The sequence below is a fragment of the Panthera pardus genome, unplaced genomic scaffold (assembly GCF_024362965.1).
Source record: "Panthera pardus isolate Hobbes unplaced genomic scaffold, ASM2436296v1 HiC_scaffold_27, whole genome shotgun sequence".
Lineage (NCBI taxonomy): Eukaryota > Metazoa > Chordata > Mammalia > Carnivora > Felidae > Panthera > Panthera pardus.
The window spans coordinates 43513046-43585134 of NW_026526843.1; the positions used below are offsets into that span (position 1 = coordinate 43513046).

General features: G+C 41.0%; 1 protein-coding gene across 2 annotated transcripts; it reads right to left on the reverse strand.

The window, feature by feature from the left end:
* Nucleotides 1–27401: 27401 nt before the first annotated feature.
* Nucleotides 27402–43477, reverse strand: PLP1 (proteolipid protein 1). Of its 2 annotated transcripts, none has more exons than XM_019431789.2 (7): nt 43316–43477; nt 34602–34788; nt 33647–33803; nt 32266–32434; nt 31659–31732; nt 30600–30665; nt 27402–29490 (listed from the first exon to the last, which is right to left on the reverse strand). In XM_019431789.2, exons 1-7 carry the CDS (start codon nt 43317–43319, stop codon nt 29419–29421), a joined length of 729 nt encoding a protein of 242 aa, XP_019287334.1. In that variant the 5' UTR covers nt 43320–43477; the 3' UTR covers nt 27402–29418. The 2 variants fall into 2 exon arrangements, with proteins under 2 accessions (XP_019287334.1, XP_019287333.1); XM_019431788.2 differs by having other exon boundaries at nt 33542–33803.
* Nucleotides 43478–72089: the final 28612 nt, after the last annotated feature.

Below are 72089 nucleotides of genomic sequence, written 5' to 3' on the forward strand. Positions count from 1 at the left end.
CTGAGCCAAAGTCAGACTTTTAGCCGACTAAGCCACCCAGGTGCCCCTTGTTTACAGTATTTTAAAAAAAAACACTGACAGATTATTGAAAAGGTAATTTTCTAATGAAATAGAAAAATAGGGTGGGTAGGGGAGAGAAAAATGTCTACTTGATCTGTCCTTTGTTCCTGAATGCATGAGACTATGTACTTATTTTTATTTTGAAAGGTTATGAGTCTAAGCTTATGTCACCATGATGAAAAAGAAGGCAGAAAACAAAACAGTCATTCATCCAGCCTTTTTTATCTGCATGATGCCCAATGTTTGATTTGGGTTTATTGTTATTTTAACAAGCCAATATTCTGAGATCTTGTATAAATACAGTGATACAGCTCATCTTTCACCCACAAGAGGGCAATAAAGACCGCATAGTGTTCTGCCATAGACTAAGAAGAGGACAGACTGAAAGAGCTGAAGGGATGCCTAAAAAATATCCATGTAGTCCACCTCTTCCTTTACAGGCTGGAATACTGAATTCTGGAGGTGTGAAATGACTTGTTCCAAGGCAGAGCTGGCTAGTCAAAGAGTTGAGTCCTACGCATTTTCCAGTTTACCATACTGTGATTTATCATATTGTGAGTTATTCAAATTGACACAAACTATAAACCCATACAGCTGATCCCAATTTAAAATGATTCTACTTATGATTTTTTGACCTTACAATGGTGCAAAAGAGATACACATTCAGTAGAAACCGTACTATGAATTTTGACATTTATTTTTGAGGGATAGAGAGAGATAGAGCACATGCAGGGGAGGAGCAGAGAGAGAGGGAGACACAGAACCCAAAGCAGGCTCCAGGCTCCGAGCTGCCAGCACAGAGCCTGACGTGGGGCTCGAACTCACGAACCGCAAAATCATGACCCGAGCCTAAGTCGGATGCGCAACCAACTGAGCCACTCAGGTGCCCTCATACTTTGAATTTTGAATTTTGATCTTTCCCCCAGCTAGCAATATGTGGTGGATTATCTCATAAGCTGGGCAATGGCAATGACCCAGGACTTCCAGTCAGCTACAAGATCATGAGGGTGAACAACCCATATGCTGACATCATTCTGTACCCTACAGCCATTCTGTTTTTCACTTTCATTACTGTATTCAATAAATGACATGAGATAGTTGACACTTTATTTTACAATATACTTGCTTAGATGATTTTGTCCAACTGTAGGCTAATGTAAGTGTTCTGAGCATGTTTAAGGTAGGCTAGGCTAAGCTGTCATGTTCCATAGAGTAGGTATATTAAATGCATTTTCTTCTTATGATATTTTCAACTTATGATAGGTTTATCAGGACATAGCCCCACTGTAAGTGAGAAAGAGCTGTACCTTTTTTTTCTGATTTAAAAACTTTTTTGTCTTTTGAATAAGAGTCACATAACAACATTAAGCATTTTAAAGTGTACAACTTAGTGGCATTTAGTTGTGAATATATACGTTTTAATCTGGATTCAAATCCCAGCCCTGCCTCTAAGTAGGTGTGTTACCTTAGGCTAGTTACATAACCTTACTGAGTTTCAGTTCCTTCAGAGGTGTAGGAAGAAAATGTCTTCCTTAACAGGTTTTTGTGAGGATTACCAGAAATAATATTCACAAGTGCCTTTAATGTTCTTGGTACAGAGTAGATAAGAAGTTCTTTCTTTTCAAGATATTAATCCATTGCTCTCCATCAGGTATTAGTGTACTTATTTCATATTAAGAATAAAAACAGATTCCAGGGGTGCTGGGTGGCTCAGTCAGTTAAGCATCCAACTTTGGCTCGGGTCAAAATCTCGCGGTTTGTGAGTTCGAGCCCCTTATCGGGTTCTGTGCTGACAGCTCAGAGCCTGGAGCCTGCTTCAGATTCTGTGTCTCCTCCTCTCTCTGCCCCTCCCATGCTCATGTTCTCTCTCTGTCTCTCAATAATAAATAAATGTTAAAAAAAAAAGAATAAAAACAGATTCCAGAGGAGACTTTTTCCCATTCCATGACCATTACTGCATTATTTATGTTGAATTTTAAATGCGCTCAGAGTTTAAAACTAATTAAAAAGAACTTCACAACTCAGGTTCTTGTGACATAGTTGGCAAAGATCGCAGTATTTAATAGATGCAAAGGCCCCCTTTAAAACAAACAAAAGTCTTTGAGGAATTTTGAAAAATGGAAGATGATTCTAGTGAAGCACAGAAAGCATGATGATGTGTGTGCTACTTTAGGTCAAATTTTAGAACTAACTCTAATGTAAGGTAATCCAATCCCCCTTTTTTTTTATAAATAATAAAACTGAGGACCACATAAGTTAAAGAAATTCCTGGTGTGACAGATCAGGCCTTGGAACATCCATATCCTACTTCTCCAATGCTGTTTTCAGCACACTTCACTGTCTGGGACCAGGATTTATTTTTTTCATTTTCCCCCAGCTTTATCCAGATATAACTGACATAACATTGTGTCAGTTTAGGTAAGGTAACATAAGTAAACATAAACATATTTATACCTTACCTTTAGGTAAGGTAAACATAAGTTTAAGGTATACAATGTGATGACTTGATACATGTGTATGTTGCAAAGGGCTTACTACAGTAAGGTTCACCTCATGTAATTACCATTTTGTTGCTGCTGTTGTTATGGTGAGAACATTAAAGCTGTACCCTCTTAGCAACTTTTAAGTATAAAATACAGCACTGTTAACTATAATCATCATGCTGTACAATAGATCCCTGGCACTTATTCATCTTATGTTGTCTGAGAGATGCAGAAGAAAGAGGGATGGGGAAGAAATGAAAACAGAGGGGCAAAGAAAGGAAAAGTTCTAAGCAAAGCAGAGTTTAGACTTTAAACAGTGGAAGGAGAAGAAGCAAACAGTGGCAAGCAACTTTTGCCTGGAGAAAATTTTTAGAGTCAGTCATTCCCTTATTCCTCCCAAGGAAGTAACCCTAGGAAGTACTGAGAAGGTATGCCTCCCCAATAGCCTTCTACTTATTGAATAAACACAATATACTGAAAATCCTTGAAATCAGGAGCTGTTAGTTGTTGTTAGCATCCAAGTCTTTAAAAAGTCTTACTAAAAATTACTCACATGACTAAAATCTAAGTGGCCCTAATAAAAAGAACAAGACAAGAGATATCTGACAAAGATTTTTAAAATTCTGTTCTTCAGTCCCATAGTCTCCTTGTTCCTTTTATGTGCAAATAAAAAAGAAAAATAGTTACTGGCAATCAATTGTAAAAATTATTGTTTAATTTTATAGCAGTTGCTAGCTTTTTTTTAGCTAAATCTCAGCCAAATGAGCTTTCTGATCTGTAGTGTTATTCTTTAGATTGCCATGGCTCTTTCTCCCAGTGAAATTTTTTTAAAATAGATCTGGATGTGTCATTTGCAAATATCTTTTCCCATTCCGTTGGTTGCCTTTTAGTTTTGTTGGTTGTTTCCTTTGCTGTGCAGAAGCTTTTTATCTTCATAAGGTCCCAGTAATTCACTTTTGCTTTTAATTCCCTTGCCTTTGGGGATGTGCCGAGTAAGAGATTGCTACGGCTGAGGTCAGAGAGGTCTTTTCCTGCTTTCTCCTCTAAGGTTTTGATGGTTTCCTGTCTCACATTCAGGTCCTTTATCCATTTTGAGTTTATTTTTGTGAATGGTGTGAGAAAGTGGTCTAGTTTCAACCCTCTGCATGTTGCTGTCCAGTTCTCCCAGCACCATTTGTTAAAGAGACTGTCTTTTTTCCATTGGATGTTCTTTCCTGCTTTGTCAAAGATGAGTTGGCCATACGTTTGTGGGTCTAGTTCTGGGGTTTCTATTCTATTCCATTGGTCTATGTGTCTGTTTTTATGCCAATACCATGCTGTCTTGATGATGACAGCTTTGTAGTAGAGGCTAAAGTCTGGGATTGTGATGTATCCAAAATCTATAAAGAGCTCATCAAACTCCACACCCGAAAAACAAATAACCCAGTGAAGAAATGGGCAGAAAACATGAATAGACACTTCTCTAAAGAAGACATCCGGATGGCCAACAGGCACATGAAAAGATGTTCAACGTCGCTCCTTATCAGGGAAATACAAATCAAAACCACACTCAGATACCACCTCACGCCAGTCAGAGTGGCCAAAATGAAGAAATCAGGAGACTATAGATGCTGGAGAGGATGTGGAGAAACAGGAACCCTCTTGCACTGTTGGTGGGAATGCAAATTGGTGCAGCCGCTCTGGAAAGCAGTGTGGAGGTTCCTCAGAAAATTAAAAATAGACCTACCCTATGACCCAGCAATAGCACTGCTAGGAATTTATCCAAGGGATACAGGAGTACTGATGCATAGGGGCACCTGTACCCCAATGTTTATAGCGGCACTCTCAACAATAGCCAAATTATGGAAAGAGCCTAAATGTCCATCAACTGATGAATGGATAAAGAAATTGTGGTTTATATACACAATGGAATACTACGTGGCAATGAGAAAAAATGAAATATGGCCTTTTGTAGCAACATGGATGGAACTGGAGAGTGTGATGCTAAGTGAAATAAGCCATACAGAGAAAGACAGATACCATATGGTTTCACTCTTCTGTGGATCCTGAGAAACATAACAGAAACCCATGGGGGAGGGGAAGGGAAAAAAAAAAAAGAGGTTAGAGTGGGAGAGAGCCAAAGCCTAAGAGACTGTTAAAAACTGAGAACAAACTGAGGGTTGATGGGGGGTGGGAGGGAGGGCAGGGTGGGTGATGGGTATTGAGGAGGGCACCTTTTGGGATGAGCACTGGGTGTTGTATGGAAACCAATTTGACAGTAAATTTCATATATTAAAAAAGAAAAAAAAAAGAATTTTATATAAAAAAAAAATAAAATAAAATAAAATAGATCTGGAGAGTTATTGTCTCTCTACATGATACACTTTTAATTGTTTTTTTTTTCTAGAATCCTCCTTTAGTTACAGTGGTAAAAGCTAATTTATCTAAAATTCTGGCAGATTTTTCTTAACTGGCACTTGCACATTTCAATATTATAATGAGAATTAATGTTTATAATGATAATCCATAGACATTGTAAGAGACTAAATTACTTACTGGATCACTAAAGAAAAAAATAAGGGATATTAATTTTTAGTCCATTCTATAGTATAGAAAAAAAGGTATTCCATGTATGATGTATATAGTTATTATGTGGGAAACAAAGGAAAAAGAAAAACTTTCCTTATAAATTATAAATCCTTGAGACAGGCAGACTGACCTTCCTCTGGGACCTCAGCTGCCTCGATGTTGACACTTTGCTAAGGGCAAAAGACAATCTTGGCTTAACATTATCCCGACCCCCAGGACCCTGTAAGTCTACTTTAACATATAAAAATTCCATTGGAAACTTCCTTTATGTCTACTCCCCAATATATATGTTAGCAATCATCCTCCAAGCATATGGCCTACTGATATATATCTGAAGGGTCTCATAACTAAGGTTTGCTAGACAGTGAAAAAATGATTTTTTCCTAACAACAGCTAGGCCCTTCAAGGTCCTGGAAACCTTGCTTCCAAAATTCCTTAGAGACTTATGCTATCCTTAACCTCCAAATTTGAAAGTATATAATCAGTCATCCAAAACAACCCCAGTGCAGCTCTTCCTGCCCATGGGTCCTGTTCGTGCACTGTAATAAAACCACCTTTTTTGCACAGAAGACATCTCAAATTCTTCCTTGACCATAGGTTCCGAACCAGGACATTTCCACATCATTTATGGTGTTCATGATAACATAAACCCAATACTCTACTTCCCTGGAATGGGGAGTTCATTTTTTTTTTTCCATTTCCCCTTTACCTTCATTTTCCCCTACAGGATCTAATTTCAAGAATGGTAGGTTATTTCTTCAAAATTCCACTGCATGTTTGAGTACTTTCACCAAATGCCTACCAAGTGATCATAGAATCAATCTGGAATACTGTAGGTGACAGGGAACTTACCATTTTATAATGCAGATGACTACATCTTTAAAAAGATGGCACACATTTCCTTACATGGAATCAAAATCTGACTTCTTATGAGTTCCACTGAATGATCCTAGGGACATTCAAAACAAGTGTTTCACATGACATAGATCTTCCAAAATTTGAAGACAGCTCTATCTCTCATAGATATAATTTTCATGACTTGAAATCTACCAGGCCTCAGTGAAATACAACATGCTTAAACCCATCATCTTCATAGTAGTAAATAAATGTTTGTCCAGTGTCTACCCTGCACCAAACACTATTTGAGGTATGAGGCTGAAAAAGGATAAATGGGAAGCAGCAGGAGCACAAGTTGAGGTAGAAGCAAAAGCACAAAGAACCATTTAATTTCTGCTAAATAAAGTGGATGTATTTTGAAAGTAATAGGCAAAAAGAGAATGGGTTTAATCAAAGAGGTGGAATGCTCAGGTTTGTGTTATGATATGATTACTCCAGTGATGTATGATGGGTTCTGGCGGACTAAGGTTGAGCAACCTAGAAGCAAGTGACCAATGACTATAACCATAGACTTGCCAGTTATGCAAGGCATTTGACTTTAACCTGCCAACATTTTCCAGGAATGCTCCACAGACCAGCAGACCACCTATGGCAGAACCACCTGGGGATCTTGTTAAAAACACAAATTCTTGGACCTCACTCTTCCTGCTAAATCCAGGTCTCGGGGTGGGGGGTGGTGCAGACCAGGCATCTATATTTTACTGAGTTTTCTAGCCAGCTGTGATGCACATGGTCTGAGGGTTGGTGTTGAAAAGATTCAACGGCAGCAGAGTCAGTTTGACAAGTGAAAGCCAACAAGCCTGATTCTCTGAAAGCCTGACTCCTCCAAGGCAAAGGGCTTGGAAATGCCCTGGTCCCAAGGCAGGGACACACCTCAGCCCTCCTGCACACATCTTCCCTGCACTGTTTGCCTGGCTGGTGCCTTCTCTGTCTCAGGGTCAAGCCTACACACCACCTCCTCAAGAGTCCTTTCCTGGCCTAATACTTGATTGTGTGGGCATGCACAACATCCTGCTCTGTATTTTCTTCTGTTTATTACAAGTTGTAATCTCATATCCATGTGTGTGGTTCTTCATAAATTCTCTCCGCCCTCCTCACTAGACTTTAAGCTCCATGAAGTCCAGGTCCGTGCCTATTTTTCTCATTGCTGAGCACCCACAGCACCTAGTGCAGGGCCAAGCACAGGAAAATGGCAGCTACATACTTTGGAATGAATGCATGAATGAATAAATGAATAAATGAAGGCACGGATGAGGAGGCAGTGGTAACAGCCCCACCCTGGAGGACAATGCCGAGCAGCAATCCTCTGTGGGGCCAGTTCTAGCTTCTCTGTTGGCAAGGTTGCTTGCGATACCATTAATGGGGTTGAAAGGTGGCAAAACAGGGCCTGGTCCCCCTTCCTCCTAAGTTCCAGCCTCTTGGAAGAATCCTAGGTCACTCTGAAAATGTAAAGCAAACAGAGAGGTCAAGGCAGCCAAGTCTGAGGCAACAGGCCAGGGCAAGTGCCACATTTCCAGCTACTTGGCTGGGTACCTGGAGGCCAGGGAGCTTGCTGCCCTCTTGCCCTGGTCCTGGCCTGCCCAGCCCCCTGGCTCCCGGAGGGTAGGTACTGAAGGGAAGCACAATTTGGCACCCCAAAACATGCCCTTTGGCACAAGGATTATTTTAGGCTGATTATTTTTAAGGAACAGCAGACAGGTAAGAGAAATTGACATTTACAAGGGAAATCTCCATTTGTAGAGGTGTCTCCCTCTCTGTACCAGGAAGAAAAGGATGGCTAAATCTCAGAAACTCTTATCGCTGGGGAAGGCAACAACCTCAATCTGCATAGCAACCTTGCCCTTGCTTACTGTGCTTTGCTTGGTAACCTCCCAAAACTGAATCCACTCCACCCCCAACACCTTCCTTTGTCTTTAGCTGAAGATGATATTTGAGGCGGTGGCTTGTGGCATTTGGGGGGGTTACTCAGTTTTCCTGGGTCTGTCCCATGGATGCATGTTATTAAATGTGTGTTTATTTTTTTTTTCTCTTGTGAATCTGTCTTTTAATACAGGTGAGGGGGGCTGGTATCGGTCAAGAACCTAGAAGGGTACAGGGAAAACTATTTTTCCTTCCCCCACAGCCCCTATCCTGCCATATGCAGAGTCATGGGCAGGTGGCTGTGAAGCCTGGGAGCATTGTTCTTCACAACAGTATTTCCAAGGGAACCTAGAAAATGAGGAGGGTCACACATGGGTTTGCATGAAATCACATGCAATTTGTGTCAATCTGTATATATCCTGCAGGGGTGGCTCAGGTAATCTGCAAACCACATCTCATCACCAGAATGTCATGCCCCCTCCAGAATGAAAAGCCAGTCCCAGTGACTTGAACCCGGGACAAAGGAAAGATTTGAAAGGTCACCATTCAACAGAGCAAACTCTGGAGAAGGAAGGTCTCTGATGAGGGACACAGAGCTACCATTTATTGAGTGTTTCTTAAGGTTGTGTGCTGACTGCTGTACATGTGTTTGCAGGAATATTTTAAAGTAGGCACTATTGTTGTTCCTGTTTTACAGATGAGGAGACTGAGGCTTTGTCGGGCTAAACAGGTTTTCACAGCCATGCACCTCGGAAGAGGCAGAGCTGGGGTGTGAACCCAGGAAGGCTGTCTCCAGAGCCCACGCTCTGTATCACTAAACTGTATATGTTTCCTCATTTGTACAAGTGAAGATTCAGCCAGAGAAGCCAAGCCATGTGCCTGGAGTCACACAGCCAGATAGTGCCAGAGCTGGAACCAGAAATGAGGTCTCCTCTTCTCCACTCTGGATCTCTTCCCCACATGGCCCCATCTCTCTAGGTACAATAGGGATAACTTGACCTACTTTACCCAGCCAAGCAGAGTCCAACAGCCTAGACAGAGGCTGAGTTCTCCTCAATCCCATGACTGGGTTTTCTTTGACCCCTCAGCACTGCAAGGTTCTAAGGCTGGGAAGCATGGTGGAATCAAACCTCTGTTTGTCCAAAGCTTCTGAGAAGGATCACAGCAGATGTGCACTGTTGTTACCCTGCAGTGAAGAGCCTGCATGTGTCCCATCACCCTCAGGGACTCCCTGTCACAGGCTCTATAGAGAAAGCTCCCACCCTTGTCACTGTACCTCTTCTTCTCCTTGGCTCTGTTTCTGGCTAGCTGTGGGAGCTGGGGCCAGACAGGTCACTCCCACCCAGGGCTTTTAATGAGAGGTTTTGTCATGCCCAGGCAGCAAAGATGAATAATTTAGTAAAGGAAGCCCAGGAAATTTTGTTTTTTTCAGAAATGAGTCCCTTGACAGTGGGAGAGGCAGAAAGGGCTGCATCTTATTATGGGTGTAATGGGGGTGGGATGACAGTGTACAGGAGAAGAGGAGGAAGGCTATACATGAGTTCTTAATAGTGTAGGTTTTCAGTAAAACGTTTTAAACAGAACAGTTATGGTAGATCAGAATTGATTTTTTAAGGATTCCTGACTCTAGTGGGTAGGGTGGATTGGATTGGGGGATAGAATAGAGAGGCAGGGAAAGCAGAGAGGAGGCTATTGCAGTCATTCATATTTCAATTCCAATGAGAGGGGGTAGAATAGAATGGACAGCATTAGATGTGGGTCATGAAGGAAGAGTCTAGTATGATTCTTTGGTTTCTGAGCAATGACTTCAGAGCAATCTTTAATTTGTTAGTTTCTCTCTTGAAATGTGTTATTTTAGCTGTGTTTGCAGAACCACAGCGGTCTTCCTGCCAGCATGGGATTTAGTGACAGCTATATCCTGGTGCAGAGCTGGAAGGTCGGGAAAGCTTTGGGCCACAGAGAGCACCTCCCAGCTTCCAACTATTCCTCCCCCAGTAACTTCATTGCTGTGGGATTTTCTTGAGGTAATCAACTCCTACTAATTCAACCTGAAGTTACATTACCTTTCTTTGCAGCCACTACCAAAGCTTCTTCCCTTTCTCCTTCCCTTCTTCCCTTCTTTCCTTTATTTCTCCCTTCCTCACATATTTTTGAGGCACTGGGCTAGGCATTAAGAACTCATTATCAATCATACCTCCTCGGTGGTTTCCTCATTGTTACTGCTCAGCTTTGTACTCCTATCTGGTACTAGTGCGATTCACTGGAGGAGATGGAGATAGGAAGATATTACTGTATTCAATGGATAACACTTAATACTGTGAGTATACTTAACCCTAATAAATTGCATCTTCTTAGAGCCAGCCTATGGTCACAATTTGTTAACATGTTTTCTTATCCTAATTCTGGCAGCCACTATATTTGCTATCACTTTCAACCCTTGTCATACACAGATTTAATATATCTTTCTTTACCTTACTTGTTGATTAAAAATTTGTTGTGCTGAAGGACAGAGCTTTTCAGTTTGACCTAAAACCACTAATTAGAACTTTTAGGATACAATCATTCAACTTATTACAAGCCCACCTAACTATATCATCCAATAATCAGTATTTTTTCCATCTTATCTGCAAGACTACCATGGAGATATTTAGTTAAATGTCTTCCTGAGGTCTGGATACATTCTCTTATCACTTTGGCATAGATCAGAGATAAGCAACCTTCAAAAATCTATCCCACATGTTCATTTAACAACAGAGCCCCCAAATATATGATGCAAAAAAGGGGTCAGAATTGAAGGAGTAAATAAACAATTCAACAGTAATCATTACAGACTTCAATATCCAACTTTCCATAATAGAACAACTAGACAGATGATCTAGGAGGAAATAGAAAACTTGAAAAAGATCATAGACAAAATAGACCTAAAGGACATCCATAGAAAACTTCACTGCAAAACAACAGAATATCTATTCTTCTCCAGTGCACAAGGAACATTCTCCAGGTTAGATCATATGTTGCACTATAACACAACACTCAGTAAAACACAAAGGATTGAAATTATATAAGGAATGTCCTCTGACCACAGTAGAATGGAATTAGAAATCAACAACAGCGGCACCTGGGGGGCTCAGTCAGTCGAGCATCAACTCTTGATTTCTGCTCAGGTCATGATCTCACTGTTAGTGGATTCAAGTCCCCGTTCTGAAAGCCCAGAACCTGCTTGGGATTCTCTCTCTCTCTCTCTCTCTCTCTCTCTCTCTCTCTCTCTCTCTGCCCCTCCCGCACTCATGCGTGTGTTCTCTCTCTCTCTCTCAAAATAAATAAATAAACATTTTTTTTTAAAGAAATAAACAGGGGCACCTGGGTGGCTCAGTTGGTTAACCGAACAACCGACTCTTGATTTCAGTCATGATCTCATGGTTTGTGAGATTGTGCCCCTTTTTGGGCTCTATGCTGACAGCATGGGAGCTGGCTTGGAATTATTTCTCCCCCTCTCTCTCTGCTCCTCCACTGCTTGCTGTCACACGTGCTCTCTCTCTCTAAGTAAATAAATAAACATTTTTTTAAGAAAACAAATCAACAACAGGAGATTTGGAAATTTGGAAATTTGGGGAATTTACAAATATGTGGAAATTAAATAACACTCACCTAAATAACAAATGTATAAAAGGAGAAATCACACAAAAATTATAAAATACTTTGACATGAATGAAAATTAAAGTACAACATGCCTAAACTTAGAGGATGCAATGAAAGCAGTGCTTAGAGGGAAATTATAGCTGTAAACACCAATATTAAAGAAGAAAGATCTCAAATAAATAATCTAACCTTTCACTTTGAGAAACTGTAAAAGAGTAATCTAAACCCTAACCAAGCAGAAAGAAGGAAATAGCAAAACTTAGAGTAGAAATAGATGAAATAGAGAATAAGAAAACAATAAAGAAAATTAATGAAACTAAAAATCATTCCTTCGAAAGATCAACAAAGCTGACAAAACTTTAGCTAGAATCAACTAAGAAAAAAGAGAGAAGACTCAATTTATTAAAATTAAGAATGAAAGATCATCCTACAGGAATAAAAATTAGAGAGAAGGGGCAGTGACTATGAAGAAGTGTAGGTAAATAACTTAGATATTCCCTCCCAAAGCAAAGAAAGATACTTCCTTCCATAAGGACATGTTCCCACCACCCCTGTTTGAGCCCCAGGAAATGCAATTCTACCTTAGAACAACCACTTTGTCCCAGCTTGCATCTACCCAGGGTTCAGGAACTCAGAGCATCTCACTAGGCAATCAAGAATTATTTTTTTTAATTTTGAGAAGGACATTTACAAGACTCTTTCAGTCAACTTTAATCTCAGGGAAGAGTTAGCAAAAACAATAGTGGTCTGGCTCAACAGCAATCACTGAAAAACCATCTGAGGGAGGGTTGTATGAAAGACAAACTTCCCCAACTTCCCAGTTGTTTTTTTTTTTTTCTTGACTGCCTCTGGATTGATTAATTTCAGAGAAACTGAAGAGGGTCCAAAGGAAGAACCATCAAAATGATTAATAAAAGCAAGCTACCGAATGTTGTTAGGAGCTTCTAGTGAAGGACAAGAAAAGGGGATGGAGAGGGGGAGGCCCTGAAAGCTGAAGTCAAAGCAGCCATCAGAGACTGCATTGCTGCGGGGAGCTATGGGAGGAAAGGGCAAGCATCCTGGGCCCAGCTCCCCACTAGCCATCGTCCAGCATTGGACCAGGCACTCTGGAGATCGACAGGCACATAAGGCTTGGTCTGTGCCCACAAAGATAGGGAGAAAGGGATATATCCACAAAGGGACAAATTACAGTCCAAGCCAAGAATACACGTGCTGTGAAGAAGCATTCATATGTGCCAAATGACTAGGGCAGAGATAAGTGCTCAGCATTTCTAGGAAGATGGGAACCTTCACAGGTAATGGGGCTGAAGCCTAGGGGGAAGGACAGGATTGGCTAAGCAGAGAGGAGGGAGAGCCACACAGGCCGGGGAGAACTGCAAGACGAAAATGCAGAAGGTGGGATAGGAGCAAGAAAGAGTGAAAATCCACACCTGGTGAAAGGTGCAGTTCTCAGAACAGACTAGCGGACACTAGCAAAGGCGTTTACAGTTTATGCTATGGGGTGAGGGCAGCCACTGAAAGTGTCTGAACAAGACAATGTCATAGTGCCAACCATGCTTTGGCAAGATGGATCTGTCTAGGCACAGTGGATTGGAGGCTAACACTAAGCCTTTTTTTTCCAAAATCTGAGCTCTTTATTTTTTTTATTTTTTAATATGAAATTTATTGTCAAATTGGTTTCCATACAACTACCAGTGCTCATCCCAACAGGTGCCCTCCTCAATGCCCATCACCCACTTTCCCATCCCCCAACCCCCCATCAACCCTCAGTTTATTCTCAGTATTTAAGAGTCTCTTATGGTTTGCCTCCTTCCCTCTCTGTAACTTATTTTCTCCCTTTCCTCCCCCCTGTTCTTCTGTTGAGTTTCTCAGGATCCACACATGAGTGAAAACATATGGTATCTGTCTTCTCTGCCTGACTTATTTCACTCTCCAGTTCCATCCACATTGCCACAAAAGGCTATATTTCATTTTTTCTCATTGCCAAGTAATATTCCATTGTATATATAAACCACAACTTCTTTATCCATTCATCAGTTGATGGACATTTAGGCTCTTTCCATAATTTGGCTATTAACACTAAGCCTCTAAGAAACCTTTTGCAGGGGCTTCTGGGTGGCTCAGTTGGTTAAGCATCTGACTCTTGGTTTCGGCACACATCACAATCCTAAGGTTTGTGAGATGGAGCCCCGTGTCAGGCTCTGCACTGACATTGTGGAGCCTGCTTGGGATTCATCCTCTCTCTCTCTCAAAATAAATAAATAAACATTAAAAAAAAAGAAACCTCTTGCAGCTACAGCCACAGAAAATGTGTTCAAGCTCTGACAGGGACCAGGCCTCAGTTGACAAAGCCAGCTGGAATCCAAGATTTTCTCCAAAAGATGCAGTCTGGGTTCCACACCCTGAGACCACAGCCTTAGAAAGAAAGAAAGAAAGAAAGAAAGAAAGAAAGAAAGAAAGAAAGAAAGAGAAAGGAAAGGGAAAGAAAGGAAAAGAAAAGAAAAAAAAAGAAAATAAAGATTGATTTTAGATGTAATGGGCACATTCCTAGAAAGGCATACACTACTGAAACTGACTCTAGAAGAAATAGAAAATAATAGGTAAAGAGATTAAATTAGTAACCAAAAAGCTTCCCACAGAGAAAAGCCCAGGACCAGATGGCTTTATTAATTAATTCCACAAAACTTTTAAAAAGGATTAACATCAATTCTTTGCAAGTTTTTCAAAAAAAATAGAGGAACAGGAAACACTTTGCAATTCATTGCATAAGGCCAGTATTACTATCCTGATACCAAAGTCAGATAAAGACATCATGAGAAAAGAAAATACAGACTAATAATCCTTATAAATATATATGTAAATATTCTCAACAAAATACTAGCAAACTGAGTGAGGCAATATATATAAAAGATTATACACCTTGACCAGGTGGGATTTATCCCAGGAATATAAGGCTGAACATGTGAAAATCAATTAGTGCAATTCACTATATTAATAGAATAAAGGGAAAAAACACATGATCATCTTAGTAGATGACAAAATTGAACACCCTTTCATGATAAAAAAAAAAAACTCTCAACAAACTAGGAATACAACGGGACTTCCTCAACCTGGTAAAGGGCATCTATGAAAAACCTAATCTAACTTCACACATAATGGGGAAAGACTGAATGCTTTCTCCTTAGATCAGAAACAAGATATGAACTTTCTCCACTTTTATTCATTATTGTAATGGAAGTTCTAACCAGGGCAATTAGGCAAGAACAAGAAAAAAAGTATCCACATTGGAAATAAAGAATTAAGATTATCTCTATTCTCAGATGACATAATATTATATATTTAAAAATTTAAATAAACGTTAAACATAGAATTAGTAAATGACTCAGTAATTCTACTCATAGGTATATACCTAAAAGAATTGAAAGTACATCTTGTCTCAAAAATTTGTACAGGAATGTTTATTGCAGCATTATTCATAATAGCCAAAAAGTCAGAAAAAAAAAACAGATGTCCATTAACTGAAGAATAGATCAAATGCAGTATATCTATACAGTGGAATAAATGTTACTTGGTAATTGGATATAAAATTCAACAATTGATAGATGTATTATTGCCAACAAATAGAACAAAGTGCTGATATATGCTACAACATGGATGAGCCTCAAAAATATTATGCTAAAAGAAAGAAACCAGTCACAAAAGATCAGATGTTATATGACACTATTTATATGAACTGTCCAGAACAGACAAATTCTTAGAGACGGAAAGTAGATTAGTGGTTGCCAGGAGCTGAGAGGGAGGGGTAGGATTATGGGAAGTGACTGCTAATGTGTATGGAATTTCTTTTGGGGGTGATGAAAATGTTCTAAAATTGATTGTGGTGATGGTTGCACGACTCTGTGAACACAATGAATTGTACCCTTTAAATGGGTCAGTTGTTTGTGTGTGAATTATATCTCCATGAAATTGTTAAAAACTAATCTATCACACACTGATAGCCTGAAGTATGAGTTTATTTTCACAGCTAACTTCAAAGAAAAGAAGAGGCAAAGAATAGCCTAGTCATCTTCCAGGAAAGCAAAAACTGTATCAAGCTACCTCCTAGATATTAGTCCCACTTACCCTTGAGATATATCAGAAACTCTGTATACATCCAACCAGAAAAATTATGAGCAATTTCAAGAACAAAGGATTCCATTGCAGAAGAGCTATTTATTTGTTTAATTTGGACCTCAGGTGGCTGAGAATTGAATAGATTATACTCCTCATTTGTATTAAATGATCATTGTCATTCTGGGCGAGGCCTCTCTCTCTCCCTGTCTCTATTTTTCCTTCTTCCATGAATCCACTCTCATTTTCTTCTTCTACTTCAGGTACCCACTCTCATATGTTTAATATAGTTTGTAAACATGCTGGTACTCCTGTGAATTATGTGTTAGTGTTTTATGTAGTATGTATTTTTTAGCTGTTTAATTTTTGATAAAATTTGTTCCACACTTTGTGGCTACATAATCTGCACAGTGGCATTTATGTTGTGGGACTCTTCCACATTGAGGGGACTAGGTGTCCCAAGTTCTGATTAGCTTGTTCTGGCCCTGGGCATCCGATCATCATTAATCTTATTTTGTCCTCAACATACCCTCCTTCTAGGATACACAGGACAGTTTTGTTACACAAATGTTTTTCTTAATTTCAAAGTCCCGCTCCCCTAAGATAGGAGGATGTGTCCCTGTCCTGTGGATCACAGAGCAATGGTTAAATGCAGAGACTCGGGAATCTGACTACCTAGGTTTAAATCTTGCTAGGAGCTGAATTGCTCCTTGCTAGGAGGAGGAAAAAATGGGGACATTTTGTCTAAAGGGTACAAAATTTCAGTTATGCAAAATAAATAAGTTCTGGAAATCTACTTTACAACATAGTGCCTATGATTAACAATACTGTATTGTACACTTAAAATTTTGCTAAAAAAGGTAGATCTTATGTTATGTGTTCTTACCACAAAAGGAAAAACAAAACAAAAGGGACAGAAGGAAACTTTTGGAGGTGGTGACTAACGTTATGGCATTGATAGTGGTGATGCTTTCAAATTGTACACGTATTTCCAAACACATCAGGTTTTAATATATTAAATGCCTACTGTTTTTTGGATGTCAGTAGTACCTCAATAAAGTGGTTTAAAAAATCTTAGTTCTAAGAGTGCCTGTTCGGCTCAGTTAAGCGATTGATTTCAGCTCTGGTCATGATCTCACGGGTTCATGGGTTCCAGCCCCGCCTGGGGTTCTGTGTGGACAGATCAGAGCCTGGAGCCTGCTTTGGAGTCTGTGTCTTCCTCTCTTTCTCTCTTCCCTTCCCCCACTCGCATTCTCTCTCTCTCTCTCTCTCTAAGATAAACATTAAAACAATTTTTTAATAGATTTTGGATACTAACACTTTATCTGATATGTCATTTGCAAATATCTTCTTCCATTCCGTCGGTTGCCTTTTAGTTTTGCTTATTGTTTCCTTGGCTGTGCAGAAGCTTTTTATTTTGATGAGGTCCCAGTAGTTCATTTTTGCTTTTGTTTCCCTTGCCTCAGGAGACCTGTTGAGTAAGAAGTTGCTGCGGGCAAGATCAGAGGTTTTTGCCTACTTTCTCCTCAAGGATTTTGATGGTTTCCTGTCTCGCATTCAGGTCCTTCATCCATTTTTAGTTTATTTTTGTGAATGGTGTAAGAAAATGCTCTGGTTTCATTCTTCTGCATGTTGTGCTCCAGTTTTCCCAGCACCATTTGTTAAAGAGACTGTCTTTCTTCCATTGGCTATTCTTTCCTGCTTTGTCAAAGATTAGTTGGCTATACTTTTGTGGGTCCAATTCTGGAGTCTCTATTCTATTCCATTGGTCTATGTGTCTGTTTTTGTGCCAATACCATGCTCTCTTGATGATTACAGCTTTGGAGTAGAGACTAAAGTCAGGGATTGTGATGCTTCCTGCTTTGGTCTACTTCTTCAATATTTGGCTATTCAGGGTCTTTTGTGGGTCCATACAAATTTTAGGATCGCTTGTTCTAGCTTGGAGAAGAATGCTGGTGCAATTTTGATTGGGATTGCATTGAATGTGTAGATAGCTTTAGGTAGTATTGGCATTTTAACAATATTTATTCTTCTAACCCATGAGCACGGAATGTTTTTCCATTTCTTTATATCTTCTTGAATTTCCTTCCTAAGCTTTCTATAGTTTTCAGCATACAGATCTTTTACATTTTTGGTTAGGTTTATTCCTAGGTATTTGATGCTTCTTGGTGCAATTGTGAATGGGATCAGTTTCTTTATTTGTCTTTCTGTTCTTTCATTATTAGTATATAAGAATGGAACTAATTTCTGTACATTGATTTTGTATCCTGCGACTTTGCTGAATGCATGTATCAGTTCTAGCAGACTTTTGGTGGGGTGTATCATGTTTTCCATGTATAATATCATGTCATCTGCAAAAAGTGAAAACTTGACTTCATCTTTGCCAATTTTGATGCCTTTGATTTCCTTTTGTTGTCTGATTGCTGATGCTAGCACTTCCAACACTATGTTAAACAACAGTGGTAAGAGTGGACATCCCTGTCGTGTTCCTGATCTCAGGGGGAAAGCTCTCAGTTTTTCCCCATTGAGGATGATATTAGCTGTGGGATTTTCATAAATGGCTTTTATGATGTTTAAGTATGTTCTTTCTATCCCGACTTTCTCAAGGGTTTTCATTAAGAAAGAATGCTGAATTTTGCCAAATGCTTTTTCTGCAACAATTGACAGGATCATATGGTTCTTATCTTTTCGTTTATTAATGTGACGTATCACATTGATCGATTTGCGAATGTTGAACCAGCCCTGCATCCCAGGAATGAATCCCACTTGATCATGGTGAATAATTCTTTTTATATGCTGTTTAATTCAATTTGCTAGTATCTTATTGAGAATTTTTACAACCATATTCATTAGGGATATTGGCCTGTAGTTCTCTTTTTTTGTTGGGTCTTTGTCTGGTTTAGGAATCAAAGTAATGCTGGCTTCATAGAATGAGTCTGGAAGTTTTCCTTCCCTTTCTATTTTTTGGAAAAGCTTGAGAACATTAGGTATTATCTCTGCTTTAAATGTCTGGTAGAATTCCCCCGGGGAAGCTATCTGGTCCTGGACTCTTATTTGTTGAGAGATTTTTGATAACTGGTTCAATTTCTTCACTGGATATGGGTCTGTTCAAATTTTCTATCTCTTCCTGTTTGAGTTTTGGAAGTGTGTGGGTGCTTACAAATTTGTCCATTTCTTCCAGGTTGTCTAGTTTATTGGCATATAATTTTTCATAGTATTCCCTGATAATTGCTTGTATTTCTGAGGGGTTGGTTGTCATAATTCCATTTTCATTCATGATTTTATCTGTTTGGGTCATCTCCCTTTTTTTTTTTTTGAGAAGCCTGACTAAAGGTTTATCAATTTTGTTTATTTTTTCAAAAAAACAACTCTTGGTTTCATTAATCTGCTCTACAGATTTTTTAGACTCTATATGGTTTATTTCTGCTCTGGTCTTTATTATTTCCCTTCTTCTGCTGGGTTTAGGCTGCCTTTGCTGTTCTGCTTCTATTTCCTTTAGGTGTGCTGTTAGATTTTGTATTTGGGATTTTTCTTGTTTCTTGAGATAGGCCTGGATTGCAATGTATTTTCCTCTCAGGACTGCCTTCGCTGCATCCCAAAGCGTTTGGATTGTTGTCTTTTCATTTTTGTTTGTTTCCATATATTTTTAAATTTCTTCTCTAGTTGCCTGGGTGACCCATTCATTCTTTAGTTGGGTGTTCTTTAACCTCCGTGCTTTTGGAGGTTTTCTAGACTTTTTCCTGTGGTTGACTTCAAGCTTCATAGGATTGTGGCCTGGAAGTGTGCATAGTATGATCTCAATTCTCGTATACTTATGAAGGGATGTTTTGTGACCCAGTATGTGATCTATCTTGGAGAATGTTCCATGTGCACTCGAGAAGAAAGTATATTCTGTTGCTTTTGGAAGCAGAGTTCTAAATATAACTGCTAAGCCCATCTGATCCAATGTATCATTCAGGGCCCTTGCTTTTTTATTGATCCTGTGTCTAGATGATCTATCCATTGTTGTAAGTGGGATATTAAAGTCCTCTACAATTACCACATTCTTATCCATAAGGTTGCTTATGTTTGTGATTAATTGTTTTATATATTTGGGGGCTCCCATATTCGTCACATAGACATTTATAATTGTTAGCTCTTCCTGATGGATAGACACTGTAATTATTATATAATGTCCTTCTTCATCTCTTGTTACAGCCTTTAATTTAAAGTCTAGTTTGTCTGATATAAGTATGGCTACACCAGCTTTCTTTTTATTTCCAGTAGCGTCATTGATAGTTCTCCATCACCTCACTTTCAATCTGAAGGTGTCCTCAGGTCTAAAATGAAATGAGTCTCTTGTAGACAGCAAATAGATGGGTCTTGTTTTTTTTTTTTTTTTTTTAATCCATTCTGATACTCTATGTCTTTTGGTTGGAGCATTTAGTTCATTTACATTCGATGTTATTATGGAAAGATATGGGTTTAGAGTCATTGTGATGTTTGTAGATTTCATGCTTGTAGTGATGTCTCTGGTACTTTATGGTCCTTGCAACATTTCACTCAGAGAATCACCCTTTAGGATCTCTTGTAGGGCTGGTTTAGTGGTGATGAATTCCTTCCGTTTTTGTTTGTTTGGGAAGACCTTTATCTCTCCTTCTATTCTGAATGACAGACTTGCTGGATAAAGGATTCTCAGCTGCATATTTTTTTCTGTTCATCACATTGAAGATTTCCTGCCATTCTTTTCTGGCCTGCCAAGTTTCAGTAGATAGGTTTGCCACTAGTCTTATGGTTCTCCCTTTGTAAGTTAGAGGCTGTTTATCCCTACCTGCTTTCAGAATTTTCTCTTTATCCTTGTATTTTGCCAGTTTCACTATGATATATCGTGTAGAAGACCCATTCAAGTTATGTTTGAAGGGAGTTCTCTGTGCCTCTTGGATTTCAATGCCTTTTTCCTTCCCCAGGTCAGGGAAGTTCTCAGCATGATTTGTTCGAGTACACCTTCAGCCCCTTTCTCTCTCTTCTTCTTCTTCTGGAATTCCTATGATATGGATATTGTTCCATTTGATGGCATCAGTTAGTTCTCTAATTCTCTCCTCATACTCCTGGATTTTTTTATCTCTCTTTTTCTCAGCTTCTTCTTTTTCCATAATTTTATCTTCTAATTCACCTATTCTCTCCTCTGCCTCTTCAATCCATGCTATGGCCACCTCCATTTTATTTTGCACCTCATTTATAGCATTTTTTAGCTCCTCATGACTATTTCTTAGTCCCTTGATCTCTGTAGCAATAGATTCTCTGCTGTCCTCTATGCTTTTTTCAAGCCCAGCGATTAATTTTATGACTATTATTCTAAATTCTTGTTCCATTTTATTGCTTAGATCGTTTTTGATCAATTCGTTAGCCGTCGCTACTTGCTGGAGTTTCTTTTGAGGAGAATTCTTCTGTTTCATCATTTTGGGTAGTCCCTGAGGTGGCTCCAAACTACAGGGAGCTTCCCCTGTGTTGTCCAGAGTAACTTGTGTTGGTGGGCGGGTCCACAGTCAGACCAGATGTCTGCTCCCAGCCCACCACTGGGGCCACAGTCAGACTGGTGTGTACCTTATCTGCCCCTTCTCCCAGGGGCAGACTCACTGTGGAGTGGTGTGGCCCTTGTCTGGGTTACTTGCACACTGCCAGGCTTGTGGTGCTGCTTTGATGGGATCTGGCATATTAGCTGGGGTGGTCCACAAGGTGCACTGGGGCGGGGGGGGGGGCAGGCTTAGCTAGCTTTGTTATAGGTGATCCCTTGTGAGAGGGGCCCTGCAGAACTGGGAGGGAGGCCGACCCAGCAGAGGGATGGATCCACAGAAGCACAGCTTTGGACGTTTGCACAGTGCAAGCAAGTTGGGTTACGGGAACTGGTTCCCTTTGGAACTTTGGCTGGAAGATGGGAGAGGGAAATGGGGCTTACCAACGTCTTTGTTCCCCCTCCAAGCTGAGCTCTGTCTTCCGTGGCTGAACACCTCTGCCTCCCAGCGTCCTCTCACCCTCCCTGCACTCTGAGGGCAGAGCTGTTGACTTTTAACATTCCAGATATTAAGTCTCGCTGGCTGTCAGAACTCATGCAGTCTGGCCCCTCCACTTTTGCAAGGGGCTCTGCCTTTCCCGTCGGGCTGCCCCTCTACCACCCAGGCTCCCTCCCCCCGGTCCGTGTAGCACACACCACCTCTCTGCCCTTCCTACCCTCTTCTGTGGGCCTCTTGTCTACACTTGGCTCTGCAGAGTCTGTTCTGCTAGTCTTCTGGTGGTTTTCTGGGTTATTTAGGCAGTTGTGGGTGGAATCTAAGCAATCAGCAGGAGGAGGTGAGCCCAGCGTCCTCCTATGCCACCATTGTCCCAGGTCTCTCTCGATTTTAAATGTTTTCTCAACCAATGAATACAAAAAGTACAGCTACTACCGCGGTGGAAAATTGAGAAAATTTTTAACTTGGAAAGAGATTCTCATACTCAAAATGCTTTGGAAAAACTGCTACTCAGTATGGTCTTTAACATGCCATGTATGAAACTGCAACATGATCCATTAACCCTGGTATTTACATTAATTTTTTATCTTAACATAAGAAAGAAAATTTTTTGTTCATATCTAACATAAAGTTCGACTCTGATGTAATCAGTTTATTTGTCAAAGGAATGATGCCTTTTTCACAATGAATGAGAAAAGCAAGTGCTTTTCAAAGAAATTGCCATAGAAAGAACATTTTGAAAACAAATATTTGAGAATGTTTCCTTCATCTTATGATTTTGCTGCTGAGCACTGCGTGTGACACCAATTTGCCCAGTTGTAAAAAATGAAGGTAATGGGACATCTAAAATTTGTCTAAAACATTCTACTCCAATAATTTGGGCTCATGTGTAAAAATATTGTAGCAGGCAAGAGCCACTGATTGCTGTCAGGGAGGGTGGAAATTTAATAGCCAAATCTTAACAAAAAGTTTTGCATAACTGCAGAGTGAGACCAAAAAGTAGCGTGCTTTGCTAAGCACAGCTATTGTCATATTGCAGCCATTTAGATCTATGAATCTTTGTGAGGTATCATTTTCAGCTATGACATCCATTAGATACAAGCACTGGTTTAAAATGAACTCAGTATTTCAAAATGTTAAACCATCATTTCAAAATTAATGAGGCATAGTCTGTCATAATGTTGTTACAAAAATATTTAAAACAATGTTTCAAATAAGAGATAAATTTGTACATAATCAAGTAAAATAAATTTATTTAAAAATATTATTATGTTTATCCCATCTTATAATTTTAAATGTTCCATTTTGCAAGATTTATAATGCATACATTAGTACAGCAGTACATGAATATAACATTAATTTTTAAATATAAATGTATTACAGGTTTTAATACATTTATATGTAATTACATACAAAACATCTCAAATTTTAATGTGCATGTACATCATCCTGGGATATTATTAAAGTGTAGTGTCTGATTCAGTAATTCTAGGGCAGGGTCTGGGTATGCATTTCTAATGAGTTCCCAGGAGATCCTGATGTCACTTGTCCTCAGACCACACTTTGAGAAGCATGGGGCAGACGTGTGGGTTCTAACATGTCTTACTATAGGGTTGCACCATCAGAGATGTTTGCAGATGACTAGGAATAGACTAAACTCCCTTCAGGTTATCCTTTGGAACTACCGCTTCTCTTAGTGGACTTTCTGGTAGGGACTGTGCTACAGTGACTTAGGTTCTGCTCCCTGACAAACACCTGGATGCAACTCATGTCTACAGCTTTAGCAGCCAGTTGAAGTGGAATAATATTGACATCCTCAAATTCAAACTGATGTGACCAATAATGGCACGTGTTCCAGCCTGGAACTGAGGGATGATAGTTGCCTCAGCCTCGGAGGACTCAGTGTGAGGATTCAGTGAGATAAGATGTCTGAAGTACTGTACTTTGTGGAAAGCTCAATAAAGTATCACTGTTATCATTGGAGGTGGGGCTGCTTGTGGACTGGACCAAGACTTTTTTTCAGTTATTCTGGGTCTTCTTCACCACTGAGACAAATAGGCCATCAAACCCCCATGTCATAAAGCATGACATCTAAATTTTTTTTTCAACCTGGAAATATTTTAAAGTATCTGTAACCACCTCAGCTACTAAAAACAAACAACAACAGCAATACACATACACATACACACACACACACACACACACAATCAGTAAAAACTCATAAACCACCTGTCTTTGAGAAATGTAATTTATTTGTGTGTCCACCCAGATAAACCAGTCACAGAATATATCCTATGATACTTTCTCTATGGAATTATTTACACTATTCACCAACAAGAAGTTGGAAACATGTACTGAAAATAGCAAATCTGGTTTTAGGAAAAATGTAGGCTTTCTTTCTAACAATAATTAGCTGAGCTATTTGTTTAGTAAAACACTCCTAGCTTGTAATAACATCATGTACATATAGGAGAACGCTTATGTTTCCATTCACATTTATTTTTTGTTAATGAGGACTGATTTAAGATTTTAAATCAAATGAAACTTTGGCAAATTCATGTCTGGTATGTTTGGGATCATGGAAGGGAGCTTTGATTGCAAGAGCTATATCTCCCTTCTTTTTTTAATGTTTATTTTTAAGAGAGAGAGTGCGAGCAGGGGAAGGGCAGAGAGAGAGGGGGACACAGAATCCAAAGTAGGCTCCAGGCTTCGAGGTGTCAGCACAGAGCCCAACGTGCAGCTTGAACTCATACCTTGAGATCATGACCTAAGCCAAAGTTGGACATTCAACTGACTGAGCCACCCAGGTGCCCCCATTTCCCTTCTTTTTTTAAGCCACTCTACATGTGATCTCAAGTCATCAAATAGAATTAGAGCCATCTACACATTTTCAAATATCAGCTGGTTTGTTTGATTTTACTATTGTAACCCTCAGAATCCAGCTTTGTGGTTTTCCCCTTTCATGTTTGAAAGGCAGAGTTTCACATAACACATGGAGTATCCACGAAGCTAGTTCTTTGGAGCCTAGAGCTGGCTTACTGTCCATGTTGGTCAGCGAAACAGTACAAGGCCATTTAACATTTTTCAACCCTAAATATCATAGCATGTCAGCACTCCTTCTCTAGATACAGACTTGCATGCCTACACCTTCTTTTACTTGACCCTTTGTTTCTAAGGGGACTGTATAAGATTCTCCCTAATTCTGTTTTCCACCTTTTCTGTTAAAGGATGTTCGTCTCATTCTTTACCACAAATCCTATTTCCCTCTCTAACCCTTTTTTGTCTTTGAGTTGAATTCTATAAGGGCAAAGACAACCTATTTTATTCACTGCTGTATTACCAACAGCTAGCATAACACTTGGCACAGAGAATTTGTTAAATAAATATATGTTGAAATTTTGAATAAGATGTTAATGTTGTATTTATTTTGGTTATTTCATAATCTTGAAAATACTCATTTCTTTATCTTATTTTTCTTTCCTTGTAATAAATTAGACCAATTGAAGGAGTACCACAGCAGGAATACACAGACACCAAACTTTAGAGGACAACAAAAATTTAGAAAAGCATGGTTTATTGTTTCAAAGTGAACAAGGAAAATGTTCCCAGTTTATATTGACTTGAATTCCTTACCTGTGTATCAATGTAGGAAAAGGCCAAGCATTAATCGTTTAAATGTAATAATAAATATTTCTTCCATTTATTACTTAATTTTCATCAAGCTAATGGTTAATGTCAAAATAGACACATTATCTGTGCTCATAGTAAGGAAATTCAGAGAGAAGGGCCTTGTATCTTATACTGCTCTTCCATGACTTCTCAGATTCAGCCTGGATGAAAAGGAAAAGACATGCTGAATAGCCTGTGTTTATATAAATCCAGATCCATGTGCCCTCTGACTCCCCAGATGCCTGAGTGGGTGGAAGCATGCACATGCATTGTGACAGTGTATGCATAAATACTGTCACATGTAAGGTCAGAAGCAGAGTGACATGGAGAGAGCGAATCACAAGTTGTTAAGACTCTAAATTGAAGTTTTGTTTTACCAAGGCCCTGGAAAACCAGAGCCACATGAAGTCATGGCCCTTAACCACCACCTCGCCCACATACTGAGGGGAGAATTCAGATGCCTATTGCAGTCAGCCAGTCAGATTGGTTCTTGCATACTCCCTGCCTCCACTCCATTTCACCCTGGAGGACCTCTCTGCTACGATTGAGGCTGAGATCTCTGAATGTAAGGTCATTATATTTATCACTTTTCTACCCATACCACCCCCAAACGTGGCATTCCCAGGAGTTAGCACAAAGCTTAGTAGGTGCTCAATAAATGTTAATAGCCTGAATTAATGAATGAACAAATGTTGTTCTGGCCAGAGCTGCAGTATCTAAACCCTGCATAACTGCAGTCAGTACTCACCCTGAAGATAGGACAAGCAATACAACTGGCACTGTAAGAAAATGTTTCTTGTTTATACAGCTGCATCTTGATCTTTGGCTGATTTAAGCACAAAGAGAGCTCTTTCAGTTCAGAGAAAGGAGGTTTATGGTGTGTGGGAGAGCTAAGAACAATGGGCTCAATTGATAGACTGGAGATGCTCTCAGCGTCTGAGAGCCTGGAAACTCCATCTATAGATCAGTCCCAGAGGGCAGAGCCAAATAAGGGCAGATGGAGAACATGGCTTTCTTGGGAACTGGCTTTCTGCAGCTCTGAGGCAAAAATACATTCACTCTATAGCACCCTGAATCAACTCTTCAAAATATGGTGCTGTGTCCTTGTTTTGCCAGGGCCTAAAAATAAGTCTTTGTCATATTTTTATGCTTTTTGTCTTAAAGTCATCCAACCAGACTTGCTTGTCGAATATTAATTGTGGTGAAGCAGAAATCAGGAGATTAAATTGAAACTACTATTCAATTGGAGCTCCTTAACTGATGACTGACTTGTTGCCACCAGGTAAAGTTGCCTTTCTCTACAGTCATGCTCATTGCCAGATGCAACTATGGAACAATGAATCTACAGCTAATTTTAAGGCCACTTTCTTTAGGCTGGTCATTAGAGTGCTGTCCAAGAGTGCCATATTGTAGCCTAGGGTTGTAAAAAGGATTAAATGCTATTTGGGCTAGTGAGTGGACTGGCCATTCAAGGTAGTAAGTGTCACTAATTTACTTTAATAGTGCCCTGCCACAGACTGTTTAAATTTACATTGTCCTTACCATATCTGCTCTTCCTCTACCTTAAACCTTTTATCCAGTACTTTTCAGATAAAACTAAGCACTATTCATGTATGAACACTGAACATCCAAACAATTGAAAGAGAAAGTAAGAATAACTTAATCCTCAACACACCAGGGCTGGGGCACCATTATCATATTAAAGAAGTAACCATATTTCAACCTGAATGAACAAAACACTCTGAAGCCCCACTTCTAGAAGAAAAAAAACAACCTTAAAACAGGTGTGTCCAAGCATATAGGCTTTTGCTCTATATATTTGAGTAGAAGTTCTCACACATTAAGACCTGAATTCTACAAAAACAAACAAACAAAAACAAAAAAACAAAAAAGCCCACCTGAGTTCTAGTCCAAGCTCAGATATGTGCCTACTGGGTTTACTTAGACTCTGTCTCAAGCTATAAAAATAGTAGTGTTTTATCTATTCTATATTTCAGAAAATTGTTGTCAGAATAACATGGGTGACCTGAAAAATAAATGAGCTTCTTGAACACAGCACAATAAAGGTCTAATTATTCGAGTTTCTATTGTGGAGTTAAACAAAATAATTCATTCAAAGGACACGATGTTTGATTGAGAGCATTCTTAATTTTATTTTTCTTTAATTTTATAAAATACATTTTGTAAGATAAGTTCCTAAAAGTTTATCCTTTATGTGTGTTAAATTGAAATTCTATATCAGAAATGAAGGAAACACTTTCAGTTAACTCTCTTCATGTGTGTATACGTGTGTATGTATGCGTGGGAGATTTTCAGGGAAGGGTTGGTTATTTGTTATGTTATTAAATCAAAACAAAACACAAGATATGGATTACTTCACTTTCCTTGATCTTGATTGGTTTCTCACAGAATCTTTTCCATCTCCTCCTTCTATGCAGCCTTGAAGCTTATCTTGTATACTGGTCTGAAGACAAATATTAAGTATATTTTTGTAAATATCTTACATCTCCTTAAACGTTGCTGAAACCACTTTGGAGGAGGGAAAACAAAGTAGCTCTTTAAAACAAAAGAGCCATCTACAGTAATATCCATAAAATCTTTCTTTCGATAAAGACCACTCAGCCTTTTCTTTTTTAACCCAAAGTTAACAAACACAGAAAGAGAAGCCTGAAACCTGGGAGATATTCAAGTTTCAAACTCTTTCCATATTTCCATTTCCATGGAGCCTGATGGCTAAGGCATTTGGTTATATAATCTATACTAGGAGAATAACCTGTATGTTAAACCTGACTCTTTACACACCAAGATAACACTGCTAAATCAAATCATCCCCCACTAGCATAAAAAGAACAATCAAATAAGTTATTCAAATTGAGGTTCAAATTCACCAAATCTGTTTCGACCAAGAGCAGAATAATTTGGAGAAAATCTAGTAGATACATGGGACTAGCCAATTTTAAATATTATTTGCAATGTTTAATGTTCAATGTTCATCTATTAAAGAATCATAATCAAAGAATCATTTCCTAGACCTTTCTGGTACAACCCCAAAAAAGTGATAAACAAATTGGAAAATGTGAAATATGCATCATTCTGAAACAAATCAAGATCTTCTAATTATCCTCTATGACTGAATGGATAATACCCCATGAAAAGAGCACCATTGTGAAGATATGACAGAGGCCAGAGTATAGAACTAATCAACAGAAAAAAGACACGCTATCTGAAGAGTTAGCTATCCTGTGTCTACCAGAGGGCTAGCTCAGTTTACACCGTTAGCCACTAACAACTGCTGCTCCTTCGGTCAGCCTTTTTATTTCATATGAGCTAGGTTCTCTCTGTTCTCAGCTCCTTGGAAACCACAGGGTTGTCATGGTAGCTGTTATCAAGGAGAAGGGAGTGAGAAGATGCTGACAACACCTTGCCTCTCTTCTCTAATAAAGTGTAAGGCCAAGTGCCCCCTTGGGCTACACAGACACTACACTCCCTTATGCTATAAGTAAGGTTGGCTGAGTTAGGGCTTAAATAGTCCATCGCCATCAGGGTCAGTGCTCTCTTTCTATGGGTGAAAGATCCTTGCTTTGACCCTTTTCTCCCAGATGCAATAGGTAGATTTGGGCAAATGCTCCTATTGTTTTGTCTGCATTTTTTTTCTTCTATCTTCAGTGGTAAGAGGGAGACAGAAGTAGGTTCTTTGTTTTGTACACCAAGGAGAATATATTTGGCCCTGATAGGTGTCAAAGGGACCAGGTACATCCCTTCTCTCTACCTGAGTATCTTTCTTTCCACTTTGTTTCCATCGGCGGAAGTGCCTGAGAAGAAAACACTTCCTGGTCCTCAGGAGATGCTTGAAAATTGAATTAGAGCCTCCATTTCTTTGTGACTTGCAGTTGGGGAGTCACCATCTGAAGAATGTCCCATTTCTAGCAGGAGCCAGCTGTGAAGCAAAATGACTAAAAGAGGTACATAAGAGGGGAGAGTCCATAGAGAGACATTAATCACCACAAGACTCTCCTTTCTTGTTACACTCATCAAGTAAGAGGGCCAATCAGTGGCAAAGGCAAAGAGTTAACATGGGAGATGAAGCATCGTAGGCTGTGTGGTTAGAGCCTTGCTATTAGAGAAAGGGAAATTTCTACAGGAGATCAGAACTTGGTGCCTCGGCCCATGAGTTTAAGGACGGCAAAGTTGTAAGTGGCAGCAATCATGAAGGTGAGCTGTAGGAACAGAAGAGAAAATGCAAGTGAGAGTAGAAAAGAAAGCTCTCCCTCCTCTAAAGCTTTTTGGGTATGAAGAAGGATAGAAATAAAAACAGTTAAATAAAGGAAAAACCCCTTATCTGTGAAAAGCAGCGTGTCTCAGGCTTTTGTCCTACATACTTGACTAGAAGTTCTCTCTGAGACATCTCCTTCTAATGGCTCAGGCCCAGAGAATCAACTCAACAAGGATTTGTTGACCTATGTTAGGCCTGGCACTGGATTTTCCTCAATAAAGTGAACAATGCATGGGCTCTGCCATCATGCTATCCACATGTCTGAGTGATCTGGAGTCACAGGCTGCTTGCTGCAGACACACAGCCACAACATGCAGTACAATCCTCCCTGTTTAATCTATTACAGAATGAGGAACAACTCAAGTTTGTATAAAAGCTTCAGCAGTAGAAGCCAGGGGGGTTGCAAGCTCATCCTTGAACAGTCACTACTTATTTAATGACTACAGATGAATTCCTCACCCTTCAGTGCCCTAGGTTTTTAATCTGAACAATGAATGCACTCCATTGACACTGCACTGTAACACCATCAGCAGGACCTGGGGCATAAAATCACATTATAGTAATAACAGTTTATAATGTTAGAAGGTCCTCCCAGTATTTTTAGGAGAGTACCTAAATCCTTTGGAGAGTGCCCAAGGTGGATTCATATTTATAGCATATAGAATTCCAGGCTTTGGAAAATCATGTTTAGTAATGTATCAATGTTCTTGTCACTCATCTGACCAGGGTGTGTTGAGAATTAACTGCAATTTATGATTGCAAAGTACTTGGCAATATTACATGCTCTGTAAATGCTAAATATTATCATTTCTGACTATTAATCTCTTACCTTCTTTTTCCTCACACCACTTTGCTTGTTCCTGTCTAATTTCCGAAGTTTTTCCACCTTGGTAACCCAAAGTAGAAGTTCATAGTCTATACCTTTTTTTGTCTCTTCCCAGGAGCTTCTCTCAAGCATTTCAAGGTTAGGAATCTATCTTTTTGCCTTTCAGCATGGCTGTACCCAAGCTATCCCAGGACCATTTATTTGTTTAGATCATTCAGACAACTCACCAGGGAAACCAGTGTGGCTGCAGCTCCCACAAATGCAGCAATAAACAGGTGGAAGGTCATTTGGAACTGCAAGAAAATGCAAAAGGGAGAAAAGTTTCTTGCAACTGCAAAAATATGTTCTGCTGTAAATCATGAATGCAGCTTTCTTAATATGTTAACATCTTTGTGCTAATTCTGCATCTATAACTAAATTGCCACTTCTTTGCATATAGGCCTCCTGTTCTTTTTTTTTTAATTTTTAACATTTATTTATTTTTGAGAGAGAGAGAGAAAGACAGAAACAGAGTGTGAGCAGGGGAGGGGTAGAGAGAGAGGGAGACAGAATCTGAAGCAGGCTTCAGGCTCTGAGCTGTCAGCACAGAGCCTGATGCGGGGCTGGAACTCACGAGCTGTGAGATCATGACCTGAGCCGAAGTCAGACATTCAACCGACTGAGCCACCCAGGTGTCCCAGGTCTCCTGTTCTTTAATATACATCACAACACCTAGTCACATAGCATCCAGAGCACGGAATACTCATAAAATATTTTAATCAACTGGTTCCCGACAGTTATATCCAGGATTCCAAAATTTAAAGTCACAAAGTTTTTAACTTTTAAAGTTACTGCCATCTTCCTCAAGATTTACTTTTATTCCCCTGCCTCATTTGTATATGATATCCATTCCCAATACAGTGTTTTCCCTTTCAAATGTACTTTTTGTTTTTACTTCTCATTACAGATGGAAAGATTCCAAACTGAAAGTGTTTTGTAAAACCTATGAGTGTCTCCATGCACAAATCATTTTCTTGATAAGGTTTTTAACTAAAAGAATAAAATTTTTCATTTGGGGGTTTTGTCATTAAGCTCTATCTTTTCCTAAAGCTACAAATTTCTCCTTTAAGGAAGGAAGTCTTGGAATGGAAAGCTTTCTATGCAGCTCTAGGGAAAATAGATGTTTTAACAGCTACACTCAAAATCCAGCAAAGAGAAGTTGTGGTTTTTAAAATTGAAGGCCTTGTGTAGAAATTTGTATGGTACTAGCCAATTACATTGTAAAATAACTCAAATGGCCCACTCACCTCAGCTGTTTTGCAGATGGACAGAAGGTTGGAGCCACACACCTTGCCAGGGAAAGCATTCCATGGTAGAACACCTGAATAAGACACACAAGTCAACCAGGGTGAGTTGTGGAGTTGTGGGCTCCATGAAGATTTTCTTTCAGGGCCCTTCTTCTATCCTTAATCATTCTGGCTGAAAATTTGGGTCCTACTAACAATCACAATCCCTTTTTTTGTAAATATTTGCCAAAGAAGAAGAAGAAGGTAAAGGAGGAGGAGGAGGAGGTGGAGGAGGAGGTGGGGGGGAGGAGAAGAGGAAGAAGGTGGTACTGAACAGTTGTGTAATCTGGTCTTTGTCTTTGAAATGTGCTGCTTCTGGGTTGGGAACAACAGTCAACCAGGCTAGAGCAGTGTGAACAGCCAAGAAAATTCCTACCACTTCCAAAAGAAGTTCCCTTTCAAGGGAAGAAGTCTCTCCAATTTCAGTGGAGAAGGATTAAAAAACTAAGAGCCAGGCATCCATAATATTTTCCCTTATAATTACCATCCTCATTATTCTAAGTAAAGGACAAAATATATAGTGCTTTCACAGGGGGTAGGAAGCCAGAGCACCCATATCCTAACTTACCATACATTCTGGCATCAGCACAGAGACTGCCTATACTGGCAGAGGTCTTGCTGGGGAAGGCAATAGATTGGCAGGTGGTCCACGTGTTGAAGTAAATGTACACAGGCACAGCAGAGCAGGCAAACACCAGGAGCCACACAACGGTCAGGGCATAGGTGATGCCCACAAACTAAAACAATTGAAATGGGGTGGTTAGAAATCAGCATCAGCCTGGAGATGTTGAAACACAAACTAGGAGATCCTGGAATGGCATGTGCCAGATATGAAACCAGATTCCAGAGATCTCCACCAAATTAAATTAGTAAGCAGGGCACCTCTGCCAACTGTCATGGGCAGTATCTACTAGAGAACTGGCCCCAAGTGTGTTGGAGGGTGGGGGAAATGGGTGGGGGTTGGAGTGAGGAGGATCCCTGGGTTAGAGAGGCTTCGGGAGATTTTTTGGCAGATAAGGTGTAAAGAAATCAAAACAGATCCTGAAAGAAAGTCGTGCCATTTCTCAAACCTTAGGCTGAGCTTAGAAAATGTTCCTCATCATAGGACTTTGATCCCTAGTCATTGAGCAAAGCCAATAGGAGATTTAAATATCAAATCCAAAAACCTTTCTAAGCCAACTGCTGGCCACAGAAGACATCACCATAATCCATAGATGTTCAACCCCCAAAGGATCTTAACTCTAGAGATGGAAAACCAATGTGTATCTCAGTAGAAGCATGGATAGCCCTCAGACAAAGATGAAGCATTAAAAATGCAGATCTATGCTAGTTCCCTCTGGGACCTCCAACAGAGTAAAATCCCAGAATATTGTGAATTCCTCCTTGGAGTCAATTATTTTTTTCCATGATCCACCCTCCCTCTCAGATCAAGCACCTGTATCTCAATCCCATGAGTAGCATTTTAGACTCTTAGGCAGTCATATCTAATCTTGTTGTGGTCCCCGCTAAGAGGAGAGTAAAGGAATACCAACAGATGTCTTAGAAATTGTCTGATTGTATGAAGTGTCCACAAAACTTATGCTTTTTCTTTCTTTCTTTCTTTTTTCTTTTTTCTTTTTTTTTTTTTTTTGAATGAAATTTTCTAGGGAACTTTTGAAAGTTGACGCTAAGCCAGCTGGGCACCACGTTCTTCCTGACCTTCTCGTTCGGCTGTAGCCATCACTTCCTCACTCAAAAGCCAAGCCCCTAGAGAGGGCTCAGCCTTGGGTGGGGATGAGGCCACAGACTCACGCCCAATTGTCCCCCACCCCTTGTTATTGCCACAAAATCCTGAGGATGATCACCTTGTCGGGATGTCCTAGCCATTTTCCCAAACAATGACACACCCGCTCCAAAGAATGAGCTTGATGTTGGCCTCTGGAACCCCTCCCCTTCTGGCCCCCTGTTACCGTTGCGCTCAGGCCCTTGCCGCAGATGGTGGTCTTGTAGTCGCCAAAGATCTGCCTGACTGCACCGGTGGTGTAGAAGCCCTCAGCCAGCAGGAGGGCCCCATAAAGGAAGAAGAAAGAGGCAGTTCCATAGATGACATACTGGAAGGCATGGATCCTGCATTAACATATAGACAAAATATATCAGGAAATCTTATTGAGGACCCAGCTAGAGCCCTTCTTGCAAAAGTGAGGTGGACACTTGAGTGGGCACCTAAACAAGGCTAGGGATTCTTTAGGAAAATCACTAGGTTCCTCCTCAACCTCTCCACCTTATCTTTATTGAAGTAAAGAAAGACAAAGAGCGTGGCCAATAGCACATGCTCCTCCACCCACCCCTTGCTTACCCTGTGACCTGAAGAACTAGGACTCTATTCTCCTTGGCCTGACCCTTCAGAGATATTCCTTCAGTAGGAGAAAGAAGAGAGGAACTAGACCAGGAGGAGGATGGATGAAGGAACAGGGGCCTAATATGCTCTAGGAACAGGAAAGTCTTAGTACGGGGGCCTGAGCAGAATCAAATGGTATATCAAACCAAGAGCAGCAGCCCCAATCTGTCCAGTCATTGGACCTTCCCTGAGTTCTCCATACCTATCACTGTAGAGGCTCCAACTCAGTCAATGTTAACCCTATGGGCAGAAGTTAGAACATGTGGGACAAAGCAAGTGCGGTGGGTGTGAAGGGGCAATGAGAAGTGGACTAGCCAGCAGACAACCCTCCCATTTCTGAATTTGGCACTTCCCCCCATTTAGGACCTTAGATGAGGCATAGGTGAAATCTGCAAACAGAAGGAAGACTCAGAAATCCTGTCTGGCTCCACACTAATCCCCTACTAATCATTAAGGTACTGATGAGTCCTGTATGTCTCCAGGAAGAGACAGAAAGAGAGAAGGGTTCATGTAGGACAGGTACTTACACATTGATGAGATACTCATAGTCCTGGTAGTTTTTGGAGAAATAGGTCTCAATTAGCTTTTCTGTGCCAGTGAGTGCTTCATGTCCACAACCACAGAACAGTGCCACCCCAAAGAAACACAACCCGGTGGCCACCAAGGAAGCAAAGGGGGCCCCTACAAGACATCTTGCACAGCACTCCAACAAGCCTGGGGAAGAAGAAGGGGAAAAGTCATGTATGTTCCCTGTGTGGCTTGTGCCACTCATACTTCTTTGTCAGACAAGTCAAGGTCCATGCTCACATGCACAGATGGAGTAGTCACCCCAGATTCCAAAAGCAGAAGAGTCTGAGCTTTAGGGTTCTGGAATGTGAGATTGACCCCAAAACCATTACTTAGCTGTATTCTCTTTTTTTGGACTTTTTTTTAATTTTTAAATTTTATTTAAATCCAAGATAGCTAACATATAGTGTAATAATGATTTCAGAAGTAGAATTTTGTGATTCAGCACTTACATAGAAAACCCAGTGATCATCACAAGTGCCCTCCTTAATGCCCATCACCCATTTAGCCCATCCCCCACCCAACACCCCTCCAGCAACTCTCAGTTTACTCATGAAAATAAATCCTTACTTTTAATTCCTAGAATGTATGTGTTTCTTTGATAATTAGTCATTGAAGGGGCGCCTGGGTGGCTCAGTCTGTTAAGCATCTGACTTCAGCCCAGGTCATGATCCCACAGTTCATGAGTTCAAGCCCCATGTTAGGCTCTGTGCCGACAGCTTGGATCCCAAAGCCTGCTTCAAATTCTGTGTCTCCCTCTCTCTCTTCCCTTCCCCCACTCGCACTCTTTCAAAAATAAATAAACATTTAAAAAATGTTTTAATAATAATTAGTCATTGAAGTAGCATGCTAGGGAGATTAGGCAATCATCCTCTCTTTTCTTATCATTCTGATTTGTTTGTTTTAGTCATTTATCAATTCTAATGGAGTACTTACTATTTGCCCAGTATTGTGCTAGGTGTTATGTGGGATGTGAAAACATAAAAGACATAGACTGTGCCATACGAGAATCTTTTGTTTACTAAGGAATAATGAGCTAGGTAGATCTAATATTTTCAACTAACAATTTCAGACAGCCAAGGAAATGGTTACAGAAGGTAAATAAGAGTTCCAGGAAGGGATGGGTGCAAGCCAGAGATATTGGTATTGTCAGACAAGATTTGAGCCTTGGAGAGCATTCCAGGTGGGAGAAACTTTGGAAATTGCATGCTCCTTGATATTCCTGAATACTGTGTGTATTTGCTGCATGGAATGCTTGCTTCTTCATCATCTAGAATGTTATGTGGAGAGCAGTCCAATGGGAAGAAGGAAATTGGCAGGGAGCAGGGGATAGTAATGGGAGGGTTACTATTGTTCACAGTAATAAAAATGCAAGCTTAATGATTTTTTAACACCTTGCATGACTGATTTGTCCCCCTATAATGCAGCTTGGCCAATGTCTGCACCCTCAGGCCTACACTGGAGTTCTGTCAAAACAGCTACAAAAAAACTCTATACAAAGTCAGAAAAACATAAAACATCTTTCTGGCATGACGAAAACACACCAAAGCCTAGGAACACAGGTGTCTGAAAGTGCTAAGAGTCCCTGAGATCCCAAGACCTGTTACCCCAAGCCCCATGCCAATGTTGCTGAGAAAGAGGAAAGGCACACAAGAAGTCATAGGTTCAGAGAACTGCTGTGCCCCAAGTACTAGCCCCATGTTCTAAGTGCCACATGGAGCAAAACTTAACAAATGTCAAGTAAATGGCTGACTAAATGAGGAAAGGATGGCTCCTTCTGGCCACTTGGCCATATCCCAAATCTATACCTATATCAATATCGATATCAATATCAATATAGATATAGATACACATACATATGCTATCTGGTTTTATACATCTATTCACATATCATACAATATATATGATATATGAATTATTTTGTACATATATCATATATATATGGATTATATACAAATATACAGCTGATGTGCTGAGAAGCTGCTTTTGAAAAAGCACTTTGGAACGCCTTATAAAAAGAAAGCAGATTGTGCTAATTTCTACTTTTGAATTTTTATTCAAAGCTCACTTGTCCATACCATTGTAGCAAGGACTAGGGGAGTCCTTTGCCCAACCCTCTTAATACTAGTAGTTTCTTTTTAGCCCTATGTGCTTAAACATCTGTTGGTTTGCATGGCTGATGCAATGTGAACAGATTTTGAAGGACCAAATTATCTCTGATGGGAAAGTTGAGGTAAAGGCATTTATCTCTGTTCTCAGAGCCACAGAATGAGTGAGTCCTATTACCCATCATCCCATAAAAAGACAACACTTCCTTGGTCCTCAAAGAGCCTCTTCCTCAAAGATTCTGGTATGTGACACCAGAGATGAGGCTCAGGAGCTTCAGAAGCAAGCAGAGTAAATAGCTAACATTTGCGGCAGAACTGAATTTTCATCCTTTTCTAAAAACTGAAGAACTACTTTCAGAAAATTTGGCCTCTATGAAAAGCAATCAATTTGTAGCTGTGCTGCTGTAAATGGAGGCAGAGTTTACTTAGTATGAACTTTGCAATAATGTTTGGGAAGAGTGTTTCATCAGAGCTGGCCCATGGTGTGTGTGTGTGTGTGTGTGTGTGTGTGTGTGTGTGTTTGTGTACGTGCATGTGCACGCATGCATGCATGCATGCAAATGTGCACATGCACACATGTATATACCAGAAAGAAAGACACAGCAGGTGAAATTGATCATTGTTCTCAGGAAACATTAGAAAAATTGATCTTCCTCTTTCTCAACAGGTTAAGATACTAGATGCATCCTGTAAGTCAATAAAAGGAGCTTGGAAATAAACAGTGCTTTCCTACTCTGTCTATCCAACTCTTTCCCACCCCCAAACTCTTAGACTCTTCTAGTAAAGAAGGTCTCTGAAGCCTGAGGATGGGGGGAGGGGAAGGTCCGTGACCCCACTGTTCCCTCTCTCCCCAGCACAGGGTCAGGGCTTGGACAGAACCCTCCATAGCTCCCTTGGACAAAGAAGCCTTGTTTTTCCCTGAGATCTCAGGAACCTCATTGGTATTCTGCAGGGACCTGCAGGCCTGGGGGTGGGGAAGGGGGTCAGACCCAGGGAAGAATGGCGGAACTGTTTATTTAGCCCAGAGTAAGGACAGCCATCCACCCTAGCAAGTGACTGTCCTGTGTCACTCACTCACCCAGCTTTTTCACCCTGGGAAGAGCTAAACAGTCCAGGTGTGATTAGGGATGAAGGAATTTGAACTCTTGCTAGCCAAACAGGGAATCCACTCTAAGTTTTAGTTAATATCCCCACCGGCATTGTAAAGATAAGGAAAAATCCTCTTTAGTGAATCAAATCCCTTGATAATCATCCAAAAATAACCAGAGTGTCTTACGGAATATCTTTACTGAATGATAAAAGACTAAGCCTTGGAAGCAACTCTGGATCATCAACTGATACACTTTTTTTTTTACATATATTTTTCCTCTATTCTCTTAGACCTCAAATAACTTAGCACCCCTTTTCTGTTCCTCTGACATTCAAAGCAAGGGTCAAGAGGGACATAGGTTTTAATGAATCTTTAATGCGGAGTTGGAAATAAATGGCCCCAGATAAATCTATCACTCTGGAGCTCTACATAGTTAAAGTATATCAGCATACACATTACATGTCAATTTCTTTATAATCAAAATGAAATGTTGGTTCTGATGCCATTTAAGTTCAGCAGAAGGGAAGAATCTCATTCAATCCATCCAAGCAAAAAATCAACTTTTGGATTCCGAAGGGGAAAAACTCAGAACATGCAAAAAAAAATGTGTCTTCATCAAAGTAGTTGACAATCATAACGTTCTGAGAAAGGTCCACTGGGTTCACTTTGATTTTTTACAGCCCAAGAAATATCCTTGGGAATGTGTGAAGCCACAAGCTCTACATTTCAGTACCTTTCATGGTTGAAAGGGTATTGGTTTAATTTAGGAAGGCTATAATGGATTCTGGAGAAGTTCTCTGGCTCTCTCAAGAGACATGCTCATGTTTCCAGGCTAAAGACAGACTTTCACATGGTATAATTGGCATAAAAGAACTGTATAGTAATAACATTACCCAGTGCAACTCAATTGGATTAAACTGCCTGACTTTGGTGATAAGTTATAGAGAAAAATAAATACCTTTCCCAGTGTTTTCCTTTCATTTCTTTTGATGTGGATTCAGTACAATTATTAAGCATATATGCAGTAAGCTAGGCATTGTGAAAAACAAATGGGAATTATAAAGCCTTGTCCCTTTCTTCAATGACATTTCAATCTTGGGGAGAACAAACTTGTGTCTGTGAATCAAAGACCAAAGCTACCTATAACCTAGTGTTAAAATGTATACGATCAAGTGCTCTGGGCAAAATGTAAGCAAAAGGTAAATACTCAGTGTTGGCTAGATTTATCTGCAAACTTCCAAAATGAGTCCAATCAATCTGTGATTGAACTTCAAACCCTTCTCACCAACGCTTTTCAGAGGAATCTAACAAAGATCATCAGGACCATTGTTACTCTTATCCAGATCCATGTCCATCCAAGGGATTGTGTTGATCCTGATGCTGTCTCTTTAAGCAGGAGCCAAGAGCTCCCAAGCCCTCTCTCCTTTCCTATGCCCTGGGAATGCCTCAAGGACCAGCTCCACGATGGAAATTCAGTGTGAATCTGGGAACTCATCAAAGGGAAGAGAGTAGGGGCTTTCATCGAAAGAGATGGTAGAAAGAGACCAATTGTGCCTTGCACAATTCTCAGCCTGTCCCTTGAATCCAGCTGACAAAGGGAAAGATAGAAGAACCCTGTACAATAGAGCTAAACAACAGGCAGGCTCATTGAGCAAAAAACTGGCCCCATCTCCCTAAGTCTCTAATCTGCACTACACTCTTACCCTCCTCCCAGAACCCACCCCTAACCTCACTCCATGAACAGAGGCCTCCTTGACTGGGGCCTATAATGGTTGACGGGGCCAAGATGCTAGAGCAGCCGTGACTGGTACTGGGGATGGATGAGGATCAGTGGGTGGGTTCTAGGAGTAAAACAACAATCATCAGGAGTTCCAGAGACAAAGACTTTTCTTCTGGCCTTATCCTGGTCAGACAAAGCCCTGCCTATAATCTCGTCTTCCCTACATGAACTCAGCACCTATACCACATTCAAGTGCTGAAAGGGGCCCTGCAGCCACTGGAGCATGGAAGTCAATCCTGCTGGATAGTCGAGTTATACGGATAAAGTTAAATAAAAAAGAATTTCAGCCTCTTCTTTGAACAGAAATTATATTATTTTTACCATAACAACAGCATTTGAGCCAACTTGTTTCCTATACCCCCTACTCCTCCCCAAACACAAACACACACACACACACACACACACACACACACACACATATGTGACGATTTATGCCCAAACATATGGAGGTTGGAATAGAACCTTGATTGTTAAACTCTGTCCTTGATACATTTTCTTCATTTTGCCCACTTATGCAGAAGTGAAAAAGTACCCGGCAATAAGCTAAGAGATAACATTTTCTATACCTTATTCCTTATGTCAGTCTCTCACCATTTTTTTCCTCTCTCCTTGGTTGCAGTGTAAAGCTGATCTGGGGAACGTTGTTCTCTTACTTGGGATATCACTGACTCTTTTCCAGATCCCTGCCTAGCAGAGAGCTCAGAGGCAAGTGCAGATCTGAGATATCACCCTTAGGACCATTTTCAAATAGCCAAGGAGGAATTAATCAATCGGTACTTGTTGAACTTTTGAGGTAAGTTTGACACTGGATAGGCCCTAACAGTGGGAAAGAAAGGGAAACCTGCTCTGTTTGCATTCCAGACTGATGTGACTATTCCTGACCATATCGCTGCCCTGACTTCATCTTCTCTGGATCTGAAGTTCTGTAGGCAAGGATGGCATGTCTACAGTTGCTTTCTTTCAAGACCAAGAACTATACCCTGAGGATGGTTTTCAGGGTTTCAAGATAATACACAAAAAGGCAACAGGGAAAAAGATGCCACTGGCTGGGTGCCAGTGCCTTGATGGGTTTAGACACTATATGTCCCCTCCCACCCATCTCCCAGGGGGTTCTTAGGCCTTATTACTACTCACATAGCTTTGAAAGATTAGTTCTAGTTGTCAGGCTGTTGAGTAAACTTCTGGCTTTCATAGTGCAGAACCAGGGCAAAGGCTCCTCCAAGCAGAGCAGGCCTTTCAGTCTGCCTAACTCTCCAAGATCTCCTCTGGCTCTGCAAGGCTAAGGTGAGAAATGGGGTGGGGAAGGCTGTCCATCATCATTTTGGTCAGTGTCTCTAGGAAGATTAAGTGAGTGTGCGGTTTTGGATCTGGTTTCTTTTTAGCTCTTGGCAGTTTTGTGGCATTCTTGCCATCCTGGTGGGATTCAGTTTGTATTCAGGAATTCTGTAAAATTGGACCCCTCCTCTGCTTCCACACTTCTTGTCTGAGCAACCCTCACTTAGTCTGCACCAGCCAAAACTATACTTACTGCTCGGCAAAGAGCCACCTTTGGAAGGAAGCATCACAGTCTGGTTACCAGGGTAACAGCCACTGTTCTCAGACAACAGGCTTGCAGGAGCCAATGTTTTGCTGTTCAGAAATGGCATTGTGTTACTGAGCAGGGAACAATCAGTTACTGCTCTTTAGCTCTTTTCTGTTTCCATTGTTATCCCAAAGACTCATTTGGAACATTCCCCTCCCAAGTTGGGAAAAGGTTTAATGAACTGTCATTTCCCCCATAAGCCTTCTGTATAGAGAATACTGAATTCAGTGTTCTTCTTTGTTTCTCATCCTATAGGATTCTATCTGGTCGACGTAGTTAGCTCCCTGTTTCTGGAGGTGATTAAACAGAGACGGTCTATTATTTATAAAGTACTTGAGATATTTTGTTATTGAATAATTGGAAACTCAATGGCTACTCTGTTATGTGCACCTGGCCCAAGAATTGCCCACCCCCAGGATCTGGGATCCAATACACAACCTCAATTTTGCCCTTATCTGTGGCAATTTCCCCTGGAGGAAATCATCCAACCTCCATGATATAGGAAACTGTCCCTGTGGTCACCTCATTTGTTCCTGCCTTTTCCTCAGGGCTTTCATCCTCTGAGGAAGTAATATTTAGCATCATTCTTTACTCCCTTTCCATTTTTTAATTCACAACCTACCCAATCAGCTGCCCTGACATTATGTAGTGTTCCTGACATTACCAAGGGTAGGAATTGAGTTTCTCCAACATTCACCTCTCATCTGGCTACACTGAGTTGGTCAAATGATTCTTACCCAAGTGCACAAAGTGTACACAAAAAAAGTCCAAACCACTTTGGAAAGAGTTAAGAGTCAGCTTATACATGCATTATTTTATAATAAATGGTATTATCATTATTTACAATTGTTATAGAGCTTCCCCATTTTCAAAGGACATCCACAACATTAGTACTTGATTTTCACAACCCTGCAAGTAGACAAAGCAGTTATTGTTATCCCCATTTTCCAGAATATGAAGTGATAATTCACAGTGACCAACCCAAGGTCATGAAGTTCATAAGTGGCAGATATGGGATTCAAACCTGGTTGATTCTAGCCCTGCCCTCTTAATTATCCATGTTGAATACATGCTTCAAAAAGCTCTCTCAGGATGAAACAACCTAAAGGCTGACACCAGCTTAATATAATTGAAAACTGTTTTCCGTGGATGTTCCTGTAGTCTTCTGGGTACTATATTTGATGGTGAATACATACAATAATTGATTCTCATTTCACTTGGGATGTATTCAAGCTGCTACTCTTCTTTTGCCAAATGTGAGTGAGCAATGTCTACACATCTCTGTGACATCCTGTGTGGACAAAGACCCTCATGCTCTATACACCTTGCTCTAAGTAGACACTATGAAAGACCAGATAGCTTCTCTCTTTATTCATGGAACCTGGAGAAGCCCTTAGTACTAAACCAAGTCAGCAAGATCCCTAAGGTCCCAGCAGCCTTCTTGTCATAGGAGCATAGGAGGGATTTAGAGTCTGAATCATGCCCTCAGAAAGGCTAAGTCTATGATATTAGTTAGATATGATCACCCATATATGTACACGTGCACACACACACACACACATACCCTACCCATATCCATTGAGGCCTTTATTTTCATTTCCTGAACCCGAGATTGGCCTTTTCAGCCATAGCCAAGCCTGAGTTCCATCTTGCTCAACTCCCCAATTTCCTTCTGATGTCAAACGGGGTCCAAATTTCATATCAAGCAAGCAGTCATTTTATACATCTGAAGGCTAGCCAACACTCAGTTGTCACCAGAAGAACCAGGGATGTCAGCTGACCCAGTCATTACCAGGGCCTAGGAACCGGGGAAAAGAGAAGGTAGAGGGAAGTGAGGGGGTAGGAGGACACATGACCATATCCAACCCTCTGGGCACTCTCTCCAAGGACCTGTGGTACTCTCCACGTGCTGCTGGAGTTCTTGGGCAATAAAGCATCATTCTCAGTACAGCAGAAAAGGAGTTAACCTAATTGAGTGCTAAGGAATTAAAGACAACAAGTGCCAAAACACAGCTTATTGAAACCATTGGAAACCCCGAACATTAAAGTTGGAAATTGTCTTGCAAATTTCTGTGCCTGCTTGAATCTTCCATGCTAAAGTTTTTGAAACTCACCCATGTCTTTGGAACTCTGACTCCAAATTGTAGCCGGCTGGCTAGTCTGCTTTGCGGCTGACTTTGTTCAGCTGGAAGGATCCTGGTCTCTCCAGTCTCCTTCTTCGGTCCTTTACTTTTTTCTGAGTATCTTTGTCCTCTTCTCCTGCAATGAAAAGGGCTTTCTGATTGACAGCCAACCCCCTTAAAGAGACAGGCCCCGCTTTCCTCCTCCTCTCCTCCTCCCCTTCTCCTCCCCTTGTCCCCACCTCCTTAGGGATACTCCCTTCTCTAAGAACTCCATCTTCTTTTTCTGCCTTTCACTACCAATTGTTTCATTTTCTGTTTTTCAGTTTTTCTCTAAGCCTTGTCTGTGAGGAATTTCACTCTGATGCAGAGCATCTGGAATGTGGTTTGGGGGTAGAAACAAAAAGAGGTCCTAGGAACCTCCAAGTGATGCTTGGGTCTATTTGGTGTGGGATGTTGCAGTCCAAGTGTCAGAAGCCATAGAAGCTGTAACCATGGCCAGGGGCTCAGGGTCAGAAACGTAGATGTTATTCCCAGAGTACTTCCAACTCTGCCCCAACTCCACCTCTCACTCTTAGCTGCTCTTGGCCCTGTCTACCTTTCCCCTCCCCCCACCAACTCCTTAGCAAATAAGCATCCATCCTCTACCCAGCTCTAAGAAACATAATTGAGAAGAAAATTTTGTCTTTTAAAATAATTTCTTCCAAATCCTTCTTGGTTTCAACTAAATGAGGACAAAACACAAGCTGTTGATTCCACGAACAGATTTTGACCAAGCTGGGGGAAGCTACAATTGTAATGATTTTATAGAAAGGATAACAGAGACCCCAAAGAGGTGACAAGACCTATGCAAATTCACAGAATAAGGTAAAGAGAAGGTCAGAGTTAGGGGTATGGGTGATTTCAAAGGAGGGTAATTAACCTTGAGACAAATCACTAACATGATCTGGGAATCAGGTGGTCAGTATTCAATCCTGAGACTGTAGTGTCATCAAAGAGCTAAGGCCAGGCTGGTGAGAGGCAAAGGGTGGGTTGGGGTGAAGCAGTGGCTGCCAATGAAGGTAGAGAGAAGGGGAAAGGAAATATAGTCCTTGCCTCAGAGAAAAAACACTAAGAAAAAAATGGCCAAGCAACAAAAACAGGGGAACAATATATGAAACCTACCTTACCAATAATACTTATTTCTAAAGACTGTGAAGGTATTTGAGGGCCCATTGTTAGGTGGGATTAGTCTGGGAAGGTTTTCTAGAAAAGGTGGATCTTAACTTAGTCTCCTTATTAGTGCTCTCTTTCCCTTCAGGGGCCTCAGAGAGAGTCACCACTCTGTTGACCTTGAGGCCCACATTCTCCCATGGATGACCTATGAAGAAACTGGTTCGCATGTAACTGAAGGAATACTTGTTAGAAGACTCCACGAAAGAAGGTATGACCCACACACACAAAAAACACATTTTTTCTAGAGCTTTTCCTTGGAGATAGAGAGGAGAAGAAAGAGGTACTGAACAGAGCTTAGAATCTTCCTGTGGGGAGGAGAATGGCAAAATTGTATCTTACAGTTTTCTCTTTGTGCTGTGACCTTGGACACATTCTGGCTTGAGCTCTGATGTTAGGTGAATCTTCTGCAGATGTCTCTGTGGATTCACCCAGGTCCTCAATCCTACAGTATTTGAGGCTTGTCCAGAGTCCTATAGCTCTAGATCCTTTGCTCTTATACCAGCCCCAAAGAGACAGGATCTCTGGAAATGCTGCCCTTTTTGCAGAGCTGTATAGGAGCTTTGTAGAGCAGACCGTGCGACTGATGGCAGAAGTTTCCAGGACCCCTGACCTTGCTGACCCTGCTCTCCAGCCATAGATTCTACCTCCTGAGGAAGCTGGGTTGTAGGATTGTGCCAACAATTAACTTCTGGATGATTGTTGTCAGAATCTCCCTGGAGGAGAGGGAAAACCAAAAGCAAGAAGTCACCAAATGTGTGCCCTTAACAGCTCAGATGGCTGAAGAAACTGAATCCAAACTCTGGGCGTTCTGATTTAGCAGGTGAGAGAGATGGTTTTTCACAGCTCGGATAGATGAGACAGCTCTGCTTGCAGGGGAAATCGCTTGGGCTGAGTCTCCTCACAAATCTACCCCTAGATTCTCAGCAGCAGCTCTGGGGACTGTTAGGCTACTTGGAAGAAAAGATGTGTTCCCAATAAACTCACAGGTTCCAATTTTTCAACCATGTTCCTCAAATACACATTTCTCTTCTCCTTTCCTTCATCTCTATTGCCTTACAATTCATTCTATCTTCAGAAGTCTCAATCTTTCTGTTTCTGCTCTCCATCTCTGTCTTTCTTTTTCTCTCTCCACACTTTTTGATGGATCATGTCTTCCTGTATCCACCTTGATTTTATGTCCAGGGATGGCAAAGGTCTCAGGTAGGTCATGCTCACACTCCCCAGTGCCTTAAGGTTCCAGCTACCCAAGATCTAGTATGTTGTAGTCTGTATGTCCTGACTGCTTCATAACCCACTCACCACCCCTCTCCTGAGACCTCCCCACAGGCTCCACAGTGGTTTCTTTCCAGGTCCCCAAGGGTTTTGTGTGTGTGTGTGTGTGTGTGTGTGTGTGTGTGTGTGTGTGTTTTAATCTACCCACCCCCACCTATTTCTATGATACTGCTTCCAATAGTTCTGCTGGGCACCCTTAGCAAACGTTCTCCAGAGTTCACTTGGGTCCCTGGCAGTGCCCAGGGATTCCTCAAGAGGGCACTACCAGCCTTCTTGGTGACAGCCTGCTGCCTGTGCTGGGTGCTTGTGGGAACAATGCAGGATTGTATGAAACTAGTAAACAGTTTCCTTCATGAAATTCTGATAGTACCTCAGAGGATTTGGACCCTTCAATCATAGCTTGCTTTTGTTGTGCAGATTTATTGCAAATAATTCCAAAACACTTGGATATTACTTCCACTCTCTGTGGTGTGATCCCATAGTAGCAGATTCTTGCAGGCCACTGGGCAAGTGGGTTCTCTTTGGCACATTGAGTAGATTGAACTCTGAAACTCAGCAAAGTCCAGTGAATTGCCTCAGGAAACTAAACAAGGGCTATCGTGCCCAATCTTGTGGTCCATATCTTCCACCATGTCCACAGAGAAGATTGTAAAGTGGAACAGAGAATGTATAGTCCCAATGAAAGCCTGAGATCACCTGCTAGCATTTAGGCTTCTGGAGCTGAGGCTCTGCTTCTCCTCCCCAAGATAATATCCTCCCAGACAAAATTTAGGAAGGCAAGTGGCTTCTTCTTACAGCTTTTCTAGCCCTGGCACAAAAGGCTGGCTGGTTGGCAGGCAATATATTATGTCCTATGTACTTGTAACTAGAACTTTCCACACCCAACTTCATGCCAATTGGCTTGGCCATGCCTTTCTAGCCAACAGAACTGAGGGCTGAGGGCCAGAAATGTCACATACTTTGGGCTGGCACGGAGTGGGGGGAATGAAGTGTGCTCTCCTTCCTCTCCTGAAGATTCAGGAACAATGCAAGAATTAATGGGGGCTGACGGTGTGTTGGGTATGGATTGTGGATTGTGGAGATGCCCATGACTTGGGGATACTGTGAAAGGTAGCCTCGAAGCCAAAATAATCAGATGAATAAACTCAGGAGTACCTGGGGAGTGCCAAATAGCTACTAGCAAAATGGAGACATCAGTTGTCCACATAACGCACCTCCACCAACATGAACACTAAGCCAGCTTTGGCACAGTGGTCCCTGCAAAAAGGCTGCATGTTTGATATAATCTTTGAGCACAGCAAAAATAATACCACTATCCTTGGCTGTCAAAAACTCAATTTCTGAGGACTAATGTTATTTGCTCAATTTTACTGATGGTGTACAGAGGCAGCTTTCCCAATGCCACCCAGCAGGTAAAGTACAGAGCCACTGCTAGAGAATGCCTCTTTCCAGACTCTCATTGCTTGGAAGTTACTCATAAGATTTTTCTACTCCTAATGAATTTTTGAATAGAGAGCTTTTGGTCCGAGCAAGAACAGCCAGGGGCAGAATGGACAGACTTTGGGGTGCTGTGGCTGAAGTCTCCAACCCTCTGTACTTCTCAGGCTAAACCAGATACCCATGTTAAAGATTCAGACAGGGCAAGTTGCATGCAGTTTGTAGATCAGCAGGATTGAAAATCAGTCAGTGGGGATTAGATGATACTAAGGGCTTCATTGTATTTGTTAGGTGTGATAATAACATGGTGGTTATGTTTTTTAAAGAGTCTTTATCAGTTAGAGATGCATAGAGAAATATTTATGGGTGAAATGTCATGATGCCTGGGATTTTTCCTACTCCAGAAAATTATAATAAAAAAAGGTTAGATGAAATAACATTGTCCAAATGTTGAAAATTATTGAAGCTGGTTGGTAGGTACATGGAGTCACATTAAACTATTTTCTCTCCTTTGTGTATGGTTAAACTTGAGGTCAGAAAAGAGGAGTCATTAAAGTTAAGATTCAAGCTAATTCAGAAGGGAAAAAGAAAACCAAAGCTGGAGGCATCACAATTCCGGACTTCAAGCTGTATTACAAAGCTTTAGTAACCAAGACAATATGGTACTGGCACAAAAACAGACACATAGATCAATGGAACAGAATAGAAAACCCAGAAATGGACCCACAACTATAGGGTCAACTAATCTTTGATAAAGCAGGAAAGAATATCCAATAGAAAAAAAGACAGTCTCTTTAGCAAATAGTGCTAGGAAAACTGGACAGCAACATGCAGAAGAATGAACCTGAACCGCTTTCTTACACCATATACAAAAATAAACTCAATATGGATTAAAGCCCTAAATGTAAGACAGGAAACCATCAAAATCCTACAGGGGAAAATAGGCAGTAACCTCTTTGACCTCGGTCTGAGAAAAGAACATTTTCAAGGGAAATCTCTGATCTTTCTGGAAAGATGCACATAGCCTGGTAAGAGTGGCCGCTTGGGAGAAAGGGATGGGGGCATGGAGTGGGAGGAAGACTTTTCACTCTATGTCTTTTAGTATGGTGGGAATTTGTAATTATATGCATTTCTTACTTTTTCTATTGAGAAATCTCATTTGAAGAATCTTTCGGGCACATTGAAAGACAGCAGTCTGCAAGCCTCTTGAGTCTGCTCCATACCCTTCTTTGCTTGTGTCTCTGAAACACTGACCTATTCTCAAACAAGGGCTGCCCCCAGTGACAGGAAAGGACTCCCAGGAACCCCTCCCAAGGCACAGCTGGATAGGGAGGAGGGGCTGCTCTTGCCCTGCTCCCCATGGGAGGAGAAGACATAAGCCCTTGAAAGCAAGAAATGTCCTCAGCCCAAAAGGCCACTTCTTCTGTCTTCCCAGGAAATAGGGCCCCTCCCTGCTCTTCCGCAGCCCCACAAACAATGAAGGCTACATCTGCCACTGAAGGGACCCTCTCAGGCAATTGTCCAGGCTTCTTTATTTCTTTTTTCAATTACATTTTTAATGTTTTTATTTACTTTTGAGAGAGAGACAGACAGAGCACGAGCTGGGGAGGGGCAGAGAGAGAGGGAGATACAGGATCTGAAGCAGGAGGCTCCAGGCTCTGAGTTGTCAGCACAGAGCCTAATGCAGGGCTCAAACTCACAAACTGCAAGATCATGACCTGAGCTGAAGTCAGATGCTTAACCAACTGAGCCACCCAAGTGCCCCCAGGCCTCTTTCTTTCAACACTGCTGCCTAGGAATGCCTTTTCAGAGATATGATTATATCTCCTCTAAAGTAATAATAATTATTATTTTATATAAATATGGAAGAAGAAGAAGAAGAAGAAGAAGAAGAAGAAGAAGAAGAAGAAGAAGAAGAAAACATTTTTAAGTGGTCTGTCCCTTTCAGAGTCCTTCAGCTCTGGTTGCTTGTTCAGGTAAAAGTCACTTGGCTATAGATGACACCTCTTATGGAGCAGATTGTCTACCCTCAGGGCTGGGGTGCCTTCCTTGGGAAATTGTGCCAGCAGCCAGGATGGAGAAGAAAGGGGGCCTCAGTTTCCCCTGCTATGATCGGGGCACTCCAGGTAAGCAAATGATGCTAAGATCATGGTGCCAGAGCTTAAAGCACATGACCCACACAGGGAGTCAGCTCTCCCCTGTCCTCTTAGGGTTTTGAGGCTTTCTTTCCATCTCCTTTTCCCCCACCCTGGCCAAGCCCAGGAAGAGGCCAGGGTAGCTACTCTCCCACCAGCATGGGCTCCTCTTGCCACCTAGTAGGATGGGGAAGGCACCCCTACCTTCCAACTATTCTTACCTTGGGAAACTTCATTCCTGTGGGACTTTCTCTGTGATGCCCAGGAGGACACAAGGGACACAGCCCCAGAGCTGAGACTATAGGCAGACTATTGAGCTGGTACCTCTCCCATCCCCTAAAGCAAGGAGAGGTTAATCCTCCATCCTGGCCTGCCCCTTCCTAGGCAGTAGACACATTGGCCCCAAAGGAAAATGAATTCTCTTTTTAAGCACAATTAGTCCCAAACCATAAAGTCTAAGAAATGATTTGCTCAGAGGACCCTCCGAAGAGGGTTTTACATGCTCCTTGGGTTATCCTTGAAAAACCCTTCAAAATTTCTGAAGCACTGCAATTATTTCCACAGGCTGGATCCATCAGTTCTTGGAAGGGTTTCAAAGAGTAGAGTGGCAGCAACTTCCCTTAGCCTCTACTCCCTCCCCATAGCAGGGGCCTTCAGAAAGAGAAGCAAATCCTCACTGGGATGTCCTCTCTCCCCTGACTATATCGCTGTTACCCAACCACAGAAGATCTATTCAACTCTTAGCCCACTGAGACCCCCTCCAAAGAGCTGGCCCTTAGAGAGAGACACTGAGCCTAAACTACAAGCCTAAAGAGACAATAGGGTTCTCCATTCTGGAAGTGAGCTGCCCAGCTGTCCTTAAATTTCCTCAAGAAGAGGACATGAAGGTGGCTTGTGAATGCTGGTGTGGGACTGGCTGTCCCAATTAAAGTTGGTTTGGAGAACATGGCTAGTTCTCGGTTTCCTAGGAGTAGCCATCTTCTCTTTATTGATAACTAAGCAAGAAAGAAATTTGGGGGGCGCCTGGGTGGCTTGGTTGGTTGAAAGCTCTTGATTTGGGCTCAGGCCATGATCCCAGGGTCATGGGATCAAGCCCCACATCGGGCTCCTCACTGAACATGGAGCCTGCTTAAGAATTCTCTCTCTCCCTCGGCTCCTCTCCCCAACTTGTGCTCATGTGCTCTCTCTCGAAAATAAATTTTAAAAATAAATAAATAAAATTTAAGAAAGAGGTTATTAGGAATGCAGCAGGAAGGATTTTAGCTAGATATTAAATGTGCTTTCCAGATGATCAGGGCTTTCTATGAACAATGGAATATGATGATTAAGAACACAGACTCTGAAGTCAGACACCCCTGGCCTTGAATACCAGCTCTGTCAAATAGCAGCTTTATGACTTTGGGCAATTCAACCCCTCTAGGTCTCTATTTTTTTATTCCTAGAAAGGTATAATAACAGCAGTAACCTCACTGGGTTATTGAGAAGGTTACAGAAGACAATAACATAAAATATTTAGCACAGTGCCCATGGTAAATTATGATAACAATAACAATAACAATAATAATAACCAGTTGAGGTGACAGAGTATCTCTGGAAATGTTCAGTAAACACTTAACAAGCAGAGGCTGAGCTTAAATGATCTCTAGAACCAACACCTTTCAGACCTAGGATTCTTAGCCTTCCCCCCAAAACTTGTCCATGTTGAAAACAGACCTAAGGAAATGTGGTTAGAAGAGGTATTAAGATTCTTTGAGACTCAGCTAGCAGTTTAGCCATGTATTTGTTATCTTCCAACATCTCCAGCTCCTGTAGGTGTGTCCCTCATTAGCGTAACAAACCATCTAGGTTTGCCAAGAACTAAGAAGTTTCCTGAGATGTGGGAATTTCAGTGCTAAAAGTGGGTGATTCCCAAGAAAACCAGGACAAGTTGGTCAGTCTACCCCAGCACTGGAGCTGGCTATAAGCACCGTGCTTGAAGCAGTTCCCTCAAGGAACTGGCCAAAACAGCAGGTGTTAGGTTCTTTGCTGAAACCACGGAACAGGAAATTCCAAAAGCCCCCTATTTCTCCACTCTCTGAAATACCATGCTCAGGTGAGTAGGCTTGCCAGATAAAATACACAATTGCCAATTGAATTTGCCTTTCAGATAAATGACAAATAATTGTTTAGGATGAGTATGTCACAAATACTGTATGGGATATACATATACTACAAAAGTGTTTATTGTTTATCTCAAAGGCAAATTTAACTGGGCGTCCTGTATTTTTATTTGCTAATTCTGGCAACCCTATCAGCAAGAACAGTTTCTGTGGCAAGCCAAGTTTGCTTCTGGGGGCAGGCCGGGTGGTGGAAGGGGAGGGTTGCTAGGGAAACCACAAACAAGAAATCACGGTTCCCTATAGACACACATTCTACTCTCCATTTTGGGCCCCCAATACCTTCATTTTGCAGGCCTTGGGGCCCAGAAGGAGAGGGGGGGAGTGCAGCCACACCTAGCTTTAGGTAAGATTATTTGAGTCAAAGCAAGATGCAATGAACTCTGAGGCAGGCTGCATAATGGAATGGTTAGGAGTTTGGGTTTCGTACCATGCTAAATTGGGTTCATGTCCCACCCCAGCCTAGGACAAAGCACAATAAGTGCAGTTGTTAAGACTTAGAGCCTAACCTCCCTGTTTATCTTCTGTCTTCTCCTCTTCTCCTGTATCCAGTACTTTGCCAGGCTTTGAGGGGAACACAAAAAAATGGGAGGATTTCTAGACACACCTCTAGCCTAAGGGAGCTAACAACCACATAGGGAAAGCATATTAGAGACATTAACCAAGTGGAGATTCAAACATAGCCAGCGTGGAGCACCTGCCTGTGGTTGGCCAGCCTTGAGTGCACATGTAAGCCAGATCAGTAGAGGGTCAGCCTGTCCTTTCACAGTCAGATAAAATTGGCTCCAGCCCCCCTGTCAAGGAAGCCTAGTGTCTTCCCAAAGGTTCCTGAGAATTCTAAGGGAGGTCAGAATCCCACGGCTAATGTGGTTTTCTGATTTGGGGCTCCTAATGAGCTTCTGATTCACAAAGAATTCATCTTCCATGGCTACCCCCCGCTATTTTTCATCACACCAGACTGGGAATGCTCTTTTTCTTCCTGGCTTTCTATGAAGACCTCTCACATGAAGCATTTATGCAAATAACATAATTTATCAAAGTTTGAGTAGATGAAGGGTCATATGTTATAGCAGTATAAACAATCAAAAATTGATTACTAAACACTCCTGCATTTAGAAGTTCTTGGCTGCATTACTATTTGGGAGTTCTGTGCAAACCATTCTCCTGTCATAGATCCACTCTTGCTTCTTTCTCCCTTCTCCCATTTCCTTTTTTTCCTTCTTTGTCCCACCCCAAATTCATGTTTGTTTCTTATGAAGGGCAGTTTAGCTACATATGTGTTATCTTCCAGTCCTTTCCATCAGAACTTCTCCTTCTTCCCTGCAATTGCCATATCAGAGTATTCTCCTTAAAAGAGACTGTCTTTTTCTGAACAGAAACCTTGGTGTCAACTAAGGAAAGAATCATTTTATCACCCCACTCCTCATGCAAAAACATAATCTTTGTTAGTTGCACAAGACATGAAGTAGGGTTTGTTATACCCATTTTTACACACAAGTAAACTGAGGCTTCTGAAACCCACAGCTAGCACTGAAAGAGTTAGGATTGAAACCCAGTTTTTCTCAGTCTGAGTCTAGTCTTCTTCCCACTACCCAGTACACTACAATTAGAGAACAAGTATGTCCAGGATGAGGGTTGCAGAAATTGCTCTCAGGTGAAGGGTTCCCTAACTGGGGGAGAAGGGTATACTGCAGGCTACAAGCCTCTCCTTGAGGCCAACTCCAGGGCCAGTAGAGCAGTGCCCACTATCTGCAGAAAAAATGCAGGCACCCAGATTCATTAGGCCACTGGATTCCTGAGCTGTTTAGTCTAGGTGCCAGTTGAGACACAACCTGGACACTTATGTTTTTTTCCTTGTAGGTCTTGTAGCAGCTGAAAGAAGTGAATACTGTTACTATGTACAATTTACAGATAAGCAAATTGAATATCAGAGAACTTAAGTGACTTGACTGAGGTCACACAGTTACTAAATAGCAGAAGCAAAAATGTAGACTCTCGGACATCACACACTGTCAATGCCCTTCAGCCAAACACCACCAGGACATGCTTGTGGTTGATTCAAGCTGGGGTTATTGTTCATTGCAACAAAGAGAGACACCTCAACATCCCCACTTTCCACCTTGTGTTGGCCTTCCTGGCAACAAGAAATAAGCTCAACTTGTTCAACCCCAGGTGTGCTCCTTGTGGTCTTTGGCTGGAGGACATTGACAGAAATGGAGGTTCACTGAGATTCAGTTGAAACACTCACTTCCTTGGACCCAGCTCTTCCACTTAGTAATAGTGACCATAGATAGCTTAGACTTCTTGTGTCTACTTGTTTGAGATACCAATCTGCCCATATCTGGGAAGTAAATTCATGCTGAGCTGAGCTCTGATATTTCATTGAATTTCTTCAGCTTTGGGTTTATTTTGCTTTTTAAAAAAAAATGTTTACTTATTTTGAGAGAGAGAGAGATAGAGAGCGAGCAGGGAGAGAGGCAGGGAGAGAGGCAGAGAGAGAGGGAGACAGAGAATCCAAGCCGGCTCCACAACTGTCAGCACAGAGCCCGACGCAGGGCTTAAACCCACAAACCATGAACCTGCCCATAACACGAGCCAAACCGAGTCAGACACTTAACCACGCACCCTGTGTTTATTTTACTTTTTGAAATGAGATCCTTTGGAGTATTTTTGGTTATCTGATTGGATTTATATTGTTCCTTGATGAAATTGTTTTCTAGCCTTCTTACACATGCCCTATAGTCTGTCTGCTTGTGTAGTGCTGTTAATGTTGTTTTTAAGAGGAAAAGTCTATAGGGAAAGGATGACATAGATTCGAAAAACTTTTCCTTGTTCTGGCACAAGGGATATTCAGAAGGTCTCCTCAGACCAGTGTCTTTTAGATAAACTTTATCTCAGGTTATCATTTTAAAACCTTATGAAGACTTCTTAATCTTTCCTTTGTGTCCCTGAGACCTGCTTTCTTTAGCTGCACCTACCCAGAATCAGAGCTTTTTGTCTGCCCTTGGATTGGAGGTAATTGGCCTTCAACCAAACTCTGAGGGCAAAGTTCACCACCACCATCTTTACAGACTGAGTTCTCACAGGGTTTTCTCAGTCTAAAAATGCACCTCTTCTGGGCTACATACCTGCTTCCTCCATGTTTTCTCTCCCTGATGCTAAGTTGTATTCTTATCCCTCCAATTGGCACAGCTTCACCAGGGATATTTTAAATTGCAGTGTCCCCTTTGAGGGGATTTGGACATGAAAAAGAGGCATTTTAGAACAGAAATCAAAAGAAACCCTCATGAAGAGATTATCTTGTTTGTCTAAAAGAGAGATCAGGATTTTTTAACTTAGGAAATATCATCTCCTTGGTTTCCATATTTGAGAGATTAATAAATGTTATATTTTTAATTATACAGCTTGATAAACTTGTCAAGGGTCAATGTTATATCAAAACCAGCATTGGGGCACCTCGGTGGCTCAGTTGGTTAAGCGTCCAACTTCCACTCAGGTCATGATCTCATGGTCCATGAGTTTGAGCCCTGCATCAGGCTCTGTACTGACAGCTTAGAGCCTGGAGCCTGCTTCAGATTCTAGGTCTCCATCTCTTTCTGCCCCTCCCCCCCTCAAAAATAAATAAAAGTTAAAAATTATATCAAAATGAGCTATATGCCACTCTTTTTTGTGTGTATACCTCAAAATCTATACTTCTACAGGTTAACTTTCTTCACCTTGCAGAGAAAGCATAACTAGCCCTTTGTAGTATAATCACATACTTGACTGTAGCTGGGTCTCTCTTTCTTTTTCACTTTGTTCTATTCTACTTTCTTTTTCCTCTCTTGTGAAACTTGAAATATTAACTTTTCAAAAAATAATTTAGTTATATTGCATATACCCTAGGGATATGTAGTCCAAATAAAATCAAATTTGTCTAAAAGAAAATTTTAAAAATTACTGAACCATGTTACTTTTTGTGTACACTGGAAAGTATATTTACCTAATAGCTATTAGAAAATATCTAATAGCTTACTATAGCTATTAGAAAATAAGAAGAGTCTTTACTTTCAGGATAAAAGAAGAATTTTAGTGTGATTCAGGGTCTTTAGCACACTATTTTGGTTTATTCAAGACTAAATTTAAATTTTTTATAATTGAAACTTCCCAAATTTCCCACATTGGCTTTATGAACTAAATAACTTGCCATTGTTTCTAAAAAGTGTTTTTAAATTGAAATAGGTGTAGAAAATTGTATTCAACTAAATAGAATAGTAATAATGGATATCTTTTCAAAATATTATGGAATTCTTAAAATGGTATGTCATAAGAATTCAGTGTGTTAGTTAAATTACAATCTCCAGGCAAACCATAAGGCACTCTCAAATACAGAGAACATACTGAGGACTGCTGGAGGGGTGTTGGGTGGGGGATGGGATAAATCAGCGATGGGCATTAAGGAAGGCACTTGTTGGGATGAGCACTGGGTGTTATATGTAAGTGATGAATCACTAAATGTTACTCCTGAAACCATTATTACACTACATTTTAACTATCTTGGATTTAAATAAAATTTAAAAAAATAAAAAAAATGTTAAAAAATAAAATAAAATAAATTATAATTTCCAGATTCTTAGATAATTTTAAGAACTTAGACCTAAGTTAATTACAAATAATGTTAGTATGTCTGGATACTTCCAGAAAAAAAATAAACCAGATACAAATATATTTATTCTTGTTTTTTAGTGGCAATCAACTAACAAATTATGCAAACCCTTTTGAACGATATTATATATATATATATATATATATATATATATTTAGATAGATAGATAGATAGATATTATATATATATATATATATATATACTCCTGAAACTGTTAAAATGGTAAACAATTTCTCATGGAGAAAAAAATTGCTAAATAATTTTTTACTTTCTGTTCTTTAGTTTTCTCTTATGTCTGAAGACAGAAAAGTTGGGTATTTTGATTAAAGATAAGAATTAATATAAATGGTTAGTTGCACTTGGTACAAGAATTACAGAGAAATAGAAACATGTATATAAGATAATGGATATTATTTTCATTTTGCTTATTTAAAAAGTTGTCATAGTTATTTAATATAACATATATTTTATTTTAAGTACTGATAAGTTAATTATATTTAAAACTGTATATAAAAGCTTGAGATTATTGCCTATTTTCATATTTATATATCTGTGTATGCATAAATACATATATATAAAGATACATTAATAAATCCTTTATTAAAAATTGTTACATGAATAATGTTCCAAAGGAGTGAAATTAGAATATGGGTCTTTTTTACATAGAATGACTAAGTCTATGATCAGATTAGTAGAGGTTCCTTTCTGTCACCAAATTATTCTGTTAACTCTCAGAACTTTGTGACATATTCTGAAATTGCTTTTTAAGCAATTCTTTACTTTTATAAAAAAAAGCTAATTTCCTAATAGACATTGTTGTTTATCATTAGGTAATTTTACAGTGTTAACGATAAATATTTCTTCCTTTAGATATTTATGATTTACCTTGTCCATTCTAACAACTATTCTTAATTTTACCTTTCCCAATTGCAGAATAATAAAACAATTAAGGTTTTTTATGCCTAAAAAATCTTTGAATTTTCTAAAATGGTCATTAAGTAACACAAAGATTTGCCCATTCACCTCATAAAAGAAAGGACAACAATAATTATGTTTCTCTAAATTTCTCCAACTTTTAAGTCACACTGTTATAAGAACTTAGTATTAAAGTAATGTGACATATTAAAAATAGAGTTTATCTTCCAGATAAAAGTAAAATATGCAAATACTGATATCATTCTACGTTGATAATTTTCAAGTTAAAAGAAATATACCCCTCTTTAAACACAAAGACTGATATGATACCTCTCTACCAGAAGATTTTTCCAGGATTTTAGATTCACAATCTCTCTTTTCATTTTTGTTTATGAAGTTTCTAGATAGGCACTGGGGTACTAACTTAATTACATGGGAATGGTTAAAGGTATATTATTTCAGTTCTTCATTAGATCCAGTAGCTAAGACAAAGCACCTTGTCTAAGAGCTATTAACAACAATAGCAAACGTATAAAAACTTCAATTAGCTTAGTTCTGGATCACCTCTAAGCCCAGTGGTTCCCTGTGCTGTGCAAACTCTTTTATGGACAAAAAGACATTCACCAATTTTCAGCTAACCTCCTAGGAAATACTGAAAGCCCTTTCACTGTCAGTTTCTGTGATATTTGAAACCCAATTAGGCTTCTTCATTTACTATGAATGGAGATGGAAACAACTTTCTGCTTACTTCTGTTAGGGAATTCTCAACATCCTACATAGACCTTCAGAGACCCTTTGTCCTGCTTTGCAAGAACTGTTCAACTTGACTCAAAAAACTGTTAAGGGGCATCTGAGTGGCTCATTCGGTTAAGCATCTGACTTCGGCTCAGGTCATGATCTCGTGCTTTGTGAGTTTGAACCCCTGTTCGGGATCTGTGCTGACAGCTCAGAATCTGGAACCTGCTTCGGATTCTGGGTCACCTTCTCTCATTGCTCCTCCCCCGCTCACACTTCCTTAGAGAATTATGTTTCTCTAGAAGTAATTTTTAATTTACCCCCAAATTACCCAGTTACCTCCCAAATAAAGCACAAGTTACTCTGGAGAATTCCCAGAAGGGATAAACTGACTGCCTCTTCATAGATACTATTCAAACTGTGGTTTCCACATTAGGAATAATACAACTGGCAAAGATGGTCCACAATTTATTTCTGACTCTAAAAAAAGTCATAAACGGCACAACCTCTAGTCAGAAAGCCCAACAAACTAGTCTAAATTCAGTATCCAGGGCTGTTATGGACAATCACATTACCTTTGATTTCCTTTTAACTAACCAAGGGGAATTTTATGCTATAGCAAATACTCCTTGTATGCCCATATACAAGATAAACAAAACAGCTGGGGAGGAGGGAAAGTCACTTGTTGCCTTGACTAATTATCATTTTGTTTCTGATAATTGTTAGTATTACAGTTGGCTGATGTATCCTGTTCAGCAATTCAATTGCTGCTCCATAACCATTGTGACATCACAGGACTCAACAACTCATTCTTCACCATAAGGAGAACACATTAACCCTAGTCCTATTACAGACTACATTCTCTAAACAACTTCCTGATCAGCAAAATCTTGGCAACAGTGAGAATCTGAATATCACTGATTAGTGTCCTACAGTCTGACTTCATCTGCCCTTGGCTATAAAGGAGACACTAAAAAAGAAACAAGCATCCCCTGACAACTAGGACCTGGTCTGGTAGTATCAGTTGGGCCTTATTATTCTCCTGCTGAACAATGTCATAGAAAATCAATATCAGACAAGGCCATTCTGTGACCATGATGGGATCAAGACCAAAAAGACCAGTGTGGGGGGCAAGATAGCTCAATTGGGAGAGGATTAGAGTGGAAACACTGCTGTCTGAACACAGACAAAATATGAACATTATCTAAACCATAGAAATGACCAAACTTCTCCCAATTCTGGTTAATATGGGTGACTCCTTCTTCTTAAATTACATCTTTATCTTATCTCTAATCTCCCCTTTTTTTAGATAAGATTTTTTTAATTTAAATTCAAGTTAGTTAACATACAGTATAGTCTTGGCTTCAGGAGTAGAACCCAGTGATTCATCACTTACGTATGACACCCAGTGCTTATCCCAAAAAGTAGCCTCCTTAATACCCACCACCCATTTAACCCATCCCCCCACCAACCTCCCCTCCAGCAATTCTCAATTTTTTCTCTGTATTTAAGAGTCTCTTTTGGTTTGCCTCCCTCTCTGTTTTTATCTTATTTTTATTTTTCTTTCACTTGTCCTATATTCATCTGTTAAGTTTCTCAAATTCCACATATGAGTGAAATGTTATGATATCTGTCTTTCTCTGACTTATTTCACTTAGCATAGTACTCTCTGGTTCCATCCACATTGTTGCAAATGGCTAGATTTCATTCTTTTTCACCACCAAGTAGTGTATGTATATATATATATATATATATATATATATACATATATATATATATTCTTATATTATATATATATTCTTTATCCATTCATCACTTGATGGACATTTGGGCTCTTTTCATAATTTGGCTATTGTTGATAGTGCTGCTATAAACATTGGGAAGTATGTGCCCCTTTGAATCAGCATTTTTGTATCCTTTGGATAAACACCTACTAGTGCAATTGCTGGGCTGTAAGGTAGTTCTATCTTTAATTTTTTGAGGAACCTCCATACTGTTTTCCAGAGTGGCTGCACCAGTTTGCATTCCAACCAACAGTGTAAAAGGGTTGCACTTTCTCTGAGATACCCAATTATAGAATTACTTCTGCTTCCTGACAGCATCCAATTCAGGTAAAACCCTACTTCATTAAACCCTCTCCCAAATCACTTAAGTTCAAATTCTGAAAGACCCCATGCTTCCCCACAGTGTGCATTCTTGCTTGCTAATATATATACACACACACACACACACACACACACAAATACACACACACATTATCTTACTTTTGTCCCACAAAGAAGAAATTATTATGATCATCATTTTGCAGATAATGAAACTGAGACTCTGAGAATTTAAATAACTTTTCCAAGACTACCCAGTTAGTAAGAAGAGAAACGCACACAAGAAACCAGGTCTTGTTCTTTGCATCATGTCATGCTGTTTTTAAAAGAGTATTTCAAGGGGGAGTGGGTTAGATTCCTAGCAATTGTTCTTAAAAAATCCATTTGCCAATAGGTTGCATCTTACTCTTAGTTCACATATTGGCATATCATCCCTTCCATGATTATTCCCAGCAACTTGAATGCTCTCATTAAGCTTGCACACAGTAGTTGCTCATCAAATTGTGTGTGTGTGTGTGCACGTGTGCACACGTGTGAGTATGTGTGTGTTGTGGGTGGGTGGTGATGTACGTTGATGTGTTCTGTGATGTGTCCTGGAAACTGCACCTGGTTTCTTGAATCATCCAATCATATCTGCACAGAACAAAACCAAGCAAATCACTTCCTTCAGTCCCTTCCAGGCTGAGGAGATTGGGAGCTGAGGAGCTGGAACCACCCTGGTGAGGATGCTAGCTCAACACAGGGGTTGCAAGGGAACATGAAGGGAGGAGCCAGAGCCGCCACTGCAGAGCTTCTGACTAGTGCTGACAGTGGGGAATTGGCTGTCGGTCACTCAGCAAGGATGAAGTGAATTCTTACTGCTGTCAGCCTCTTGCCCACCTTGTTCTGGGCACAAGCGGTGGAGGAGAATGGTCAGAAAGGGTATGAGATATGGCCTCCACATCACAGAATTTACCTTAGCTTCCCACAATGAGACTACCTCCTGCCTCCTATTTTCTCCTTCCCATCTGCTGCCATGTGTTGAGATGCTAAAGGAAGCACTCTTGGGGAGAAGGGACCAGATGTGCTGGCTGATGTGGGCATGAGTCACAGCTGTGAGAACCCTCAGATGAAGAAGTGTGAGCATTCATTGACCTAAGCATGTCTGCTCTAGGATAATTACCGGTCAGGAATGTCTCAAGAGGTGTTGAGGATAAAGAAAGGGAGGGAGGCAAGGAACAAATTTCCAGCCATTTTCATGAAGCAGTGGTTTAGGGGCAGCGATCTCAAATTGTATGTTAAGGGAACAGGGGAGTTTGCCTGGAGGCTGTATCTGACTAAGGTCACTTTATTTGGATTATACTTTCATTAGGGGTGGCTTGGTGAGCAGGTGGCAGTCTGTAGCAGTAAGAGTAGAGCTAAAGCTGCTGTCAGACACCCTTGGTTTTAGGTGTGATGAGAGGGGCTCCTTCTTTAGGCCAGCAGGCAACAGAGGAAACCAGAGAGATGGGACCAAGGAGAAGGGTCTGGAGTCATGAGAAAGGAGCAGCAGAGGCAAACTATCTCAAAAACATTGGTTCCTTCCTGAGAATCAGCCAGAATAGTGGTTGCTTATGAGCTGCTGAAGCCCATGTTCAGGGCCTTCCCACAAGGTCACTGTGGTTAGACAGTACAGAGGGTAAGCTACATATAGCCCAGGTGTAAGGGCTCTAAGACCAGATATCTTCTCCCCACAAAGTCCTAGCCTAATATGGTGCCTTATTCATGGCTGGTCTTTATTAAATAATTAGACAACATTTTCCCTTCTGCAGTCATAGATTTAAGAAGGAAATAGAATCATTGGCATGATCCATGGCATTCTTGATATTTGATTCTCCAAGCTTTGATCTGGATTGATAGAGTGGAGGGCTGACTAGGTCCATCTGGACTTCCATCATCTTATTTATCCCACAACCACCAAAGCTACCAGCAGACTTTCCACTCCTCCTCTTAGAAAGTCCCAGCCCCAACAAAGGCACAATGCCTCTTTCTCTGTCCCCAGCAGCTCAGCTGACACAGGCCAGCAGTTTTTAAAAAGAACCTCCTCTCACCCCCAACCAAAGTGGAGATAATGAATAGGAAAGAAAGTATCTGTAACCTCAAATGGAAACATCTCAGAGCATTGACAAATTTACTGGAGTCCCTGGCTGGAAGGAGAGTGGAGTTTCCCAAAACATGTTTCAGAGGATGCCAGTTAGTTTCATTGGATGTTGAAAGGTGTAATTTAAAAAGGGGGCCCCTCAGGGCTCTGTTGGGGAAAGGCTGGGTTGGCCAAAGTTGAAAATAATAAGTGTTTCTACTTCAAAGCTTCTCAGAATCTCCAATACGCTAACGTGCATATGGTCTCTAAAAGATGAAGAGAATGAAGTTTGCAGCTAGAAGCCATTTATCAAGTACTTGATATGTGTTGGGCTCTGAAAGAAGTGCTTCACGTGTATTAATCCTTATGTAATCTTCATCACATAATAGATACCACTGTTCTCTTCATTCTGTAAATGAGGAAATTGAGGCACAGAGAGGTTAAGTAACCCATCACAAGCTGATACTTTAGGGGATTGCACTAGAGTATGGATCAGTGTGGCAGAAACCGTACAGATGCTTACTGAACCCATTTCCTCTTCTTACAGGGCCCATCGCCAAGTTACATTTCCCAGGATTCCTTGCAATGAGGTGGTCATCCTTATTTTGAAATGTGAGCAGAAGTGATGTGTGTCCCCTCCAAGCAGTGGTAATTAAGAATGGGTGTGCCTCCTCTACCTCCTCTGTTTTCCCTCACCTGTTGGCAGAATGCAGAGGATCCAGTAAAGGGCTTCAGGGACATAAAGGTGGCCAAGCTACACTAGGAAATGAGTTTTAGTATCTGAATAACTGTGTACGTCAGTGCCCACCAGCCCAGCCCATCCTCATTCTCTCCAAGCAGCATAGATAAAAAATATCTGTTGATTGCATTAAACTACTGAGATTTGGGGGTTGCGTGTTACAATATTTATCCTACCCTATTCTGACTAATATAATCAAGAAATTCTTTTTTTCTAGAACATTTCCTGGGACAAAGATTCAGAGGATTTTACACTGAGGAATGGCTGTGTAGTATGAGCACCAGCTTCAAAGTCAGTCAGAAGTAGATTCCATTCTCAGTTCTGTGCAAGACATGCAACTTTGGGCAAGCCACTTAATTTTTCTGAGCTTCTGTCACCTAATTTCAAAGTGGAGATAATAATGCCAAACTCAGAAAGTAGTTGTGAAGATGAAGTGAGATCATGTACAGTAAGTGCATGACACATAGTAGGGGCTCATTAAAAGGTAGTTATTATAATTACAGGAAAGCCCTGGCACCCTGCCTGACACACAATCATAAGGACCTAATAAATAGCAGTTCTCTTTCTTTAATTCCTTTCCACATCTCCATAGCCTAAGGGCTGGGATGACTTGGTAAGAACCTTGTCTAGATTTCTACCCTCCCAGCTCCTTCCTAGCCAGTGCCTTCTTGGAAGCACCTTCTTTTACCTAACCCTCAGGAGCTGAACCATGCTGCAGCCTGATCCTATCCCAAACAAGCACCAAAGCCCCAAGTGAAATGTCTGGCTACTGAGGGCCTGCATCTTTAAAGGACTTTGTGGGATGAATCATGTTTTTCTTCCAGATTCAAGTCCTCAGCTCCAACTTCCTCTGGAGCCTCTAAGTTGACCTCACTGGCTGGGGGCAGGGGGCAGGGCTGCCACCCTCACTCCTAGTGTCTACTTTAAAGCTGCCTTCACTCTCAACAATAGCCAAATTATGGAAAGAGCCTAAATGTCCATCAACTGATGAATGGATAAAGAAATTGTGGTTTATATACACAATGGAATACTACGTGGCAATGAGAAAAAATGAAATATGGCCTTTTGTAGCAACATGGATGGAACTGGAGAGTGTGATGCTAAGTGAAATAAGCCATACAGAGAAGGACAGATACCATATGGTTTCACTCTTATGTGGATCCTGAGAAACATAACAGAAACCCATGGGGGAAGGGGAAGGAAAAAAAAAAAAAAAAAAAGAGGTTAGAGTGGGAGAGAGCCAAAGCATTAGAGACTGTTAAAAACTGAGAACAAACTGAGGGTTGATGGGGGGTGGGAGGGAGGGCAGGGTGGGTGATGGGTATTGAGGAGGGCACCTTTTGGGATGAGCACTGGGTGTTGTATGGAAACCAATTTGACAGTAAATTTCATATATTAAAAAATAAAAAATAAAAAAAAATAAAAAAAAAATAAAGCTGCCTTCAGTGTGTATGGAGCAAATGTGAATTCAAGTGTCAGTCAACATGCAATTTGACTATGCAGTGTCAAATCCTGCATAGGAGCATACTCAGGCCCTGGGAAAAACAGAAGTAGCAGCAGCTATGGGCAGAGGGCTGATGGGTGAGGGGGGCAGGGTTGCCTGCTGCAAAGAGAATTCTAGTGCCAAGGGGATCCTTGATCTGTGGCAATATGTGACCACTCCAAGCATTGATCCAGAAAATTGAATTCACACACGCTCACCTCTTCCTAGATCAGGCATAATAAATGTTTCTTGCATCCTGTCCAGTTCCAATACCTTCCTAATCCCTCCCCACCAAAAGAAAATAAGTGAAAACCTCAGCTATTTTTAATTCTCTGCTTCTTCAAAGTTGGCCTGGATCTCTCAACTCTTTTTCATCTTCCCTCAGTGCTGGAGTTTTCACTGATTTGAGATTCTCTTATTCCCTCAGGCTGATCAACTTCCTGAGGTAACCTCTTTGGTGGGTTGTACTGGTGGGTGTCAGTGAGGAGCATGCCCTTGCTTGGGGCATGGATGGCCTTCCCTTGGCCCCTGTAGGCTATGACCTCCTCCCCAGCTCCCTCTGACATTTCCTGCTGTTCTTGACTAGGAGGCTTAGGGTACCTACTACCAACCCCAATCTAGACCATTCTGTTCTCTGCATGAGGTAGATCACTGGTCCTCACAACCTCAAGGAAAGACAATGTTGGAACTCACCAGGCAGCACTGTTAGAGGTCTTCAGGGCTTCAGAGCTGATTACACTGGGCTGAGGCTGAGCCAAAAATCCCTGGAAAGAAATATTTAGAAAATGCCAGGGCACCTCATCAGTGAAGGTATCTAATAAGAATCCCTGGCAGCTTGGGAGTTGGGAACAAATCCTCCTGAGCCTATTCCCCACAAGAACTAAAACAACATCAATAGCAATTGTATTGGGGTGGGGTGGGGAGTAGATGACAACACATTTCCAAAGGTCAGACAAGCTCCAGCCTTGGAACGGCATGGCTGGTAGAGGAAGAGTCCATGATACACCTCATCCTACCTTGACTATGGGTGGAGGGTGGAGAAGGGAAAACAACTACAGCTAATAGTTATTGAGTGCTTAGTATGTGCTCCCACACTAACTGCTTTATAGACAATAATGCATTGAATCATAAAATATCCTTATAAGGAAGGTATTATTATCCCCCCTTTTTAATGTTTTAAATGTTTATTTATTATTGAGAGAGAGAGAGAGAGAGAGCATGGAAGGAACAGAGAGAGAGTGTGAGACAGCGGATCTGAAGCAGTGTCCGTGCTGAGAGCAGAGAGCCTGATGGGGATTTGAACTCACGAACCCTGAGATCATGACTTTAGCCAAAGTCAGATGCTTAACCGACTGAGCCACCCAGGTGCCCTACAATCACTTTTAATTCCTTCAGTTCCAGTTTTTTAATGTTTATTTATTTTTGAGAGAGAGAGCTAGTGGGGGAGAGGCAGAAGCAGAGAAAAGGGGAGACAGAGGATCCAAAGCAGGCTCTGTGCTGTCAGCAGAAAGCCAATGTGGGGCTTAAACCCATGAACTATAAGATCATGACCTGAGCTGAAGTCAGACACTTAACCGACTGAGCCACCCAGGCACTCCATATTATCCCCCTTTTAGAGGTAAGGCAACTGAGACATAGAAATGCTACACAGCAGGTAGGATGAAAACCAAGGTTTGTACCTAAACAATCTGCCTCCAAATCCCATGCTTCAAACCACTATGCACACTGTGTAGATGAACCTGCTCTCCTGCCCTCTACCTCCTGATTTAGTCCTTCTCCACTCAGGACCTGGTTCCCTATGCCTGGGGGTGGGGGCAGAAAAAATCCTATTTCATTGCTTTAGTAATACCCTGGGCCAGTGTGGGCTTAGGGCATAGAGCAGGGAGACCCTCCTAGGAATGTGAGAGGGCCCAAAAAGAGAAGGGAGGAAGCACAGCTAAATCAGGAGTCTGGAGAAGGAAGTAGCTAGTAAAGTGGAGGGTGGAAGAGAATTCCCTCTACTCTTCAGGTAATACAACTGCTCCCCCAGCCCTCCTTACACACACACATGCATACACTCACATGCATATACTTCTGTGCTTAATTATTTCATCAGAAGGGCAGAGCAGGGCTGCCAGAGAAGAGATTGCTTGCTAGTTAGGAAGCTAGGCAAATGTGTCCTCCAGCTATACCTTTGAAAAAGATTAGAGCATTGGGGGCTGGGCAACATGCAGAGCTCCAGGAGCTCAGAGAGCACTCCTAGCTAGGGCAGATGCTAAGAAGACACTGGGCTGTCCTATAAGACTGGCTTATTAAAGGTTCTGTGAGTAAAACTTTGTGGAGAGCCTCCTCAACTCCCAATGAAATCCTAAGGCTCTATTCTGGAACTTCCCTAAGGAAGACTGAACAGAGGTTATCCAGAGGAAGTTTCATACCCTTCACTCTGGTTACCCTGCAGTACCCCTCCATCTTCTCAACCCATAGGCTACCTGAGAACAGTGCTCAGGCCCTGTGAGTTCTCTAAGTTTTGAACCCTCTGCATAAAAATACAGTCTGGTGGCTGACCCTTCAGTTCCCTGAAAATAAACTCACTAAACCTAAAACAAAGCCTTCCCACAATGCTTCTCTTCCTGTGGCTCACTACCCTGTGTTGTTATAACATGTCTACCTCACATCATCAAACACCTCTACAATTGCCACCTACTTTTCTATTTTCACTCTTCTAATTTTATAGGCACATGGTCTAACATGTACGCACATGACTCAGTTTACTCATCTGTAAAATGAAGATGATGCTGCCTTGCATATCTTCTAGAAGTTTTGAGAATCTGATGCAATTGAGTTCTGAATGCTCTAGTAAGCACACAAAGTGCTCCATGTACTAAGAGACACATTCATCTCACCCACCAGGCTCTAAACTTCTCATCTACCTGATTATTTTATTCCTAGTGCTCAGCAGAATGTTTTGCACATAATAAATACCCAGTAAAATTGTGCTTCATGAATTTGAGATATGACTGGGAGAAGAGCATTTTAGGTCAAGCCTCTTACTGTGAGCTGTTCCACAGATTAAGTCTGGGACCAGGATCTTCCCATATCCCCAAAAGCAGCATCAGGTGACACTAAGTGGGAGCAGGGATGTGCTGGACTATAAGGAGATGGGGTCAAGGCAGTTTTTCCCCTCCATTAATGACAAGGAAGTAGCAGGGAGGGTAATAACAGGGACTAACATTGTGGTGGTAGAGAATGAAAGGGGGGCAGTAGGAGACATGGAAACTGTTTGGGTTCTCTCTCTGTGTTCATTCAAAACCATTTCACAGCCAGTGTGAACACGGTGAAGGAAGAAGGCTAAGTGGGATAGTTTTCACTCTAGCAGCAGACAGATGGCCTAAGACTTGAGAGAGGGGAAATTATCAGAGCCACAGACCTGAATAGGACCTTCGAGTTTACCTCCTTCATTTTACTGTTGAGGACCAAACCTGATGTAATTCACCCAAGGTCACAGAACCAGAGAAGGTCACAGCCATGACTGGAACCCCAGCAGCCCAGCAGCCCAATTCACAGACCCGTGTTCATTCTATTCTCCATTCTCCCTCCAGGGGTATGTGGTTTTTTATTCTTTCATATCCCCTAGCCCATTTGATCTTCATGGTGACCCCAGGAGTTAAGCAGAACAAAGGCTGTCATTCCCATTTTATACCAGAGGAAATGGAAGCCTAGGGAGGTTTTTGCATTAACAGCCACAGATATTGGTGACATGGCCAGGAGTATAACCTAGGGCTCCTTACAGGACAGCAAAGTGGTTAAGGACTACACAGCTGGAGTCAGACAAACCTGGCTTTAAATCTCATCTCCACAGATAACTGCCCTTGAGACCTTGGGGAAGTTATCTATCCTCTCTGGACCTCAGTTTTCTCAACTATTAACTGAGGAATGATAATAGTACTGACCTCAGAGGCACATGGAAAGTGCTCCATAACTCTTAATTCTTCCTATCTCTTTGCACTCTCTCCCCAACCTCAGTGCCTATCCCTTCATGAGTCCAAGTGGGAGGAGGGGGAGGGGCCGTTGATAAAAAAAAAAAAAGCTGACAAAGTGAGCCTTGGAACATGTGGCCAGCAGTGTTCCTCTATCACCTGGCCCAAGCCCCTCCTCTTTCCCTCATCTAGCCAAGGACACTGGACAAAGGAGTACTCAGAGCAGACTGGCACTCCCCATGCCATTTGCATTCCTGGGCAGGAAGCCTGCAAAATCTTCAAATACAAACAAAAAATAAATGAATAAATCAGCAAATCCCAAATGCCTGACCTTGAAAGCCAAGAGACAGACAGATAGACAACAGATGTAGAGGAATGAGCCAGGAGGACTCAGGGCTCTGCAGCTTAGAAGTGGGGGGAGGGAGGTGGAGGTAAAGATACAATGAAGGCAAGGAGATAAGTGGGCATAAATATGGATGCTCACCACATGGCTGAGTCCCTTTTTCCCCAGACAGACAGGCAAGCAGCTTTGTGGCCTGGTAGGACCAGGCTTCCATCTCCCTTAACACCACCAAAACTAAGGTCAATGTCAAGTCCTGACACTGGCCCAATAAGAATCCCAGCAAGCAGGAGCTTGGTTAAGAAGAGAAGGAGAGTAAATCATAAATAACTGCTCTTTCCAAAATCTCTTCCCTTTTATGCCCCCATGTATACTTGTCTGTTCCTTTACTATAGGGGCCAAGGCAGAGGACTGCCCCCAAAATGTGCCACTTTGACATATTGGTTGTTTTAAATAAAAGTTACTTAAGAGACATCCTGTGCAAGAAGGACACTCAAACCTTCCTCTTTCTCCCTGAAATCTGGAAATAAATCTCCCTTGTGAAAGGTACCCTCCATGTACCAGGAGGTAAAAAGACATACTTATCACCAAAGTTAGGAAATTCAGGGCTGAGAAGGCTGTGTAAAGATCTCTTATTACTTCTTACTAATTTACTACCTCAGCCCAAATTCTGTTTAGAATTCCTTACTAATTGAAGTTCCCAAAGTTAAGTCTTCTCTTTTCTGTCAATTCCTCACAGATTTATCGTCTTTTTATCTAAAAAGTACAGAAGCTGCTTGCCTTGGTCATTTCTTCAGGTCTCAATTTCATCATTGGGCTTCCATGCACATGTAATAAAACTTCATGTTTTTTTTTTTTCTGTTAATCTGCCTCATATCAATTTAATTCTTAGTCCAGCTGAGAAATCTTGAAGGGTAGAGGAATAATTTTTCCTTTCCTACAATACCATTCTCTTGGTTCTTAGAACACTGGCCTGGGGGTGCCTGGGTGGGTCATTCAGTTAAGTAGCCCGCTCAGGTCATGATCTCATGGTTCCTGAGTTCCAGCCCTGGGTTGGGCTCTGTGTTGACAGCGTGGAGCCTGGAACCTGCTTCAGATTCTGTGTCTCCCTCTCTCTCTGCCCTGGTTCTGTCTTGGGACCTCTATGAGGGAATTTTATCCCTCAGCTACAAAATAGGTCAAAGTCACACTGGAGACCTGAAGCATTCCTGTCTGGTTGCTCTATTGTCACGACTCAAGTCTCACAGATTGCTCTTCCTAAACCTTGCCTTTGGGAACAAGAATTTTCCCACTCCTTACCTTACTTCTCTTCTTTGGCAGCATGTCACTAAAGGCCTCCAGAACTGGCCCTGTTCAGGCTGAGCCAGGCTGGGCTAAACAGGTTGGCCTTCAGCAGAAATGAAGGCTGAGGCAAGTGAAAATCAGGTTTTCTGAGCACCTTCCTGCTAGGGACTTTTTAGCTCAGTATGTGGACTAAGTCTCTTGAACAGTATCAGTGCCTTTGGGATCATTTCCTGTGTCCTTATATGGGGAGGGAAGTTTCCTTAAATGAGCTCTCAGGTGTCTTGGTTATGGAGCCCATTTCCCAGAGTAGCCAGGAGGTCTTTGGGCAGGTGTAGTGTTGTCTCAGTCAGGAGAAGAGGGAAAGCTTCTCCTCACCACTAAGTGAATGGATCCAGTACTGCCAGCCTGGCTACCCTAGTGATTTGGAACTTTGGGTCAAGTTCTCAATACAAAGATGGTAGGACTGGGGACGTAAGGAACAGAGAGAACTCACATACCATTGAAAAACATTCAGGATGTGGAGACCTCTTGCTGGTCTCTAACCACACGCCCTTGTTTCACATTTGGTGTCCTCCAACAGGGGCACCTCTTCCAGGTGGACCTATTGGAAGCCATGGACAGATCCAAATGCCCAGGTGTTTGTCTCTTAGTACTCTCTACTCGCCATGCCTTCCCTCTCAAAGAAAAAAAAAAGAGATGAATCAGGAAAAAAGAAACTCACATTTGCTGAGCAAGTATTGGTTGCCAGACATGGCTTTGGGTACTTTCCTATACCTTCTCTCATTTCTTTCTATTTTATTTTCCTTTTTGGTGGGCAGGGAGCTGTGCCTTGCATGCAAAGAATAGCATTGATTAAAATTCTGTTAGAGTCACACTATCATTAGTTCATGCATGACCCACTTTTTAAAATTTTATTTCTATTTTTATTCATCATACTTTATTTCTTTCCCTTTTTATTGTCCTTCGCAATCCAATCTCCTTTCTGGATGGACACCCACTCTTGTGTGTTTGCCTTACATAAATGATACTGTTTTATACATCTCTTTCTTCTTCTTTATTTCATGCAGTATCACAGTTATGGAGAGCTAATTAGGTTTTCATCTATGGATCTAGTGTGTTCACTTTGATTACTGCAAAGTGTTCCATGATTTGTATATTTTGCATTTTATGTATCCATTCCCCGTTGATGGGCATTTAGGTTGTTTCCAACTTCTATTACAATATTGCAATGAACATTTTTATATAAGCCACTCTGTGTGACTGTGAGAGCAGTTGCTGGGGGATATATACCCAGAAGTGGAATTGTTCTGCCATGGGGCATGTACAAACTTAAATTTTCTAAACACTTCCAAATTCCTCTCCAAAATGGCTATATCCATGTACATAATTCCTAGCAATGTGTGAGGATCCCTGTTTCCCTATATTGTTACCAACACTTGTTATTAGCTTACTCTTTTTAAATGTTTTGTCAGTCTGATGGGTATAAAAGAGCATTTTGCTGCTGTCTTAATTTGCCTTCCCCAATTATGAGGTTGAACATTTCTTCAGAGGATTATGATCCAGTTATTTGAACCTCCCCTTCTGTAAGTTGCCTATTTGTACATCAGTTGTTCTATCAGATTTCCTATCTCTTTTTTGCCCTACATATTCTGGATATTAACCTTTTTTTCTCATATACATTACAAATATTTTCTCCAAACCTGCCACCTCTGATTTTCCCATTGTGTCCCTCATAGAAGACAAATCTTTACTTTTAGTGGACATTAATCAAATCCATCCACTTTTGCCTTTATGATGCATGTGCTCTCCACCTTGAGAAAACCTTTCTACCCCAATGCTGCAAAGATGTTCTTCTACATTTTTTAGTTACTTGCATAGTTTTGCCTGTCATGTTTAAGTCTTCAATACCTCTAAATTTTATTTTGTATATGGCATGAAATAAGCATATTTAATCTTATTTTTCTATATAATAAGCAAATTTTCCCGCTATTGCTACATTATGCTGGTTTCACATAGCATGGACCTTTCGTGTGGCCGTTGGTTCTTGAGCAGTAAGTCAAGACCCATTTACCAAGATCCTATTGTGTTACAAAACACTGAAGATGGAGTGTAGTGGAGTTTTTGACATAAAGCCAACCTGTAGAAAGCATGCCATCTGTCTGGGAGAACAAAACATGGACACAAAAACTTGAGAGTAGACACCCAACAACACCTAGGAGAGGATAAATATAGACCTTGGAAGCTGAAAATACAAGT

Excerpts from the sequence above, each read along its gene's own strand:
- PLP1 (XM_019431788.2), bottom strand. Across the intron at positions 33,804-34,601 it reads TATGAGTATCTCATCAATGT|GATCCATGCCTTCCAGTATG; the intron begins GTAAGTACCTGT and ends ATGTTAATGCAG. Across the intron at positions 31,733-32,265 it reads TGCTGATGCCAGAATGTATG|GTGTTCTACCATGGAATGCT; the intron begins GTAAGTTAGGAT and ends TGTCTTATTCAG.